The sequence below is a fragment of the Chelonoidis abingdonii genome, chromosome 7 (genome assembly GCF_003597395.2).
Source record: "Chelonoidis abingdonii isolate Lonesome George chromosome 7, CheloAbing_2.0, whole genome shotgun sequence".
Classification (NCBI taxonomy): Eukaryota; Metazoa; Chordata; order Testudines; family Testudinidae; genus Chelonoidis; species Chelonoidis abingdonii.
In genome coordinates this window covers 33,789,217-33,861,305 of record NC_133775.1, presented here as the reverse complement: position 1 = coordinate 33,861,305, position 72,089 = coordinate 33,789,217, and the positions used below count along the sequence as shown (strand labels likewise).

The following is a 72,089-nucleotide window of genomic DNA, read 5'->3' as shown; positions in this document are numbered from 1 at the left end:
ATTTTTACATGTGCTGAGCACCTTCACTTCACTGGGAGTTGTGAGTGCTCAGAAGCTCTGAAAGTCTGGCTCTTTGGGGGCATCCAAAGTTAGAGGACCCTTGAAAACTTAGGCTTTGATTTTCTCTCTACCTCAGTTCCCAGTTCAGTAGAATGGGATAATATTTACCTATCTCAAGTTGAGTTTAGTTTCCTTAATGTCTTAAAATGGTTTGAAATCTTCAGATGAAGGATAAGTGCAAAGCCTTATTATATAAATAAGAATTCAAAATATTAAGAATAGTAAGGATTAAGATAAGCCGCACCAATATGATGGTTGAATAAGGAGAGTTAAGTGGTCATGTTTTGCTGTAAAATAGCATAAAAGTATTTCTTGAGGTTGAATCTTGAGTTTCTCTTTATTATTTTTTGTCAGCAAGAATGGGATTAGTTGCATGTATGCCACATACACTCTTTGGTGTAGTGGCTGGAGTTAGTTAGAGCAGTGAGTGCACCGAAATATTTTGCAAAAAAGAGCTGAGAAAATACATATATTCTGTTTACTTTGGTACAACTCCGAAAGGAAGAGGAGTGCCTGAAGTGAGATGGATCTTCAAAGTCTGAGTGAAGTATCACCACGTGAAGCCATTGAGACGCTCCAGAAAACACTGCGCTAGGTTATTAAAGTCCTCGAGGTAAAATTAGAACCTAAAATCGATCCTATTGATCCCCATTCAGATAAACTGGATGGAAAAATTGTGCAATTGAAGGTGAAATGAAAACATTATCTGATACTAATGGTTCAGTCTGGGACTGGGTGGTTTCTTCTGCTTTACGAGAAGTGTCTTATTTCATAAGAAAATCAGTGTCCTTGAAACATAGCTAACTACTGCACCCTGAGAGAACCTAGCCTAGTAGAAGGGGCTGAAGGGAAACAGCCTTTTGGGAACTTTGATTTTTTTCAAAAAACTTGGCTATGTTATAATATTGATCTTCCTTTTGGGAATTACTGTTGCTCTTTGGATTCCAGCAAAGATTGGGACTAGTTGCTCAAGGCATGGATCTCTCTAGGTCTGATGTATCTAACATAGTATTACATTAGGCTCACTTTGGGAAGGAGATAAATGCTGTATCTAAAGTTTATCGCAACAAAAACAAAATTTATTTGTAAATGTAGAGAACTCATCTTTACTTAAAATCTCCTAATATTTCACTTGATGTAATGGTACTGGGCTTTATTCTGTTAGATTACATGTGATCAAATTAAAACTTTGTATGAATCTAATCCTTTCTTGGACATGAGCACAACCTAGAGGAAAGTATTTTTCTGACCAGCTTAGTCTTCCATTTCATTTAATGGGAATCTGAACTCTTTGTGATCTCTGAAGTATCCATCCCTCAGTTAATTGTTTTCTATTGATAGCAAAAATCTTATTCTCCTGTAGTACACTTCATTAGAAAATGTAAAAGATGCAATTTGTTTATTTTTCTTTAATGATTACATATTGTATATTAGATTCTGTGGCCTGCGTTGTGCAGGAGGTCAGACTAGATGATCATAATGGTCCCTTCTGACCTTAAAGTCCATAATTCTATGATTAGTTTGTCTACTTTTGTCAGACTTACAAAATGAGAACAGAGAATAGTGGGAACAGAAAAGGAGAGCTTTACTATTCATACAAAGCTGTGACCCAATAAAAGAAGGAAAGAGGAGCCACGCTAGGCAGAGCTGAGAAGAGGGGACATGGAAAGGCTGAGGGACAGGGTAGATTCAAGGATGTTTCGTGCTCTACTTGAAACTTCCACCTTGCACCCCCCGCAAGCCCTGTGGCAACTCCCCCCCGCCCAGGGAGCTGTGCAGCAGCTCCCCGCCCCAGCTCACCTCTGCTCCGCCTCCTCCCCAAGCACGCTGTAGTTGCTCCACTTCTCGCACCTCCCAGGCTTGCTGTGCCAATCAGCTGTTTGGTGCTGCAAGCCTGGGAGGGAGAGAAGTAGAGCGAGGCAGTGTGCTCAGGAGAGGAGGTCGAGCAGAGGTGAGCTGGGGCAGGGAGTTCCCCTGAGTGCTGCCCCCCTCTTAGTTGCTGTAGGCGGCCCTTCTCACGCCCCCCTGCCCCAGCTGCCTCTGTCTAAATGCCAATGATGACTGAGGCCGCCAAAAGGTCAGAAATGCCTCCCACCAAATGCTGGTGGCCTAGGCGACCACCTCGATCATCTAATGGGTTGCATGGGCCCTGCTGAGGGAGTAGTGGCTCCTACTCATGCTTCTGCTTCCTCTTTGTTACGGGCAACCTGCTGCCCAACTCTGTAAGACTGCAGGAGCGCAAGGACAGGAGTAAGGAAGCAACTGCATTCTGCAGTGCTCTCCTCCAGTTCCCACAGGTAGCTCCATTAGAATGAATGCTGCCTGAGGCAACAGTAGTTGATGCACAATGTCATCCTCTGGTTATATAGCTTGGGGATGGGAAGAGTTTTCCTGAGGAAGCCATGCCTTTGGGGGATAGAGAGCTGCGTAGCATAACAGCAGGGCATGTTCTCCATTAGGTGCAGTTCTTCAAGAGCTTGCAATGTCCATTCCAATGTAGGTGTGTGAACACCCCAAGCACAGTTGCTGGAATTTTTTCCTCAGTGGTATCTGTCAGGTCAGTTTTAGTGCCCCCTGGTGTCACGCTCTCATAGTACCTGTATAATGGGCGCTGCCGAGCCCGTCGCGGTTGTTGGAACTTCCCTTGTTGCTCAGACATCCTTTTTCTAGTGGTTTTCCTTCTCTCTTTTTGTGTGTGTAGCTCTTGTAGCTTAGTTAATTTGAAATAGTTTTAGTAATTAGTGTATTTTGGACACTCACTTGTTGGAAAGGCTTGTCAACTCCCCAGTGCCACGGTACGCCTTGGCTGTAAGCCCTGCTTTTCCTGCGGCAAGTCAATGCCATTGAGCAACCCACACTTGAGTTGTCTCAAGTGTTTAGGGCAGGCTCACAGGAAGGATCATTGAAACCCTGCACCCAGAAAACCCGGGCAGCAAGACTGAAGGTCGTCTTGATGGAGGCAGCCCTGAGACCAACTTTGGAGCCATGATCAGACTCAGTACCAAGCACCTTGGCTTCAGCGTGGAGCACACCTCCTGCCAGTAGAAACCTGGTCATTCTCGCTGGCGCCTTAGAAGAGGCACCGTAACTACCAAGACAAAAATTGCTCTCCAGTGCCAAAAGGGAGCAGGCAGGCAGGATTGGCATAGTGTAAGACTTACGTTGGGCTGCTTTCCCTCCCCAGCACTGCAGCAGCCTTACTCCCTCCCCCTCCCCGCCAATCAGCACTGGCACCCACACTGGTTCCATGCACTCCAGCAAAGAAGGCACCATCCTCCAGCAGGCAGTGTATTGGACAGTTGTCAATATCATCCATCCCAGAGGCCTATGCCATGGTTAGGGACTTGCTCATGCTGTCAGTACCAGGGTCCCCTGAGATGTAGGACTCGGCACCACTGGTGCCAACGAGTGGGGAAAAGAACCCTCCCTTAGCTTCTGAATGGCACCATGACCACTCTCCAGGGATAAACGCCCTCTGACGGTCTCACCCCAGCACCGCTCACTGGCACAGAGAGGATTGGCACCACCATCATCTCCTCATTGCAGCTTGTCTTCCTCCTCAGAGTCTGAGGAGGAGTCCTATTCTTCCCACCACCAGGACTGCCAGAGTTACTCCCTACAACCTGAATACTCTGCCAGGACATCAAAGGCTATGATTCCCCTGAATGCTCGGCCCATGGAGGTGGGGACCTATGCAGTGGCCTTCTTGGAGCCTGTGGGGATTTCACCCGGGCCAGGGGATCATCTTGAGGCATTCATATGCTGTAGCCTCAGAGTAAGGAGCCTCTGGTACCATGCTGTGAGATACCGGATCCAGACTCAGGTGCTGAGTTCAGTAACAAATCTCAGGAGTGTGTTCCACAGGTCTCAGCTGAGACAAAGGAAAGGGCAGAGGATCTACCAGCCGTACCCTCCTTCTCCTCCTCTTCACAGAATGATACGCTGGTGGCTACCAGGATATCTCCACTCCAGGACGAGCACAAGGGTCCCCAAGACTTATTGAAGTGGGTGGCCTTCAACTTGGGCATCCAGGCTGAGGTGGTCAAACAGACAACTTCTAGAACTACTGGACTTCTTATCAGTGGCAGGTCCCTCAAGAGTGGCTCTATCCCTTAGTGAGGTGATTATGAAGCCAATTAAGACACTCTGGCAGACTTCTGCCTCCCTCTCACATACAGACTGAGTGGAAGTATTTCATGACTGCTAAGGGATATGAATTTGTATTCTCTCACCCTCCTCTCCAGTGGTGGCAGCTCCCAATGATAAGGACTGTCAGGGTAAAGCGGGGCCTGTACCCAAGACGAAGGATCCCAAAAATCAGGATGCGTTTGGCAGGAAAGCGTATTTGACAGGTGGATTGCAGCTCCACATAGCAAACCAGCAATCTTTGTTAGGAGACTGATTTTTAACATGTGGAAGGCGATGCAAAAATTTAAGGACATGCTTCCTCAAGATGCCAGATGAGATCTCTTCATTTATTGAAGAAGGAAAGACAGTGGCCTGGACTTCCCTACAGGCAGCCTTGTATGCAGCTGATTCTGTGGCGAGATCAATGCCCACAGCCGTCACCATGCACAGGAGCTTGTGGTTACAATCCTCAGTGTTGCTACAACTGGTGCAGCAGACTGTCCAGGACCTCCCATTTGAAGGGTCCTCAATCTTTTGGAGGAAATGGATGCCAAGTTAAGAACATAACGGCCATACTGGGTCAGACCAAAGGGCCATTTAGCCCGGTATCCTGTCTTCTGACACTGGCCAATGCCAGGTGCCCCAGAGGGAATGAACAGAACAGGTAATCATCAAATGATCCATCCCTGGTTGCCCATTCCCAAAGTTGCATGGCTGTAAGGATTCTAAGACAACCCTGAAATCCCTGGGCCTTTATACACGTACAGCATCCAGAAGGCATTACAGGCCCCAGCAGACAGGGCGCTACTACACTCAGCCATCCAGACACATCCAGCGGAGGAGAAGGAATAAAGGATTTGCGCATAGATGCCCTCCACAGTAGTCGTCCTCAGGGCCATCGCAGTCTGCTCCTTGTCACTCAGGCACCTCGAAGCACTTGGTCTGATGAGACATTTGAGGACAACTTTTCAATCCCTTCATTTCAGGATTCAGTTACCTCTGTTTTCCAACTGTCTGATTTCCTCAGGCACTGGAACCACATTACCTCAGACTGCTGGGTCCTAAAAAACACTGGAATTGGAGGTTTTACTCAAATTTTTGTCTACCCCACCTTCCCAGTTCCTCTTCAGGAACTCATCTCACAGGCAGCTATTGGAGCAAGAAGTCCAATCCTTCCTCTGGTTGAGAGCAGTGAAAGACATTCCACACCATCTGAAAGGAAGAGGGTTCTATTCTCGTTACTTTCTAGTCTCAAATCACAAGGCAGAGGGATGTCTCAGACCGATACTAGACGTGTGGCGGTTCAACCACTATCTCAAGAAGTTAAAGGTCTGCATGGTCTCCTTGGTCGTCATCAATCCTTCACTGGATCTAGGGGATAGGTATGCTGCCCTCAACTTGAGACATGTACTTTTACATATCAGTTGTCCAAGGCCACAGAAGGTTCCTAAGATATGTCATGAACCAGCCCATTACCAACTTGCGATTCTGCCATTTGGTCTATCGGCTGCCCTGCGGGTCTTCTCCAACTATATGGCAGTAGTAGTGGCCTTCCTCAGAAGAAAGAGTTCATGTTTTCCCATATCTCAACAACTGGCTGAGCAAGGATTGGTCCAGATCGCAAGTGGCGTCTGACATCAATCTTATCTAATTGACATTCCAGGCTTTGGGTCTATTAAATGGCTAGAAGTCTACTCTTATCCCCAAAGAATAGAGCTCAGAGCAGCAAAGGCCCTGCTTCCGGAGAACCATTTTCCATTCAATCTTGACTTTGATAAGCTCCCTTCAGGTACCTCCGATCACAACACTCTGGGTTTACATGAGCCTCCTATATTTGTTTGTACCTCAAAATTCAGTCTGCGGTCTCGGAGTTTTTGCTCCATATATCAGAACTTAGAGCAATCTACCTGACTTCTCAGGCATTCTTGGCCCACATCACAAACAAGACCCGATAGATACCACTGAGGGGGAAAAAATTCTGGCAACTGTGCTTGGGGTGCACATACACCTACATTGTTTTTGGAGATGTGTTGCACATGTCCATTCCAACAGTTACAAAAAAGGTTAGTAGCCATTTTTTCGCTGGGTCCCTTTACAGCTCCTGCCCCTGCATCTGGAGGGGAACGAATTGAGAGCAAACTATTCACTAACTTTCCCACACTCATTCCCCTCCTGTGGGCTATTCCCTGGCTAAGTACCACATGGCTCTAAGAAACTAGCCATACAAGCTTGTGGTGGGGCGGCTGCCCCACACAGGTGGATGGAGCATTAAAGCAGCCCTCAGGGAGGCTGCGCAAAACCCAACCAATGGGAGGAGGGCTTGTAGAGAGACAATCAGGAGAAGGTTTGTTGACGCAGCCAATCAGAGCAAGGGAAGGCCATATAAGAAGGGCTGCTCAACAGAGCAGTCAGTCTCTTCCTGGAGTGCAAGGGAGGACTGGGAGGAGTACTTTAGATAGAGCAGTGCTGGGTAGAGTCAGGGGAGCAATAGGGAGCTTTGACCTGAGGGCCCTGATACAAAGGGCCAGGAAGGTGCTAGGGCTATGGGGAAGTGGCCCAGGGAAATAGGCGGCGGAGGTTGGAGGAGCAGCAGCCCATGGCCACCGGCTATAGGGTCCCTGGGTTAGGTCCCGGAGTAGCAGGTGTGCCTGGACCTCCCCACCCCCTTACCCCTCACTTGCCCCAGAGGGGGTGGCCAGTATTCAGATTACAGTTTACTCCTTGAGGTGAGGGGCTAGACTGAAGGCTACCATAGACTACAGTGGCAAGTGGATGGACTAGACAGACTGCCCCCCGGAAGGGGGGAGAAAACGAAGTGGGGTAAAGCCAGAGGGTTGTGCCCAGAAAAGGACACCACAGTCTGGGAAGCGACACAGGTCTTAGAGGTGAAGTAGAAGTGATGGTGGTGAGACACCACTAGAGGAAGGTGCATCAGCAACCAAGAGGTGATTCCCAGCACAGCCAGCAGGAGGCACCAGTGTGGTGAGTCACACCTCCTCACAAAGCTAAACTCTTCATAAAAATGGATTTAGCTAACAGTGAGCAGCCTCACTATTCCTGGCACAGGAAGTCCAAATTCTAGAACACTTTCTACCTTAAGGTAGTGTATCACTTTCTTTTTTTCCTACCAACCCAGCTTTTTTTCTGCTGAGCAATTATGCCTCTCATAGAAGGTTTGTAAGATTGGGAAGCCTAGATAGCTAATACCTATTAAACCAGGGCCGAGGCTCACAGCTCTGAGGGGGAGAGAAGGGTGTTATGTGCCATAAAATCATTTTTGATTTACCAGTGGTCTGAGGTTTTTTCATGTCATCTGAAAAGTGAGCATCCCTCCCTCATTTCCTTTATTGATTTCAGATAGCACAATTGAAACCATCTGACTATTTCTCTTGGCCTTTTATTAGTATAGTCGCACTTTTTCCAGAAGCATCTTTTATACTTTCTAGTAAAATCACCGGTAGGAACTCTTCCAAACTTCAAACTATAACAGATGATATAGACTAGAACCATGTTAAGATGAACTCAGACGTACTTTGCTGGAACACAGAACTATATTTCAATACCTTTAACATTAGACAGTAGTTGTACCAAATTATTCCATTAGACTTCCACTATGAATATGGGAAGGGATTTAATCAATGTTTGAAGATGATGGTATTCAGCTTTCTTCAGTGATAGCCAATAGCCACTCCAACATGACAAGTGGGTTTTACTGTTCCAGCAAACTCTGCATGACTTAAGTCTTACAGCAAAGGAAACAAACAAAAAAACAGGTCTCCAAGCATTAGAATGCTATAATTTAAAGGAGGTAGGGCAGCAAAACGAATTAATTGCATATAGTCCAGAAGATAGCTGAAGTGGCATGTTTATGTATGTCCCATAACTCATTTAATATTTAGTACTGCTGGACAGTAACGATGGTATTTACCAGTTGTGCAATCCATACACATTTCATAGTTAATGAAATTTCTTTGGAGTATTTCACAGAAAAATCCTAAACTACGCCCTGTTTTACATGTGATCTCAAAGTGAGCTAGAGAAAGCAATCTCAGTCCATTGTAGGTTCAGCTACATCCAAAATAATATACCAACAATTGCTCTTCCCCTTTTGCTGTTTAGTGAGGAATTTAAAATATTACATACAAAATTCACTGTATTCAATTAAAATGCTGATTTTAGCAAGAACTAAAACATCAAAACTTTCGAACAGTTTGAGCCACCTCCTTTATGGGATGGACTGTGGAGAAATGAATATATGCACTCTAAGAAGTCACTGGCACCATTCTAGCACACTTTAAAAAAAAAAAAAAAAAAAAAAGGGGGGGGTGCCAGAGGGAGGATAACACTGGGATATTACTTAAAAATTTAAACGTGAAACTTCTGTGATCAAAGTCTGCACCCAGGGGGAGAACAGGGGCCTTAACTCTAAAGAATAAACAATTGAATCAACTGCTTGTATACAATAGTTCTGAACTACAAAAGTGTAATGAGTAATGGTTTTTAGGAAAGCTGGTGACATGCTGGTGATTGATTGATTTTATTGTGAAATGTATGTATTAACAATATATGGAATTATGGCTACTATGCTTTAAAGTCTGACCAAACAAGATTCTCCCCCAGACAGGAGGAAGGTAGCTATTTACTTATCTTCAATGTAAATTAAACATTATTTAATTAAAACTAAAAATTAAATTTTAAAAATTGAAGCCCCATTTACGTATGAAGCAGCAGGGGGATGGGAAGTCAAGAGGAACAGAAGAACAGCGGGCCATCCTGACTCTGGGGACAAAATGAGTTCTGGAAAAAGTAAGCAAAAGCAAAAATTATTTTGTAATACATCACTTAAGGGGCATAGGGAGCAGAACTCCTTGAGTCTGTGGGCTGGTCTTCAGTATGGGGAGACTGATCGATTGCAGCAGAGGTTGATTTAGTGGGTCTGTGAAGACCTGCTAAATTGACGGCAGAGCGCTCTCCAGTCATCCCTGGTACTCTAACTCCCTGAGAAGATTCAGGCAAGTTGACAGAAGAGCATCTCCTGTTGACACAACGCAGTGAAGACACCAGGGTAAGTTGACTTAAGCTATGTCGACTCCAGCTACGTTATTCACATAGCTGGAGTAGTGTGACTTAAGTCAACTTACCCCGCTAGTGAAGACAAACCCTGTGAAAGGTGGATCCCTTAATCTCAGGGCCTAGGGCTGCTGGTAATATGAAGTAAGAGAGAGAACTGCTTAGGCAAAGATTGTAAGTAACTTTCTAAAATGAAGTTTTAGTCACCAGAAAACATGGCTTGCTTTATTTGTATCCACACTTGTTTCTTATTTTTTTCTTAGTATCACTTAAATCTCTGTTAATAGACTTACTCTTGTTTTATTATGAAACTATGCCAGTGCTATGTAGTAAATGGGAGAGTCCTCAGGTAGACAAACCAACTGAAGGCAGCAAACTTAACTTCTGTATGTGTCCATTGAGAGGGTCTGGTCACTGCAGAGACACATTGGCACTAGGGTTCACTGATTCATTACTGCAAGGCACTATTTGGACAGAGTCCTGAACAGTTTTTTGACAAGGCAAACAAGCTAGTGTGTCAGGGAGCTGACACACAGTTTAGCAGCAGCAAAACTCACTTAAGTCTGAGATGGGTAATACAGATGCTCACAACTCTGGGTACTCTAAGCAGGATATCAGTTTTCTTTACTTGAAGCAAGTGTAATGGATGAGTCTCAAGCTGCAGTGCTCATAACATGCAGGTCAGGGCTGGAAACTGTATGCCCAGTTGCACAAGTAGAGGATTCAAGTAGGTGATGATTCTTTTGTTTTCAAGTCATGAGGAGTGTGCAGGCAGCTGTAATACATTGTCCTTTATAAGCTATTCTGTAAATGTCAGTTATTAAAGTACTAAAATGAAAGGGTAGGTGAACAGAAGCTGGTGCAAGAGGTTAAGGTACAGAAGACATGTTCTAAGTACTTAAACTGGAGATCAGTGAAGAAGGAAAACTTATTTAATTCACTGACAAGAAATACCAGTAAACCCATTAAATCTTTACCTCCTTTACCACTTAAAAAAAAAAACACATGGATGTCAGAATGAGTGTGTGTGAGTACAGTAGTATAGTACTCTTGCAGTTCAAAGTAGAGAACATGAAAAAGGCTGAAGGTAGGGACACAAACTGACATTCTAAAAAAAGTGCAAAATAAGGATTGGTTGCAATGGTAGATAAAATTAAGATCCTGGCAGCAGTGTGTAACCACTTATGAGATACTTACTTACGAGTGTCAAACCAAGAATTTGGTTATCAAGGCAATCCCCATTTTTGGAATATCAAATAGGAAGCCAAGACAGGAGGAACATAGTGAGCACCAGGACAGGAGGTGGAAGTGATATCAGAGGTAGGATGGAATAAATCCTTGAAGAGTTTTGAAACCCAGGAGAGCAATTCTGAACTGACTTTAGAGATGAATGGGAATCCAAAGAAGGGATGTTGATGTTCCTAAACAAGAAACAAGCTAGCGTCCAGCATTGTGGAATTCTGAATTTAGTATTAGAATGCATAAACTGGGAAATCAAAATGGCCAAGGCAATAAGGCATGAAGTCACGTATAAGGACTTCAGCAGATGCAAGATTAGAGGAAGGATGCATTATGGCACAAGGAGAAAAGGTTATCATGGATTTCCCCCCCCTAGTATTGTATAGGGATAACTTTCTTGGAGAGTCAAAGGATATGAAAATTAAAAAAAGACTTAGTCTGTAAACATCAGGCACAATGGTACCATTTAAAAGTCCTGGTTAATCGATGTTCCCTACTCTGTCCATGGCTACCATTTTGGACACTTTGCAAGCCATAGCAAATTATAAAGAAGGTTGATAAATACCAGGTAACATGCCAAGATAAAGGGTACTTGCATGTCAAATCCACCACATACTACATGACTTACGTGTATCCAGAACCTCAAAATGGGTTTGTTCGTCAGAGCAAATAAAATGACTTGGTTTCTACTCCGAGGTTTACAATTTTGGAAAGAGAACATGTTCAGAATAGATAATGCAGTTCCTTGCATACTCCTCAAATTTTATGGATAGTCACACCATACTGAACTATGTTCAGGCTGCCCTGCAAAATCCCTCCAAACTAATTCACCGTAGGAAACTTGCAAAATTGTATGGAAAAGGTTTTCAGAAAGGCTACATTCAACCTGATGCAAAAACACCGATTTATTCGACCTGAGTCACCTCCATGGCACTAGAGGCTTTAGGAATAACAAAATTATACATGACAGCTTTAGCAAGCACATGATCCAAAAGGCAGATTTTCTTATTTTCACTCACTGTGTTCAAGCTGCCAATTTAAACATTTACTACCCTTTGAACTGTCCAAGCAGGAATGCAGCAGTACAAATGAGTATGAGCCACTGATCCAGTACATGTACTACTTTCTGGGAAGAAGAAAAAGTGAATTTGAAATCCGAGAACATACTATAGTTACATTAGTAGAAAAGCCTAGCTTCTAAGCTGCTTTCTCTCTCTCACATGCGCTCTCTCTCGCTCGCTTGAGACTATATAGTGTAGAGAACATTGAGTAATGTCTCAGAATTGTAGTCTTACTACCATTCCACGGATTGATCATTGTCTGATTCTATAACTGAAGTACTTGAAACTTTAAAAACAGTTATCTGTTCCCTCCAAACTTCATTCCATTAAAACAGCGTCTTCCAGGAACATCACTGGATGCAAAAGGAGACTCAACAGGGGAAATACAAAAAATTGCCAAACAAAGTGCTGTCAAATGCAAAAGTAAATTCTGAACAAATAGATTCCTCTTATCTCAGGGTTATGTATATCAACAGTACATTAGGAAATCAGTGCCACTTAAGTTAGCGTCCCTTTAATGTAAACTTGATCTCTTTTGGTGTCATCCACTTTAGAATGTGATTTTTATCTCTACAGCACTTTTTGGCATGTAAGAGTCATGATGTATTTACATACTACTTTTTGTAGTACTTCTACTGAGTGTTAGAACATAATGGCTAGAAAGATACAAATTAAAATGTAAAAAAAAAAATCATTGGAAATATGAATGCCAAACAAAAATTTTCTACAGTACAAAACTTCACGAAAGCCAGAGTACAAACAGTTCAGTAGCATCACAGATGCAATAGTTCCTCGATTACATTTTACATATATTAGAAGGGCCGAAATCCAACCAAGGAGCTGGTTTGGGTGTTGAAGAGGTATACAGAAGGAACGTGGAAAGGGATCCACCCTGCCATGCTACATCACTAGGGCCCTACCAAATCCATGGTCAATTTCAGTCATAGGAATTAAACAATAAAATTTCATGATTTTAGCTATTTAAATCAGAAATGTCATGATGTTGTAATTATAGGGGTCCTGACCCCCAAAAACATTGGGGGAGATTGTAAGGTTATTGTAGTGGCACTGTCTTCAAAGCTGGGCTCCTGGCTAGCAGTTGCCGCTCAGGATCCCAGCTCTGAATGCAGAGCTGCCGCCAGCAGCAGTGCAGAAGTAAGGATGGCATGGAGTGGTATTGCCACCCTTACTTCTGCACTGCTGCCTGTTGAGGGCCCAGCTCTACAAGCAGCAATGAAGAAATAACAGTGCCAATACCATTCCATGCCATCCTTCTGCACTGTGCTGGCAGGGTGCTGCCTTCAGAGCTGGACGCCCAGCCATCAGCCGCTGCACTCCGGCCACCCAGCTCTGAAAGCAGCGCAAAGTAAGGGTGGCAATACCACAACCCCTGTAGAATAACCTTGTGACACCTCCCCCCCAAACTCCCTTCTGGGTCAGGACCCCCAATTTGAGAAATGCTGGTCTCCCCTGTGAAATCTGTATAGTACAGGGTAAAAGCACACAGAAGACCAGATTTCATGGTCTGTGATGTTTTTCATGGCCGTGAATTTGGTAAGGCTCTATACATCACAGATCGAGCAGTCTCTGCTGAGGTGCATGTTACATACAGAATTCTGTATAGTTACTTTTCTCCTATTGCTTTGAATCTCTCTAGAGCTGGCAATTCTGCAACTTCCCTTGGTAGTTCTGTCCTATTAACTGCCATTACGAGGAAAAAACAGCATGAGTTGTGATGGGGAGGAGATCGAAGTCTAGTATAGATTAATTCCTGCTCTATGCTTGTATGGTACTGAGAGTAACCCATCCTTTCCTGTTACATCCATATGAGTATTTTCAGATTGTTATATCTGCCCCCAACCTTCTCTTCTCAGGATTCTGTATATTCATTTTTCTTAGTCTCTTGGCATACATCATGCTTCCAAAGTCTATCATTTTTGCTGACCTTTGGTTTCTGTGTAATTTTATTAATAATCCTATTCATACTATGGTGTCAAAGTCAGTATTCCAGCAGTGGCCTTGCAACATAGATGCTGCAGCAGCAATTAGCCTCTTGCTTTTTTAGTACTTCTGTTGAGAGCTCCATATAGAATGGCATTTATTGCAACAGTATTGCCTTGCAGACTCTGGTTCAGTTATCTATCACCTGAATCAGGGATGTGCTGAAGAGGAATCCTGGAGGTTCATCTGTGGTGCACTGGGGGCAGGGGCAAAAGATCCATGGCAGTCATTAAAATACTGGTGGCAAATTATTGCTCCAAATCTCCCTATCCTCTACCTAAGCCTTATTTTTTTCTTCACTACATGAATGTCCTTGCATTATCCTTACTGAATTTTGTTTTGTCGATTTCTTCTTTTCTTTCCTTTTATAAGGTGCTTTGATAGGCTTTAACTAGAACTTAAAATATACGTATAAAAGATTTATAGCGCTTTTATTTTCACTTTATCCAAGTTTCAAATCACTGTCTAACCTAGAGTAACAAATTGCAACTCTTGTCTAGTTTTTTTAGTAAATATATTGAACCATGGACTTAGGTTTTTAAGAAAAGTTCCACAAGAAACAGTGCTAACAATTTGACATAACACTATCAATAATTTATTAATAATTACTCCCCATTATGGTTATTCTATCTATATGATAGTATTTCCACCACCCAGTACAGCAAGGTGCTCTATGCTATGGCTAATAAAAACCAGAAAGCAACTTTTTAAAAGAACCCTAAAGCTGTTTAGAGAATTTGCCATTGATAGTTAACACATTTTTGCTTGGTGTCAGCTTGTATTCTAGAAAGACCACAGACAGCACGAGTGAACGTAGGAGGAAACAATACATCTGCAGACAACACTGCCTGCCAAATTTGGCCACAGTTCCTTTAGATAAATAACTTCTCAGTGATATGCTGTGCTGAAATTACATAAACAGCAGAAATTACTAAAACCTGGGCTCCAGGGTTTTGTGGGTTTCAAAATTTTCTGCAATCAATATTCTGACATCTGCAAACATTTTTCTCTTAACAGCTGATGCCAGAAACAGTATGAGATTACAATTATTTAGTAATTCTTATTCAATTCAAGCTCTTTATATGTTTGATTATATTGAAATAAGTGCTTTTCACCCACAGCCCTGGTTAGGGCATTTATACTATCATAATCACCACCTTATATGGGAAAGTTTCATAAAAATGCTAGAGTAGTAACCTTTTCAAAGAGTATTACTCATAACCTTTTATAGTAGAAATACAAATGGAGTTACAAGAAATTTATATGGAAAGACATTGTACTAAACTTTCAGTAGAAAATGAAGCTTTTTCCCCCCAAACTGCTGAAAGAGACCAACTTCACTTTGCATAATGAAAATATTGCAAGTTCTGTGACATTAACTTTTATGGTTTTGCTCTAACCATTTTAAATACAAACCCCACATTTCTTCAGAATTCAGGAGACAGTTGTTGCTTAGGCCCCAATCCTGCCAGCACTTAGTAAGTATTATGCCTGGTATTACTGTAATTTCAGTGGGCCAACTCATGATAGTCGGAATTATGCTTGGTTATAAGTTTTTGCATGTCAGACCCTTAATTTATAACAAACTGTATGTGTTCATGAGAAAAACCCTGTGTATCCACAACTGTGATATAGACATAATGCAATACAGAGTGCTAAATTTGCATCACTTTGGGAAATAGTTCTCACTCAACTTACATAACACTGTAGCCACAGAGAAGATAAGATGTAGACATGTGTCAGGTGGAGGTATGAAACTTTTTCCTCTTCTGCGCAAAACTTTTCCATAGGCCTGGATGTGTGCACAGAATATTTCCTATGAATTTTTTCATTGGTGGTAAGGGGCATCTCTTTGTTAGGTGTTTGTACAGTGAATAGCAATATGGCCCTGCTCCATGACTGGGGCCCCAAAAGGTTACAACAATGCTGTTGCTACTACTAGAGCAAGGCTATAAACATGGCTTGGATCAATAAATCAGGTCCTTAATCTGCCTTTGAGGCAGTGGGAGCTGGAAACCCAATTTAATAATGGTTGTCAACAGTGGGGTCATCCCTACCCTATTAAGTTTTTTACCATAAATGGGGCAAAACTTTTCAATACAATTCCACAAGGCATGCTTGAGACTTATTTCTTAAAAGTTCTGGAAAATTTTGTGTTCTCCTCCTCCCTGTAACAGGCTAAACACTTCTCAGTGCCAGATGACAGATCTATTGTTGACAAAGCTTGCGGCTAACAGCTCAATCTGCTAGTATACTAGAATTGCAAGAAACTTGTTCTTCAGTCTTCTCCCCCAGAACTGTCCACTTTCAGCCCAGCCTTTGATCGCCTTACCAAAGCCTGGATCCCCAAGGATCAATGGAAAGTAAGAGAAGCATACCATAAATATTTCCCCATTTATCTCCTTTTGAGTTTGATAGTTTAGTTATGCAAGTGCACACCTAATAAATGGCTTTGGTGATTCACTCCTCTGAACTTGGCTTTCATGTTTAATCATTCCACAAATACAGCATTGATTCATTTTTGACTCCACCTTGATTCATTTTTAACTGCATGGAAAAAAAATTTCTACTACTGTGCATGAATAGAGTAACATTGAGAAAGGAGATAAGATTTATAAAATCTACTGCCTATGTTACATCAAACACAGTTATAATACATCTAAAATTAATCCAACTTTAAAACAAGGTAACATTTACACAGAAATCAGTAAAATTGTGGTTTAGCAAATTTGAAATAATTAAAGACTTGCTTTTAGGCTGAGATGGTTTAGTGCAAATTTCAGGCTGGAGCACTTTACAGGCAACGTAATAGCTCTTTTTAACTCTGTTGAAAAACTTGCTCAAGATTAAACACTAAAACTCCTGGATATAGCAGCCCTATATGGTGAAGACCGTTGAACTGTTTTCCATCACTGAGGGATTTATGCAGGAAAACAAAAATCTGCATTTTAATATATAATTTTCTGCAGAGACATCCCTCAGGATGTCCCTTCCTTACCAATCTTTTGGCAGTTTTTTAAACTGTTACCACTAAACAATCTTCCCTAAGTTATAAAAGGAAAACTTTTAATGGACAGTTTGTGAAAATACAAGTTTCCAAAACAGTTATACTGATATGCATACATGCCACATGAGCTACTCAGTGTGGTGTGCATTGACAGTTACCCATGTTACATTAGTTGGGAAAGTACAACTTGTGCACAGTAAGAGCAATTGTGCTAATCCCCACTGCCCAAGTGGGGTATACTTCTTGGAACACTTGCCCTTACAGAGGTTACACAGTCAAACAATACCCGACCCCTAGATTAGCAGGGTTTTTTGTTTTAATAAAGTAGTCTCTGGGGATGACTTGGATAGACTATTTGTGGCCAGTGGAAATGTAGCTAGGCTGCCCAATACAAAAAGTACAACAAGCTGGAAAGTAAATGGATCACAAGGAGAGAGAGTTGTATGCATGTGGACAGAATACTAAACGTTGTATATTAACCAAAAGTCACACATTTCTTCATATTATAACCACACTTAATCTTTCCTATAAAATACACAAATGTATTTTTTACTAGAAGATTTAAAACAAATAAGTCAACTTAGAGCTTGTGAAATTTATTATTGACAGCCTTAGACTAAGTCCTTTTCTTCATAGAACAGGTACAGCACAGACAGCTACCTTTCCCGCACCTCAGCAATGAGCTTCAGCAATAACCTGAGGTGGGTGGGGGAGGGGGGAAGAAGTATGTCACTTGTCTTGCTTATTCAGTATTTGGTATCTGAGTGTCAGTAAGAAAGGGTTTTGGTAATGTGACCACTTGTTTTCTACAGTTGGACTACAACCATAAATTCACTTCACATAGGCCACTGAACAGCCATTGGAAGATCTATCACTAGTAACAAGAAATGGACTTGAAATTGTGATTTTAAAAAGGTGAAATGCTCCATGTTCTACTTCCAATCCATGATGCCAACCTTCCTCCACCAGAAACATATTTCTGGTAATTTTTCAGAAACCTCTTCCCTACAGTACAAGAAAAGCAGATCACTACATGCCATGAAAATAAACAAACTCAAAATGAGTATCTGAATTCAACTAATACTGTGTGATTTTTATGTGAAGCAAAGATCAAGGAAATAATGGAATCAGGTGTCTTCTCACTGTCTGATATCATTAAAAAAACGATGCAGCAAAGCCTCTTTTGCAGTTATTCTTGTAGCTGGGTTTAGATCCAGTAGCTTATCAAGTAGATCATAAGCCTCATCAGGAACTCTGTCCCATCCTTTCAAATCAGTTGCTTTTTCTGTTATCTTAATTTCCAAGCCACTGTTACCTTCATGACAGTTCTTCAGAGCCTGGATTTTTTCCCCTGGTGGTTGGGGAGCAAACTCTACCTTTTTGTCTGTGTCAATTGCCAAAGCAGGTTCATAAAAAGAGTTGGTGTGCACATCACTTGCTGTTTTAGTACAGCTGCTATTTGTTCCTCTCAGTCTTTCACAGAGTGTTCTTAAATCCTGTGCTGGGACCTCTTTAGTACACAGTATTGATTTGCCTATGAGGAAAATATGGTGTTTAGTAAGCATTGTTTTAATACATACATACAATTGCAAATAAATTTCAGGGTTTTTGAGACCTCTCAAAGGCCATAGCTGTCCTTCATTAGGTGCCTTCTTTTAAAAAAGAAATGATCAATCTCCCATGGTTTCCAGCAAGCTGAGTCCAGCATTCTGCGGCCATGGCCCCATTGAGAACAACTGACAGCTAGTAGCCATTTTGAAGAGGGTACTTCTACATGAAATACTCTAATACATTAGAGTAACTCTTCACTTAACCTTGTAGTTATCTTCCTGAAAAATGCGACTAAGTAAAACGATGTTATGGGGAAATTAATTCTTAAGCGAATCCAATGTAAATAGGGGCCATTAGGTTCCAGGGACATTTTTTTTCACCAGACAAAAGACTATTACTTACACTTTTAAACAAACAATTTAATACTGTACACAGCAATGACGATGGTGAAGCTTGGTTGAGGTGGTGAAGTCAGAGGGTGGGATATTTCCCAGGGAATGCCTTACTGCTAAATGAACTAGCAATCAGCTGAACTCTCAAGGGTTAACACGTTGTTAATACAGCCTTACACTCTACAAAGCAGCACAAATAGAGGGAGGGGAGAAAGCATGGCAGAGAGAGAGAGACATGTGAGAGAGATGCGCATTGCCTTTTAAATAGATCAGCAAGTTGAGACAGCAGATGCTGCTAGCAAGCCCCCTCTGTCCTGAGCCCTGTCGTATTACCAGCCTGCTCTATGGAAATGGGGAAGTGGGGTGCAGGAACGGGGACACCCTGACATTGGCCCCCTTCTCCCACCCCCCCCCACCACAGCAAGCAGGAGGCTCCAGGGAGCAGCTCCAAGGCAGAGAGCAAGAGCAGCACATGACAGTATGGGGAGGGACAGCTGAACTGCCAGCAATTGATAACCTGCGGGGCAGCTGCTGCACAGGGAACTTAGGGGGAACATGGAGCTGACAGCAGGGCTGCCAGTCCACCCTACTTCCAAGCCCCCACAAGGCTGCTCTTCCTGCATGCAGTGGACAAAGCAGTGGCTGCCAAAAGAAGTTATAAGGGAACACTGCAGAACTTTAAACAAGCATGTTCTCTAATTGATCAGCAATGTAACAACGAAACAATGTTGGGATGACTAAGTGAGGAGTTACTATATTCTTATCCCCAGCTTAAGTAGTAAATGGGGGGGTTTACCATTAATCCTACAAAAGTCATGAAATGTAGCTTATACAGAAGATTTCAGTGAGTTAACTATAAGGGTAGTTCGAAGTATCTGTTATGCCAGTATTAAGATCATTTTTTGGGGAAAGAGACTTCTTAATTAGTTGTAACAAAGTAATTAAGCCAATTAGCTGAATTCTCAATTCATTCTGTATTCAAGAATGTGTTGTAATTTTGGGGAAGGTATGCAGTATTCCTCATACATAAAGTGGGTAAATCCCTGCTTTAATTACAAAACCCAGTTCAGTCATGGAATCACTGGCAGTGTTTCCATAACATACTGCATACTCTGTATTTGGATAACATATGACACCAGGGGTAGGCAACCTATGCATGTGTGCCGAAGGCGGCACACGAGCTGATTTTTCAATGGCACTCACACTGCCCGGGTCCTGGCCACCGGTCTGGGGGCTCTGCACTTTAATTTAATTTTAAATGAAGCTTCTTAAACATTTTACAAACTTTACTTTACATACAACAGTTTGTTTATATATTAGACTTATAGAAAGAGACCTTCTAAAAACGTTTATGTATTACTGGCATGCAAAACCTTAAGTTAGTGAATAAATGAAGACTTGGCACACCACTTCTGAAAGGTTGCCAACCCCTATACTACACTAACTACACTTGAAGAAAAGAACTATAAGGATCTCTCATACTTGTTTTTGGATAAATTATTTGTGCAGTGGCAAATAACTGCCTATTCATATAACTTGAGAGAAACGAGGAACATTAAAAATTTTACTTTCCTTTTGTTAGCTTTTGCATTTTTCCTATGTTTAATACTTTCCTTATATAGACTTGGTAGTCATGAGGTTTTTGTATTGCCATTTTACAGCAGGTTCCACAGTTTCTGGCCCCATAGAAAACAGCAGAGTAGCATTCTGGAGTTGTAGGAGGTGAGGCAGAAGTGCTCTTACTTAAACTAAGGGAGGACAGATGGCAAACAGACCAGTAGCAATATTCCACATCATCCAGAGATAGACTTTCTGAAAGTTACAGCTCAGAAACTGACCCATTGTGTGACTTTGAAAAGCTTTTGTTTGTTTGATCCCAATGCACATCAAATAGTTAAAACTAAAATTTAAACCACTTCTGGCCAGACACACCAACTTTAAGATATTTTAACCAATTTATGTCTCTTTTACAACCACTGCCTTCGATTACTAGAAATAAAGAAACATGAAAAACCCAATTTACCTTTCTTTCTTTATGCTGTTTTCCATAATTTGCATCTCCCAGTATGGAGAATGAAAATTAATGTCATCAGTTTCACTTTCAGATATTAAATGCTGCAATGCTTGAGTTATAAACAATGGAAGGGAGGGAGGGAAATGTTTACTTTTATAAAAAACCCTGTTTCCACTGGAATATTTTTAATCCCAAATACTTCTAATAGCTTTTTCTTTTAAACAACCTAATAGTTACTATATCCATATTTTCAGTCACATTGATTTAAAACTTCACAGCATTTTCTGCAGGAATATGGATGTTAGCTCAGATGTTCTAACCAAATTCCTGTAGGAGTCATTACATAGTTGCTATATGCCATTCCCAAAATTGCTGCATTTCAGTGAAGGGCAATATATAGTTGGTAAGGAGTTTAAGAATTCTTTAGGATGAACAGCACTATATAAATGCAAATTATAAACATTAAACAGATTTTCTGTAATTAAACTTGCATACCAAATGTTTTAGCAGCCTGAATAGTTTCTCTGGATCCACGAATAGTCATGATTTGTGCCAAAGCAGTTAAATCATCACTTGCTTTGTAAAATGGATACCGTCCACTGAGCAAAGAAAGGAATATGATTCCTGCAGACCACATATCAATTGCTGCAATTGAAAGCAAGCTTTTTAGTAAAAAAGAACCCACAACTTTATCACCTAGAGTCTAAAAAAACCCTGAGGACCAGCAAAGTTTCAAAAGAAATAATGTGATGAATTACTTATTCATTTTGTTGAAATGTAAACTACATGGTTAAAGTTGAAGTTAAGTACAGTTTTAGGGCTGGTCTTAAGGCAGCAGTGGTCAATTTAGTCTAGTGAAGACCCACTAAATCGATGGCAGAGTGCTCTCTGGTCAACTCCAATCCACCTCTGGGAAGAGTAAGGGAAGTTGACTGGAGAGTGTCTCCTGTCAATGCAGCGCAGTGAAGACTCAGGGGTAAATTGACCTTAGCTACGTCAATTCCAACTATGTTATTCACATAGCTCAGGGTTCTCAAATTTCTGTACTCGTGACCTCTTTCACATAGGAAGCCTCTGAGTGTGACTCCCCCCCTTATATTTAAGATTTTTTTTTTTTAATTTATACCATTATAAATGCTGGAGGCAAAAATGGGGTTTGAGGTGGAGGCTGACAGCTTGCGGCCACTCCCCACCCCTAATAACCTTGTGAACCCCTGACGTAGCTGAAGTAGCATAACTTAGGCTGACTAACCCTAATGGTAGTGAAGACAAGCCCTTAGTCCCCAGTCCTGTAAGCGCGTGCATAGCTTGACCCATATGAATAGTCCTATGACTTTCAAGGCCTTAATCTGATGCTAGTTTTAAGCACACAGTCACAGTATGCAGATACAGCTCTAGCCAGTACAAAGTTTTTTTAGGGAGGGGAAAAAATATTAGGCTGGTGGATTACAATGCTTGCCAATAACCATTAACTTAAAGTGTTTTAGTAAAAATACATGCTCTAGAGATTATCTAAAAATTTGCCTAGAGAAAAGGAAGGTTAAAACATACAGCCAACACTAATTCCAAATAATTAAATATCTGAAGTAATTAATTTTTCCTGTAACAGTGGATGATTTGGCGATTCCAAATGGATTTATCATACTGAAGACTTTACCTCTAACCTGAAATCACCTGATAAAGTAACCACCTTAAGAAATGTAGCACTTAGGAGTTGTTAATCGTTTTCAAAGTTTTATGAAGAGTACAAATGTGTTGCGGAAAGTTGCCCAAACATGATGGAAACTTTCAGCATTAGAGTTATGAGAATATCTGTAACTAGCACGGCTACCCCTCTGATACACGAGAATATCTGTCTGCCATCATTTTTTGAGGGATAGTGGGGAAAGGAAAAGAGGGGTTGAACAGTTCTGTGTGTTTGAGAGAGAAATAACAGCTTTTGTCTTTTTTTAAAAAAGGCCAAGGGAATTCAAATTTTTTTCCAAAAAGTTTGTTTTTTGTAGAATGAATTATACAGATCTGAATTCAATTATTTCACTTACAAAGACTCAGAGCTCTGAATATGTAAAGTGCTAAGTTACCTGAAAATGTCAAACTAGTAGTTATACTCTTAATGAAGAAATAGCTAAACAGATGGAATTATGGGCACACAGTTGCAAAGTGATATTTACACTTCTGCAGGAGGATCTCAAAATTATAATCATTGATGAAGTTAGCATCAGATCCTTGTGGGGTAGTTAAATATTAGCCTCACTTTATGGATAGGGAAGCAGAGTCATAGACATTACAGGTTAGATCTACAGAGGTATTTAAGTGCCTAACTGCCTCTTTAGGCATCTATGTCCATGATTTAGGTGCCTCTGACATTCTCAAAACTGCCACTCAGCTGTTGCCTAATCCTGTAGATGACTAAATTTCCACAAGTCAGCATTTGCGGAGTTAAGTGCTGATGCCACCACTAAATTAAACTAATCTAAGCCCTAGCTCAAACCAAGCCATGAGACAGCATTCTCAAATTAGGCATTCTCCTGCAGATTGGCACGTGTGTCTATTTGCTTAGAATACTAACCTTGGATGTGAGGGACCTGACTTGAACCCAGCTCTCCCACATCTCAGGTGAGTGTCCTAGCCACCAGACAAGTGGGTATATAGGTGTGGGAATCTCTCATGTTGAAACTGTTGCTGTTTGTATAAATAAATATTCAGAGAGCAATACTGACTATAACCAAATGGTTAGGGCATTCACACTGGATGTGGGAGATCTGGGGTCAAATCCCTGTCCCAATGATTATTTAATACAAAGTGGAACAGTTCCAATAGGTTAGATTGGCATGTGTCTGTTTGCTTAGGTCACTCACGTGGGATGTTGGTTCAAGTTCCTGCACTGCCTGACTTGAAGCAGGAACTTGAACCCACAACCCAAATGAGTGTCTTAACCTCCAGGCCACTGGGTATTCCAGAATACGTCTTTTTTTTTTTTTTGGGTGGAGAGAACATGAAAGGCCTGGGTTTCAGCTGCTAGGGCACTGGATACCTAAGTAGCTCACCTGGCTCAGGCACTTAACTCTAGGAGAAGGTTCATGGTTGAGGATACCATGTGGAGGGAGGTGCCTACCTCTAGGCCTGTCAGTCAGGCACTTAAGGCCCAGATCAATGGGAGTTAGGTGCCTAAATACCACTGAAGATCTGGGTCTAAGACCCACCCCTGACCTCTGCTTTTTACTCTGGGTTAGCTTAGGTGGCTCCTCACTCAGTTTGCTGACTTATGATGTTGCCTCCCTTGACTGCCTAACTCTCCGCAGCTTGGGTGGCTAACATGGAGCTGAGGAGTCCACTAGGTAGCAGGGCACGTAGGGTTTAGATGTTGCAACATTGAGCATGTAACACAATATCTTTGTGGATCCTGTCTGAAGTGACTTAGGCCACAAAAATAAGTCTGGGAGAACTAGGATTAGGACGCATCTCTCTCAACCTCATGCTTTAACCTTAAAATTCATTGCTCTCAATGATTTAATCCATGATTTGAGTGTTTGCGTTTCTTCATATTTCTCATGTATCATAACTTTCAACTACTCCACTGACTATTGCCTTTTATTAGTCTCACTTTTCACAAACCCACTCCTTTCCACAGTATTTACATCAGCTATGTGGCTGACAGACTAACCATCTTTTTCACTTTGAACGACTAGGCTACAGAAGTCTTTATCTTTAGATTTTTTTTGAACTCAAAAAGGGGTGTGTGTTTTAACTAGCAACCTAATACAAGTGCACATCTCAATAAGACGAAAGGAAAGCTTTATGCAGTCTGAACCCCGACTTTTCTATCCAAGAGTAAGAGTTTTGGGGATCGGAGGAACCTGTTCAGAAGCAATCTTGATTACTCAAGATATTAATTTTATTAAGGCTGTTCATCTCACATCCATTGATTTCTGGATGCCTGCACAGATCAAATAGTCTACATCAGCTTTTCCTGTAGACTTAAGAATATGTTTGCAGACATACTGTGTTAATTATACTTGCTCTGAAAGCACATTGTTTGATAGAATCTCTCTTTTTAAAAGCATCTGAAGTATAAACAGGGTGGGGGAGGGGGAGGAGAGAAGGGCACTTCAGAACATTTAAATTGACACAAAGCCAAAACGTTGGACAAAAGCTGAAAGTTCTTTTTAAAAAGACAAACTCTACTGAACTGCTGCATATGGCTCTTTACCTTAAATGAATGCAAGATGTATTCAAGGTTTAACATTTTAAAAAACATTCTTAACTTGTTCTTCATTCTGAGTAATGAACACTCTAATTAAAAAAACCAAAAAAACAACAACCAGGAAATGCTTGAATAATGTTAGAAAGGACAATAAAATGAATTCCATATGTAAACAGAAAAAGAGTTCTTAGAATCAGAGAAAGTAATATGCACAAATGGGGAAAACACAAGTGTAGAAGAGTCACTAAATTCAGTCTGATGCATACTACCTGTAGTCTGAGTAGGGCACTTAGTTAATACCTCTGGTGCTCTGAATCCTGGTGTACCTGCCCTAGGAGCAACTTGCTGATGTCTTGTAGTAAAAAAGAAAAGCGCATTTAGAGTGTAATAGGAAACAGAATTCATAATGTTTCTAGTTACAACAGAAGACTTTTAAAACTATTTCTAACATATGCTTCCATGAGACATGTCAAGATTGTGGTATGTTCATGTATTAACATTTTAAACAGGCAATATTAAATGTGTTGAATACAGACGATATTTAGAGAGAGAACAGTATACAAATAAGTTGCATGCTTCAGTCATGATTATGTTTTCAGTTCCATTCAACTGCAGCATGATTTCTATTAAGGGCTGGCTTACCTGGGGAGATTCAGAAAAGTTAAGATGAATTAACTTCACACTTTTAGTTAAAGCACTAGCTTAAGGCCAATTTACTTTTGAATAAGAGCATCCGCACAGGTGTGTGAAGTTAAAGCACATACAAACATTTAGTTAATTCATCTTAAAATTCTGAGTGTCCCCCATGTAGACCTACCTGTCTGGCTTGCAGGGGTCAGGTTTGTTTTCTGAATTAGTAACTTGAACCCCCTCATGCTCAGTAAAAATGGCATGTTTGACTAACAAGATTAAATGATTGTCAAAATACAGTCACATCAGACCAGGAAGTAAGGCAACACATAGTATTTTGGAAACTACACCCAGTAAACAGAACTTTCTCATTAATGCAAAGAATTGTTGGAATAACCCACATCCCTGATGGGGGAATGGCTCATATGAATGGAAGTTAACTCCACATATGGGATGGATTTGAACTAAAATGCCGAATTGTTTGGCCAGTCTGACTATTAAGGCGTGTACATGATAAATGTCCTTACAATTTACTTACACATGTCTAGAGAAAAAAAAATGGTAAATCTAACTTCCCTCCCGATCTTAGGCTATAAGACAAAATTAACAGTTTCCCTTTTAGCGATGAACAACCAAATGTGCAGAAAACAATATGTTAAAGGGCAACCAAAATGCCTTAAATACTAGAACTTGTTGAAATTTCAAATGAAAAAAGTGACAATTTCAGATGTGGTATTGCTATTTTTGGAACAGTTCACACAGTGTAAGTTTCCAGATACAAGTTAAATTTGTTTAACAAATATGTTTCCTCTTATTTACTTGCCAAGACCTGAGTTCATGGTTCTGTATTTCCCTTGCACAGCACTTGAAGGGTACTGAGTTCTTGTAGGTGCCTAGAAATATCTACAATAAATGGAAGACATGACTGACTCTTGCAAGAGAAATATGGAACCCTGAATTCAAGTCTTGACTGCTTAGCTAAGTAGCGCCTACATTTGTCAAATGTAGGGTTTTAAGATGTAAAGTTTTCATAAATTAATAAAGTAAAATAATTCTACATTTTCAGGTTTTGGGGGTTTCTTGAACAGCATTTCAGTTCATTTTTAAATGTGGTTTGGCCTACACTTAAATTTTGCTGGCATAGCTATGTCTGTTAGGGATGTGAAAAGTCACAGAGCTAACAGACATAGCTATTCCAGCAAAGTCTTAGTGCAGATGCAGTTATTGCAAGGAAAAAAAAAAACAAAACAAAACAACCCTCTTCCTGGTTTAGCTTATTCTGTTTGGGGAACTAGTTTAAGCTATGCTGCCAAAATAACTGTTTTGCTGGTTTAATCATAGAAATAGAAAGCTGTAGAGCTGGAAGGGCCTTCAAGAAGTCATTAAGTACTAAGGCAGGACCAAGTAAACTCAGACTATTCCTGACAGGTGTTTGTCCAACCTGTTCTTAAAAACCTCCAATTATGGGGATTACACAACCTCCCTTGGAAGCCTATTCCAGAGCTTTACTACCCTGAAGAGTTAGAAAGGGTTTTCGAATATCTAACCTATATCTCCCTTTCTTCAGATTAAGCCCATTACTTCCTTCTTGTCCTGCATTGATAGACATGAAGAACAACTTGTCATAGCCCTTACAGATATTACCATATCTGAGGACTTGTCAGATCCCCAACTCAGTTTTTTCCTCAAAACCTTTTAGCCTTTCTTCATAGGTCAGATTTTCTAAATCTTATCATTTTTGTTCCTCTCCTCTGGACTCTCTCCAGTTCATCCACATGTTTCTTAAAATATAACACCCAGAATTGGACACAGTTCTCCAGCTGAGGTATAAAGTAGAGTGGACAATTACATCCCATGTCTCACAAACACCACTCTTCCTAATACATCCCAGAATATTAGCCTTTTTTCAAAATGGTATCACACTGTTGGCTCATTCAATTTTTGATCTATTGTAATCCCCAGATCCTTTTAAGCAGCAGCACCATCTAGCCAATTATTCCCTATTTTGTAGTTGTGCATTTGATTTTTCCATCCTAAGTGAAGTACTTTGCACTTGCCTCTACTGAATGTCATCTTATTGATTTCAGACTAATTCTCCAATTTATCAGGGTTGTTTTGCATCTAATCCTGCCCTCCCAAGTGCTTGCAATACCTCCAAGTTTGGTGTCATCCACAAATTTTATAAGTGGACTCTCCACTCCACTATCCAAGTCATCAATGGAAATATTGATTAGTACCAGACCCAGGACTGATCCCACTAGATACACCCTCCCAGTATGATGCTAAGCTATCAATAACTATTCTGATAACCAGTTTTGCAAGTTTTCATCTAGACCACAATTCCCTAGCTTGCTTGTGAGAATGTCATGTGGGATCAAAAGCCTTACTAAAGATCAAGGTATCACATTTATTGTCCCCGGCTCCAATCCACTAGGACAGTAACCCACTCACAGAAAGAAATTAGGTTGGTTTGACATGTTCTTGACAAATCCTTCTTGGCTATTCCTTATAACTCTGTTACCCTCTAGATCATGCCTGCACAACATACGGCCGGAGGCTCACAGTACGGCCCATGATGGGGAATCAAAGGGCTCTGGGCTGCCTGCAGCGGCGAGCCCAGAGCCCTTTAAATCTCAGCTGCGGCCAGGAATCAAAGGGCTCTGGACTGCCCGCAGAGATTCCCAGCCGCGGCTGAGATTTAAAGGGCTCAGGGCTCCCTGGTAGCTGCAGGCAGCCCAGAGTCCTTTGAATCCCAGCCGTGGCTCCAGCGGATGGGCTGGGGCTGGGATTTAAAGGGCTCAGGCTCCCCTCAGTGGCAGGAGCTCTGGGCCCTTTAAATCCCTGCCCCAGCCCCACAAAGCTCCGGTTTCCCCCAGCCACCAGAGCCACGGGCCTTTTAATTTGCCCCTGACAGCTCCCAGCCACCTCTTCAGCTGGGAGCCCCTGACTAATTTAAAATCAAGTATCACCTCCCCACCCCCAACCTTCCTTTTTTGGCCCACAGCTGTTTTGGTGGGGGCGGCGCTGGGGAAGGAGGGTTTGTTTCTGCAGGGCTGGGCGGTGCTGGGGCGGGGTGTTTCCGTGGTGCTGGGGGTTTTCAGCCCTCAGCTGTTTTCTTTGGAGTAATGTAGCCCTGCCACTTTACAAGTTGTGTAGGCCTGCTCTAGGTGCTTATAAATTGATTGAATCATTTGTTCCAGCATCTTTCCAGGTATCCAAGTTAGGCTGCGTGCTCTATAATTCCCTGGGTCCTTTTTTTTAACCCTTTTTAGCAAAGAATGAAACAAAAATAGGTATTGAACACTTCAGCCTTCTTGATGGCATCTGTTATTAGCTTTCCTTTCCTGCAATAGTGGACCTACACTTTCCTTACAAACTGTTTCTGCATTGAGAAGGGTAACTGCTATAGGTGTGTGTGTGTGGTGTGTAAATATAGGAAAACCCATCTACGTGTAAATAAGGCCTGTCGCAAACGCATTTCAGAATTTTAATGCAGAGATCTTACTGAAATTTAAAAGTCCCCCACACCTTAAAGGAACAGTCTTTATATACACTAACATCCAATGGAGAAAACTCTTTCAATGTCAAACTGTTTTAACTACAAATAATTGCATTTATCTGCAATGAGAAAAGTTAGCACTGGAAGTGAGTACCATATGAAATCCATGACCTTTGTCAGGTTAGAATACACATTGTGTTCTAATACATGTAACTTGCATAGGTCTAATGCTATCTTTCATTTACTAAATTAACTGTCCAATAAATCTAAGTTTCTAACCTTGCTTGACAGCACAGAAGTTGATTTTACAGAATCATCAAAAGCAAATTACCTTGAAAGGCAAACACTGCAAACTCTATCTGTTGCATAACAGTCACAGGTCAAGATAGCTGGGCAACTGTTGGCAGCTTTCCTGGCTACACCATTGTTCACTGCTTTTGTAGAAGTCTTCTTCTTTGTTGCTAATTTTCTAGATGCAACATCCATCACCTTTGATTGCTTTATAAGCTGTAATATAGATGTTATATGTTCTAAATATTAAACATTTAAACGCTATTTCCATTTTGCTTCATTATTCCGCTTCCCCTTCCATTAGTGTAGAAAGCACTAACAAAAACATGTTACCAGTTTTAAAAGAGGAGACCACCAGTCCTATTTACTGATAACGCAAAGGCTAATAAGAGTAGCAAGGGATTTAAGATTCGTAAAGTTAGTGGTGATTTTCTTGGGAAATTAGACTTTCAGTGACTACTACTAATGAATATATTGTGGATATTAATAAGTACTTTGAAATTACAGTAATGTTTACCAGTATAATGTTGTTTAGTTATTGGCTAGGGTTTTGTCTTGTTTGTTTTTAATTAAGAAAAGACAGACTCTATGCAAAAATGGGAATGGAAAAACACTAAGAAGTGAGTTAGATGCTAGTATTTGGCTATATTATTTCACAGCCAAAACTGCCAAGTTAAAATATCACTGTTGGCCAAACCCTCTGCCTTTGTTCATAGGGTTTTTCTTGCTAATGTCTAGTTTTTCACTAGACATCATGCCCTGATTATAAACAGTATAGTAAAAATGTTTATTACAAACTTAGTCTGTTTTCTCTGTAGCCTTATCAACTGCAGAACACAAAAGCAAGTTTTTGGAGTAATTTCTAAGCTACATAGATACATAGAAAAAGATTAATTACTATATAAACAAAATCATGTGGGGCAACAGCTAGACCATAACAGTAACTACTGTGACTTCAATAGCTTGAAAAAAATCTCTTAAGTCTTTAGTAAATGTAAGACTTTGCTAAAATGCCAATTCTGTTCAATAATTGTTAGTGCCACAACAAGTCACTAATAGTAGTTAGGGATATCTAGTACTGAAACACAGTTAAGTTCCACAACTATTGTATAATTGATTGTGTTCCTGGTGAGCAGTATTGCTTACTTTTATTGTGGAGCTTTCCTGGTATGTGGAGCTATGGATATTAAAATTTCTCTCTCCAAAGACAGAGCGCTGGACAGAATGGTGTGCAGACCCATCCTACAACAACGAAAAAAGGACAATAAGAATTTTATCTGTAACACTGTCAGCTGTAATCTAACAGTATTTAAAAGTATGATGTGACATAAGGCAAAAACAGCTGCATGCAAGTCATTTCCAGGCACCAGCTTACTGTGGATGAAGACAACAGTCTAGACAAAACCATAAACATGCTTACAAAACACATCCCTTCAGAAATATGCCAAGACACCCTGAAATTTACACGTACAGCAGTTGTATTTCGATGTGCAACTAAACTAGAGATGAGAAACTTTCTGTGGGGAGGGAAGCCATGGTATGTATTGCTAAAATGTTAACTACTTTTTATATAAGGAGATTCAGGGGCTCACCAAACATTATTGCATTTTACACAGCATGCAGCATTACGTAAGAATCCATTATTTTTATTATTAGATATAGTAGACACTGAATGAAGTAATGTTCAAAGCCTATATAGTTATTCAGAAACTAGTTCCATTTTTACAAAACAGTTTAACTCTTACAAAACGTTTCTAACATGTTGCATAAGTGCACACACAGTAAGATTTGGAATTGGAGCCTGACAAATTGTTTTAGTATTACATCTCCCCCTGTTGGATGAAGTAATACATTAAATAAACTCGTGGCAATATTAGTGAAAAAGACTCAGAACCTTTCCTCCTTTTCCTTGTTTAATCTGCATTTGTGAAAGCGAGCAGCACCATTTATCAGATGTTTTTGAGGCTGACTGTTGAGCTATCTGTCTAGATGCTGCAACATTGACAGAAACCCTGTTTCCCAAAGTTAGGTGAGGCTTATTTTGTGAGCAACTTTCCTGTTGGCTTTCAGACTGGGCAACTCTGAGTAGTTCTATTTTCGTATCGGGGGTTCCTTGTGCCAAGCCAAAATCTACTAGGGCATACCTAAAAGACACAAATTTAAAAAAAAAATTTAAGAAAACTAATATTCAAAAAAACAGTTCCTTAGAACAGAAGCTAAGGTATACATTGGCATTTATGAGGCAGAGTTTGAAAAATTTAGCTGACCCCTCTTACCTAGATGCTTTAAACATATTAACCAGGTGCAATACAGTTGTTCCACTATATCCACTGCAATTTAAAGAACAGTTATGCTGTAGCCATAATAGAAAATTGATGATCAAATGAATGTTTTTAAAAAGTCTCATTCTTGGGGCTGGTGAAATATAAAAAAAATTATCCAATACAGTTTGAATACTAATCAATAAGCCCTGCCTACTATTATTTTGTTACTTATTTTCTCTTATTCCATTTTCTGTTCTTTTCTTATCATGTGTTGTTTCCCTGAGTTGTTTTCAGTGTCAAAATCCCTCCCCCAGCATCCCTTATCTTACCTTTACCTAATCCCTATATTTTGTCAATTTCCCTCTGAAATTTTATACACACCCACACCGGGCTTGAAAATTTTACTAGGCATTTAATAGCCAGAGGACTAAACCTAATAGCTCCAGACTTATGAAAGATAGTGGACATTACTGGCAAGGGGCAAATGTCCAAGCAAGAAGTCAATCCCCACCTTGTACCCCCACCAAGCTACTAGAAAATGGGATGATGCTGAAATTTCTACCAGGGTGCTGCTTGGGGACTCCATTTTCCATACCAGCCTTTAGCTAGTACATATACATTTAAAGCCATCATCTATCCCACACTGGATGCTGGAAAGGAGACTGAATAGTCTCTTTATTCCCCACATCTCATTGGCTACTATGAGACTGGGTGGGTCTCTGCTACTTTAATCTTTCCCTAGGCTTCAGGAAGATCTGAGTGGAGTGTCTTTGCTACTTTATCCTTCCTTCAGCTTTCTGGCTGCTACCAAAGAGGGCTTTACAACCCCACCCATCAGTCTCACCTTTAGGTTCCATTCTCCTAGTCAATAACTCCAGTGCTTGGCTCAACTATTGTTCACAACTACCTCAGACAACAACAGCTGAGTGAATCTGACTTGATTCTTATCAATTTCACTGCTGTCCAACAGGATCACAACAGTAACAGTGAAAACAGACAAGACCTATTAGTTTTCACAATGCTGAAAGTTTTGCCAGATTTCAGCAGCACAATTGGAGCTGGCTGCAGACTTCAGAAGATATGACTGCATTAGTTTACACTTGATTCATATCTGAAAGTTTTTCTTTGCAATGATGAGTCTGGAGTAGACTATGCCCAGAGGCCCCCTGCTGGAGGCCTCAGGGTCCTGCCACACTTATCCTAGGAAAGGAGCAATGGAAAGGTCCTCCAAGGAGGCTAGAATGACTGACTGCAAGGGGGGAAGCAGTCAATGAAGGCCCAGGAGGGCCCTATAAAAAGGACCTACAGAGCCAAAGATAGGGTAGTTGCTGCTTGGAACTGGAGAAGAAAGGACTGCATGCATGGCTGACTGAGGGAACTGCAGCACGACGGACAGCTAAATAGGGGCATGGACTGGGGGAGCAAGAGGCTCCTGGCTGGCTGCTAGGACTGAGCCAAAGACAGTCTACTAGCAGGGACCAGGGAAGCAATGAAGGCACTCTTGGCTGGCTGCAGGGACTGAGCCTGGGGCAGTTGCAGGAAGACAGTGTCTCCAGGGAGGAGGCCCTGGAGATATGGCCCCATACCAGGGGTGGACTGGTTTAAAGCCCGTGGACACCCTCAACCAGAGGGGGCGCTCATGAGACGGGGGTGTTGACCCCATTACATTGAGAACAACAACTTTTTTAAATTGAAGACTTTGGTTCCACAAAAGCTGGTGGCACATACACACAAAATGCTTACTACTTGCCATGGGAAAGTCATTTGAGTCACTATTTTGTTTCATGAATACAACAGTTGACTCAACATCAGATCTCATAAAACACTTCAGAAACAATAGAATGCTTTTCTAAAATGATTCTAGCAGAGTAAACAAGCAATATGGGAGAAATTCATCTTCTAAGAGTTAAGAAAATTACTTTCACAGAATTTCTAGATGCATAGATTGATGCAAGACAGTTTTCCCTATAAAGTTTTACCTTACTCTTGTATGGACTGCAGTGAAATATTTACCAAGCCATAAGGATATAGCTACTCACTAACAGGAAGGCAACTATGAACTCCTTGCAAAAGGTGGACAATATCACCTAGCTACCTTAATTTAGTTACATGCTGACAAGAAATTAATACAACCTGACCTAGTTTTAGGAATAGCTAATTGTAGAAAAGCTACATAGTGCAAGACAATAAAAAAAGAAAAACCCCAAAACATCAGCTATCTTGCTATGTACACTTGAGGTGTGCTGCAAGACACACACAGGTTGAAAACCTATGTGGTACACAAATAATGGTCAGTATTAACTATATTAAAGTAAATAATGGACAGTGATTTTATTTGGTTTAATCTTATTGAACATGCAACAATTTTACTAGTTTTACTCATTAGGTTTAAAAATTGTTATTTTTTAAAAGTATTTGCCGTTCTGTGATCCAAACTTTTTTCACGTTTACTATATTGTTTTTTTTCCCACCCTGACCAAGTCCCTAAACTCTAAATAAAATTATTTATTTATAAATGTATTTCTACTGTTTAAGCCCATATTGTATAGCTGGAAGGGAAAAACCTCCAAACTTAATTTACTATGTTCTTCCTAGGCACACATTCCCAAATCAGATCATAATAAAAGTCATCTGTGTAGACTTACTCTTTCAGCCGCCTGTTGTACAGGAAGTTACTAGGCTTGACATCACGGTGAACAATACCAAAGTGATGAATGCGCCTCAATGCTTTAAACAGATTAAACATATATTCTCGTACTTCTTCAAAAGAGAGAGAGTTCAAAACGTCCTGAAAGATTTGAATATTGTAATTTTGCAACTCTTTATAATTAAGTATCTTACTGCTTATATAAAAAGAAGGCTGAGACTTACCAAAAAGGATTCATGTTCCAGATATGGCATAACGATAACTACCTGATCATTTTTTCTAAAGCAATATTTAACTCCCATAACGTTATCCTGCCCCCTAAAGGAAAAAGAAAATACTATCTTGAAACAAATAGAAAATAGGTTATTTCACCTGGCTCCCACAGAAAACTTCAGCAAGCTTTTTCTATTAATACACAAATTCCATATTGCCAGCTGCCTAACACTGATGAACAGCCATACAAAGTACCAGCATGTACTCTGAACACAATCCCCTCATTACTTTTCTCAAAGTGTTTCAGTCTTCAATTTGCAACGAAGGGCTCTGCAGACCATGGGGGCTTCATGGCCCACTTTTAGGGCTTGAGTCTACTCTCATGGATTTGCATGATCCATGATTGAGCCTTTTGAGAGCAACTGGTTTAAAATGTCAGATAAGAGCTATTCCAACCACCTGTCTTGGAACCAGCAAATATCAGCAATGCACCTCTATTCCTAAACCAGTGAAGAGAATTCAGTGCCAGTGGCAGTATTTTCAGATGTACTAGAGAGGATTCTATCATAGTCATTTCCTACCTAAAATATGTTTGATTGCATATGTATACTGTGTAACTCTTAGAACTTTTTACTAGCATATACAAAGTCAGTTGCAAATTGAGACTAGCGTAAAGCAACATGAGCATTATAGCTAACATGATCCATTTATGGTACACCCTTGATATAAAGAGTTATTGATTTTTATTTTCTTGTGGTCAAAACTTCAGCAAAATGCAAGTACCACCAAAACTAAAAAGTAACTAGACACACAACTTTTAGTTTAGATGACACTTAAATTTAGTTGACAACTTTTTTTTTTTTTTTAAATCTAAAGGAGTGTCTTTTGTTTACCTACCCTGCTATTGTAAGGCACTGAAGTTCAGCAGCAATTCGTAGAGGATGACTAGTTGGAATTAGGTGTTTCAAAGCCATTTTTTCCTCACATCCTGCTTGTAGCTGGGCTGTGGCCAAATAAACGGAACTAAAAGTACCTGTAAGAAAGTATGAAACCTATGTTTAACAGCTTTGGATTAGCTAAATTAAAGTATTTCATGTTACTGGTCTGACTGCTGCACTTGTGCTGAAAGAGACTATTTGAGTCAAGTTAAGTTTGACACAAAACAACAGGTTTCAAAGTCAAGGCGAAAGCATGAGGAAAACTTTTAAAAAGTGGTTTTAGTACAGAAAGCCACTTAAAAATTTGTCTGATAACCCTGAAGTACTTAAGAAAATTAACCATGAGTGTCCAGAAATTGGGAAGTACAAAATAATTAATAAGAAATGTTACTAGACCATAAAATATAATTTAAAGTCATTACAATTGCAAAACGTTAGACTTGTATGCAAGCATAACAAGACTATAGTTGCATATACAGATCACAGTTGCCAGCAGGAATCAACCCTAGTACTATCAGCAACAAAAACACAGGCCCCTCCACTTGAGCTAAAGGAATAACATCAATAACTAGCAAGCCCTTTACCTTTTTTGGGGAGAGAAACTGAAGGGAGGATATGACCCCACACCCTAAGTTAGTGCAAGTGGAAACACATCTTTGCATATAAGCCTTCAGTATTTCCGGAGTCACAAATGTCACTTCCATCAACAGGGTTAGAAACACCGTTATAAATTAAAATAAAGTGTCATGAACAAACAACCTTATTTAATGACAAGAAGCATTCCATGCTCTTGAACTTTCAGATTGCTGTACTGAACTAAATATGTAGCTCTCTTTTAAAGCAGCTTTACAGACTAGTAAGTTTTTAAACATTTAGCAAGCTATCACAAGTATTACAATCATAAATAGCTGTTAAAAAAACCAAACACCTACTTTATATACTTTCAAATATAAGAAAAGTCAAAACATTAAGTTTAGAGGAAAACTTTCATCAAAGATTTTGCAGGTAAAATTTTCAAAAATGTGTCAGCTCCCATCCTGCAAATGTTTACACATATGCTTAATTTTATTGCCCTGATTTCAATGGGATTATTCATAGTAAAGTTAAGCATGTGCATGGTCACAGAATTGGGGCCTAAGTCCCATTGTCAAATTTTAAAAATTTGACAATGTGCCTAGTTTGAGCCCATATTTTAAAAATCTTTGCAATAATCGTCCATTTTCCTCTCTTAGCCCCGCCCATTGGGTTTAATATGAGAAAAGCAGAGACAACTTTACTGGTAGTGAAATGTCTCAGAGTATAATTGTACATTTAGAATGTATACCTTAGAGACAAATATAGGTGGATTAAATTTTACGTAGACACACTTGGCTAAATCTACTCCAAGAGCTGCAGCACCCTATAGATGTTTAAACTGCCTGGTCTAAATCAAAACAAGCTGTTTAAATCAGTCTACTTTGGTAAGAGGTTTCAAGAATCTGGCAGGAAAATCTCTTTGGAAAAACCCTTATCTACAAGCATTTGTACTTGCAACTAAAATAGAAGAACTCCCATTTCCTTCTAACAATACTAAAAAGCAATCCACAAAATGGCAGTCATACTAGAATTTGCCAATATTGGACTTCATTATATAGTTTTATACTCTTAAAATCTGTATTTCTTAAGTACATCAAAATTCAATACATTTACCTTCTCCAATTTTTTCCTTAATTTTGAACACATTTACAAGCTGTGGCACTGCTTCATAAAGTTTTTCAATATCTATTTTTACTCCTGTTGAGGGAATAAAGGAAAACAGAAAATATTTTGCTTAGTCTCAGTTTACTAGTTAAGTTTCAGGACACGTATTAGACTTTAATTCAGATAAATGAGGGTGAAATTGCATAAGTAGTAGTATAAAACAAACCGGGGCTCTAGTCCTGCAAAGACACATGCAGGTACATTTGAATAACACTCATGTGCATAAGTTAAACATGAACACGCTTGCGGGTTTAGTGCCCAAGATCGCAAAAGAGTAGTAAAGATTATTCCAGTTAGCATGGTGTCAGGCACCTGAGGCATTCACATAAAAATATTGTACTTTAAATTGTCAAAGAATGTAGTTTGAGGTAATCTGCAAAGAGTTTAACTTTTTTGGCTTGAGACTCATGATCCATGAATATCGACCTTTGTCTTATTTATTTATTTTTTGGTCCAGACCTCTGTTGATTAAATTTGATGTCTCTAATCCACCTTCATGGACAAACCCAACTGAGAGGGGCATTAAACTCTGCCCTTCCTGACATAACTGCTAACTGAATGCCAACAGTACTGCCCCCCTCTATCACGCTCTATAAATTATATGCTGCTATAATGTTTTGTTTAAAACTTTTAAATTGCTGCCACTCAGCACAGCATGGCCAACCCTCAAAATTAATAGGATCTCAGATTATAGTTCAGAGACTAACATACACATGGAGTTAGTAATGTCACCATTTCATAGAAGACAAATCTATACTGGCTGCTGAGAAATGGGGTATGTAAGAGGTAAACTTCAAAGACTACAAAACAAAGAAAAGGGTTTAAAAAAGGAAAATATTAGGAAGACAAACTCGTATGTTGTTATTGGAGGACTGTTAAAAATATTCAGATAAAAAAGCCTTGCTGATTATATTTAAATTGTTGCATTTTATACTCCAATCACTAGATGGCATAGCAAGGATACTGCATCCTTATAGGAAAGCTAAGGAATTTCACTCAAAGGATGGGCCCTTGTTATTTTAGACAAGTATTAGAGGACTCAAATGCATTCTAAAAACAAAACAAACAAACAAACAAAAAAAAAAACACTTCTTTTGTAATTTTCAGAGAAATTCTAATTTGTTATGCTGTCTTATGTTCTATTGTCATGCAACAATAAACCATTATGCTACTGCTAAAATACTATAAAACCTTAGAAGATAAAGCATATGAAAATACACAAGGCAAGTTACATTTAAAGTTGAAACATTTTACAATGGTTGGGCTCAATTAGTGTCACCCTTTATCACCATCTGTAACACTAGTGTTTGACTCCTAAGTCCATATTTAGACACCTAGACAGATAGCCTGATATTTCAAAGCAGTGAGAACCAAAAAGTCATTGGCCCATACTTTTATGGAGTTTGTGGCTAATTACTACAGCAAGGGTAAAATATTCCTACAATAGATGTTTTCAAGAATGGTTTGTATTGTTTTCACATAATAAAAATGATGTATTTGGTAGGAGCTAAACTCATATGTATTATACATACTAAAACGGTAGAGGGAAAATCATGTCCAAATTAACACATACAATAGCAAAATGTTTAAACTAGGATTATATATTATACAAAAGAAGCATAGTAAGCACTGATGTAATAAATACCATGAACAATAAAAATCAAATTATAAACAGTCATACCAGAAAGATTACAATAGGCATGTACTCTGTATGTATATGTATTCCCAAACCCACACGAGCCCAAATGAACAAATTTCACTGCTGCAACATAAACAGAAGACTGAAATGTGACTCTTGAATCCTTTCCCTCCTTTCAAGAACCTGAAAACAGATGTCAGAAGTCCCCATTAGAGTTTTAAAATAAATTTTAGTTGAAAGTTAATTACAAAAAAAATATACATTTTAAACTGCTGAAGGCTACTGCCCCCACTCTGTATTTCATCTCATCATTCTTCCTCATCTTTCCCCCACTGCCAAGTCTCTTCCCCTTCTTTTAAAATATGCTCATTAATAGTTGTTACCCATCCAGCCTTTCCAAGCTTGTATCCACACTGCAAATATAAAATTAATGTTAGTAATTTTTTAAAAACTCCTAACATTTAAGTGTCTGCCAGTGGTTGGTACTGGGCAGGCAAAGGTGCATCAGATCTTTTTTAGAAGAAAAATACTATCATTTTTCACCCTATACTTGTTTTGAAGTGTTTCAGTGACTAATTGTAGAGTGTACTCCTGGGGGAATTTTGTGTCACTGCGCATGCACAGAATTCATGTCCACTGCCGATTTCTTTGCTTCCCTGCAGAAAAAATTACTTCTGATGGGAAAGCAAAGGGAAACTGCAAGAGCAGTCATGAGCTCCTCCCCGGCAGCACAGGCAGGTTGGTTCAGGTGCCCCGAGCAGTCGATAGAGATGTAAATCACCAATGGCAGGGGGGAGCTGGGCAGTCATGAAAGTGAAAGAGAGATTCTCTCTCTCTCTCACTCACTATTGCAACACGCTCGGTGTGGAGGGACAGAGTTTCAGGGTGTTTCTGAGGAGGTAAGCATGGGGCAGGTTCTGGCCCTTCAGGCAGAGCTGAATATAGCAGCCAGGCTGCTTAGTAAATTGTTCCCATTGTCTTTGTGAATTCCCCCAGGAGTATAAAACAGGTGTAAAAGTTTTAAGGCTCCTTCACATTGCCAGAGGTATATAAGGGACAGTATGGCCTTATAAATGCTTAAGGTGCTTTCGTGATTAGAACAGGTCTAAATTTTTGGACTCAAAATATTCCCTATCAAAATGTGCTCCATGAACAGTTGGCTGCTGACCATCTCCAGAAAGGTTAGTAGCAAATATTAATTGTGAGTTTGATTCCCCTGCCCTCACTTGCTCTTCAGTTGCCTATAATGTAACACTGAGCATATGGCTGCATATATTTGTTGACTAAACTAGAAATAAAGGGTCAAACCTAACAACATTACTATTAGGCAAGGGGCTTCAGGGATTTCCTCCAATTCTCTCCACTCCCATTCTCTATCCATTGTATTGTAGTTTAAATAAATTACCAAAATAGTTGAAACCAAAGTGATTATACTCCGTTATTTTGACAAATAAAATATGCAGAAGTTTAAAAATGTGCACAGAATATTTTTTTTTTGGGTGCAGAATTCCCCCAGGAGTACTCAGCGTAGAGAGTGCTTAATTGCACAAGACGCTGAGTTAAGCAAAGCAGCTCAGCATCCCGGCCATTCCTAAATCCTATGAGGCATGGTAAACTGGGGACTTCGTAAGCTAGGTATGTTATTTTAGAACTGATGAACAGTAAGATCTTACCAGAGATTATTCCTCATGTCAAAGTTTTTGCTTTGACTAACAAAAAGAATTCAGAAATTTACACTCTGCTACATCAACGACATAAGTTAATGCTTCAAATATTAATAGCACATATCTGTACCTGTGGTACAAACTGACAGTCACAAGCAAAAACTTATTAAGCAGTTATACAGTATATTAAACATAAGAATTACAACACATTTGTTTTCTTGCTAAGTTTTATTAATTTTGCTTTATTTGTACAGTAACAAAGTCATGGAAAATGATTTAATTTTTGTCATTTTCACAAAATGACAGCTTAATTGTGTTCTAAGAATCTTGGGAAGTCCATAGTTTGATTTTAAAAAATTTCTGACACCATACAAATATTTTCAGACGCTTAACAGAAAGCAAATACATTGAGAAAACCTCCGCATGTATGTGGGATTTTCTAGCTTTTAGTTAAAATGCACATCCACCATTCGCTCAATTATTGTTTTTGACTACAAATGATGAAAAGCCATAACCAGTCACCCCCCCGCCACCTCTCTTTAACACAAAAATATTTAAGATGGTGTTTGGCATTTGATATTTTTTCTTAAACCTACAATCAGATCACTTTGGCCAACAATGACAAATGAACAATTCTCAACACCATACGAGAGGAACATTCTTCAAAATAATATTGTCCATGTTTGTATCATTTCCCGTGACTACAATGAGAAATACAGAATGAGACTTTCATGTGATATTGTCCATTTTAAAGGATGTTTGCTATTCCCAAATGGTCAAAAAAAATCAGGGTGAATGATTTAAATCACTGATTTTAATCAGCAATCACAGAACCTGGCTTTAAACTTAATCATGATGTTTAATCATATTCTGCATTTGTACTTTTTAGATATTTTCCTAAAAAAAGGTTGATTCTCATTAGTTGGTAACTATTAAAACATGGTTTTTTGCAACTAAATATACCTTATCTCCTGACTTTGGTGTTCATTTTTGCAACCAGGAGTATAAACCATGTTTATTTAAGAAATTATATAGCTTAACACACATCTTGTCAGATTCTTAATTTTTACATTTTTATTACATTAGAAAACAGTGTGTGATGCATTTCTTATTAGGTTTTTTAACTTGATTTGTGTCATGCCATATTTGAAAGAAAATTGTCACATTCAGTTAAAAATGCACAAAACAGAACTTTATTAAATAAAATTAAATGTGCTGGAGACAAAAGTATCAACATATGTTTTTGCATTTAAAACTAATTGCTTTATTAAACAAAGAAGGTATTGAACAAACTAGTCATTGACCTGAACTATTTGAATAAATTGAAATGAAGAAAATATTCTCTTTCCACACGTGCAGAAGAGGCTACTGCTGTCAAAAGCTGGTTTAGCACTTCCACAACCTCTGGTTCCAGCTGCTTAGCCAGTAACTTCCGGCAGTTCAGTACTTTGACATTCTTTAAAACTTGTCAGCAAATATGCACTGCTTAATAATTTTTGTACTTAATTTAAATGATTGATAAATTATAAGCAACTTAAGTCCTAACATAGGTTGTTGATTTCATATCTAATTTAGCATAAACCTGTATTTAAATACAAGAAATCCAGGTTTTTTTTTAAAACAATATTGATGTTTGTATCTAACCTGCCAAAGATAATAAGAGAGGAGACCCTGTAAATGCCATTCAAGACAGAACTGTAAAGACTGCAAGGTACATAAATAACATTCTTGCGCCACCCAATGACAGTTACATTACTGAATGGTGTCCCTAGCCTCTGTCTGTCAGGGGATGGAGATGGATGGCAGGAGAGAGATCACTTGATCATTGCCTGTTAGGTTCACTCCCTCTGGGCCACCTGGCACTGGCCATTGTCGATAGACAGATACTGGGCTAGATGGACCTTTGGTCTGACCGGTACAGCCATTCTTATGTTCTGAAGAAGATCCTACACAGATTTCATTGACCAGAAGCTAGTAACCATAAAGCTGAGCCTCGCAAGTGAGAACAGAAGGAGTTGTCATATTTTCTGACTTCTGAAAACATAAGAATGGCCACACTGGGTCAGACCAATGGTCCTTCTAGTCCAGTATCCTGTCTTCCAACAATGGCTAGTGCCAGATGCTTCAGAGGGAATGAACATGGCAGGACAACTAGTGAGTTATCCATCCATTCATCCAGGCCCAGCTTCTGGCAGCCAGAGGTTTAGAGACACCCAGAGCGCAAGGTTGCATACCTGACCATTTCTAGCTAATAGCCATTGATGAACTGATCCTCCATGAACTTATTTAAGTCTTCTTTGAACTCAGTTATACTTTCGGCTTTCACAACAGCCCCTGGCCACAAGATCCAAAGGTGACTGTACACTGTATGAGGAAAGTACTTCCTTACATTTGTTTAAGCCTGCTGTCTATTAATTACATTGGGTAACACCTGGTTCTTATGTTATATGAAGGGCTAAACAACACTTATTCACTTTCTCCACACTATTCACGATTTTAGACCTATCATATCTCCCCTCAGTTGTCTCTGTAACTGATATAGTAAGTTCTACTGAAATAAAACAGCTTTTAGTACAAGGTTGCTCATATCCTGCTCCAGCTGACGCAAGTCTAAAAAAAATTTTCTGAGCGGTGCATCTTGCTGTGCTAGTAAAGAATCTTCTAATCTTTCAGATCATTACTAAAAAAAGTATTGAGGGGTAATTTCATATAGGGAGCCTCTTTTATCATACAATTGCTTCAAAAAAGTCCATAGCTTAGAAGAAAAGCCCCAACTCTGTCAAAAAGCATTCTTAGATAGCACAGAGTGGAGGGCCATGCCTTAAATATAATAAGTTTATCTCAGGTGACAACATATCTTTCAAGTCTCTAAAATCAGTAGCCCTGTACCCTCCCTGCAATGTCCGGCTTTGGTTTACTTTGTGCCACCAGCCTAATGGGCCCGATGCAGCCCTTAATTTAGTGCCAATGCCCTTCTAAACAAATGCTAGGCAGAGAATCCACTCAACTGGCTCAATTTCATCCAGAGTCTTTGCCAGCTCCCACTGGCAGAGGTCTGTCCAGACACAGTTCACTCCAACAGAGGACCTGCAGCTAGATAGCACAGACACCAAAGAGGGTGGTATTAGCCAAGGAGGCAATGTAGCCAGAACGCTCAGAGAATGCACTAATTCAATACAGTCTCTTCTGCTGGGGATCCTGCAGAGCCTTGGCAACAAACTGTGGCTGCCCCAATGTGTGCAAACACCACCTGTCTTCTCCTGGGGGTGGGATGGAACTTCCCCATTGGTGGAATGGAATGCAAATTACACAACTGTACAGGGGATTGACAATATGTTCAAATCCTGTCCAAGACAATAGTGACCTGAAGTCATCATCATTACAGGTGGGGAGCTAATTTATAGGAAATAACTGAGGGTTAAGGCCATTTTCTCACCTCTCGAGGATGAGGCTGAGACACATCCTGAGGTACACTGGAGAAGTAGCACTGTGTCCCTGGTCTTTGGCTAGATGACTGATCTCAAAGGTTATCAATATGGAAGTCTTCATGAACATTTATTTGGGCATAAGCTTTCATGGGTTAAAAACCCCTTCTTCAGATGCAAGTTGCATGAAAGCTTATGCCCAAATAAATCTGTTAGTCTGTATCCACAAAAATAATGAGGAGTCCGGTGGCATCTTACAGACTAACACGGCTACCCCTCTGATACTTGACATAAATATAATATTCAGCAAGGAAAATAGCTAGCTCAGACCAGAATTTTAGATTACAATAGTAACAAATTTCATAGCACTATTCTTTTACAATTCACAGATCCTATTAGAATACTGTAGCTACAGACTGGGCAGAAACAAGCCTGGAAATATCAATTCAAAGCCCTGAACACTGAATTTTGTTAAAGCTTTTCCTCTCGAATCTTGTTACATGTATTCTTTGTGTAACAGGATCTTACCCAACAATACATACATACAGTAGTAGAGAGTCTAAAGTGAAGGGGAAGAGAAACATGGCAAAAACAAAAATTTAATCAATGGCCTCTGCTCTAAAATACATACCTGACAACTTGCTGTTCTTTTCGTGTTTCCTACAGAAATTTTCAGTCTGCAAAGGAGGTTGTTCATCTTGATAAGCGTTCAAGGATGCTTCCATCACAAAACTAACAAAGTAAAATACAAGGTCTATGAGGACAATGACTAATATGGTCTAAGAGAGAGAATGCCTTAGGCCTGCTTGCTCCCATTCACCCTCCACACCTAACAAGATTTAGAGAGAGGACATTAAGTTTGGGAAGCCCCTTCTGATTCTCTGATAGTGAAATCCCTCCCACAATCTCAGAGAAGGGGAGACGAACACAAATCAAATCCTCATCAATAGCAAGAAGGGAAGCTGAACATTAATACACAAATCATTCCCTTCCATCCCCAAAGTGTTTCTTCACTAATACATAGCATTACCCTTCTCCCAAATTCTTCTTTAGAGGGAAGAGAAACACTCACACACAAAAATCCATATGTACTCCAGGATCTACAGAAAGAACATAAGAACAGCCACACTGGGTCAGACCAAAGGTCTATCTAGCCCAGTATCCTGTTTTCCAACAGTGGCCAATGCCAGGTGCCCCAGAGGGAATGAACAGAACAGGTAATCAAGTGCTCCATTCCCTGTTGCTAGTTCCCAGCTTCTGGCAAACAGAGGGGGAGCAAGTAACACATTAATCAACAAAAATCCTGTTACAGAATGTAACAACAAAAATACAGAAGGAAATGAGTGACACAAATCAAAATTCTCCATCCCCCAAAATGAAACTATTTTAATCTACCTCCTTCTAGATTTTGGGGAGACTGTGAAACTCTGACATATTAGGATACACAACTAAGGCTGTGTCTACACTGCCAGTTTCAGCACTAAAACTTTAGTTGTTCAGGGGTATGAAAAAAAACACACCCCTGAGCAACAAAAGTTTTAGCATTGAAAAGTGTCAGTATAGACAGTGCCACAGCTTCTAGTGATAAAGCTATCACCCCTCATTCAAGGTAGTTATTTTTTTTTTTTTTTATCTTGGGAGCGCTCTCCCCCCGCGATAAAGAGCGCCTACACTGCCCGCATCACAGCGCTGCTGCAGGCCATGCCAGGTTGGAGCACTTGAACTGAGAGCAGGAAGAGGATCCCCTCCTTCAGCTCTGGATGACATCCCTCCCCACTGGATGAGGAAGATGCATGATCTGAATGCAAATGAAACAGCTGGACTGGGGTGTGGGGAGTAGATTGGACAAGGCAGGGGAGAAGGGAGATTTGGGGCATGTTGAAGGGGATTAGGAACATGTGGGACAGGAGGAGGGGTGACAGATATGATGAGGAGCCAAAGAACTGGTACAAGGTGTGGGGGGATGCAACAAAGTGGGGGGAGAAGCTGAGATTGGAGGAGTTTGGGAACTGAGAGCTAGTAGGGATAGGGAACACTGGAGAAGAGGGGGCAGATCAGATGAGGTTCCAGAAATAGGGGGAACTGAAACTGGTGGGGCAAGAAAACTGAGGACAAGGAGCTGTTGTTGCAGGATGGGAGAGAGACTGGAAACAGACACCCAAGGAGACAGAGCTGGTGGGGCAGAGGTTGAGACTCCAACTTTTCTGGGTAAGGAGACTGGAATGAGAAGTCTGAGGATTGGAGACTATCATAAGAGAATGAGACGAGATGAGAAATTATGGTTGGGGCACAGACAGGGCTGGGACAGGCAGAGGCTGAAAGAGATGGGGCAGAAGGGATCATGTTTGAAGGAAATGGACAGAAGAGTCCGGGCCAGTGCTCACTAGAGTACACTGCCATCCTGAGCCTGGAATGGAATACAGGATTCCTGAGTGCCATCGCTCCTTTGCTGTCAACAAATATCTGTGAAACAAAATGGCAAAGTTTTCCATCCTCCTCTAGCACTGCTCCATATAGAGGACAACCTACTATCACTCCTACCACTTACTCCATTAGCTCAAGAGGTAATTTCCTTATTTATCACTCAGGGAAATTAAACATATTTACATTTAAATAACATTACTGTGGTTGCCAAGATCAAGCACCCAAAAGTTAGGAAATACCTAAATTAAGATAGCGGGTGCTACCTTAATTGGGTACTGTTGTGCATATGCATTATGATATAGTTCTTTAATTACATGATCACTTTCTAAGAAATAAAGTATGTGGGAAAAGACTCCTTAGAGAATAGGTAACCCCTTTGGAAAGGTCAACTCATCTCTGGCACAGAACCGAGGAATAAGCACTGCAAAAAACGGCACTGAAATGCCACAAAATTCCCTTGATACTGCTTTGCCCTAAACCAAACTACAGTAAAAAGAATCTGATCTTTTTAGCGCTTAGCATATCACAAACAAGATATGCAGGTACAATTCTGATAAAGCATTAGCAGAATTGTGCAAAAATTAAATTGATATAATTTCACATTTTCCACTGCTAAGCAAATAAGCCTTCTCTTACAGTACAAAGCGTAGAAGTCTTATTTCCATAGTCAGCGTTTGAGCAACAATATGTCAGTACTTCTAGATAGAAGAAAAACATCTGAGAGTTGTCAAAGCACGTTAACTTTACAAGGTAGCTTCCTTGTAGCAAGACTTCTGGTCAAATTCATGCTTTCCATTGCATTTAAAATGCAGCCTGAATGCATAAATATTAAAAACTGAGCATAAGCTACCTTAAACTTTGTCATTTAGTTTGTACATGATGTGTAAACTATTTCTCAAACGAGTGAGCAGAAATGCTGTCTAACAGATATACACAGAATTTAGTATTCTACTTTTTTCTGAAGAAATAAAAGCCATGTTTTCTAAGATTTGTTGAATAAATAAAAGGGGAAGCGGCTCTTTAGGCTAACATTTCTTAATATTGATACTGATTATGTTTAGAACAACAAAAAGGCTAGGTTGCCAAAACTGGTATTCCAAAGGCTTCTGTTACTAAACAGATTTTGCCCAAAGGAAATGACCATCAAAATGCTTATCACTGTGCAGAGGAGAACGCAAGTGCAGGATTATGTGGAAGAAGGGCACAAGTTACACCTTAATGAGTCTGGGACCAAGAAAGAGAGAAGAGAACAAGGGAGGATAGAGTCTGGCTGTGTGTATGCAGGAGGCGCGGACGGCAAGTTACAGCAGCGAGGGCTCCCCCGACACTCATCCCCCATCCCCGACGCCCTGCGCGAAGCAGGTGACCCAGTCCGCACGTTGGCCCAGCTCCTTGCGGCGTTTCACCCCAAGCTGCACAGCTGTGCAGGCCCCTCAGCAAGCACGGTCGGGCCCTAAGCACGGGGAGGCGGGAGCCGAGCAGGTCAGTACTTTGAAACCGAGCTCAGGGCCGGCCCAGCGGGCCAAGCGCCACCGGCTCCAGCGTCCGCACGGGCCCTCAGGGCCAAAGCCCCGGAGCCACACCGCAGACTGGCTCGCCTCCCGATGCTGGCCGGCGGGGGCTGGAAACTTACGGGGAGCCCCAAACAGAAGCTCCCGCTCCCTCTCCGGCCGGAGGGCCAGCCAGGGCCAGCAGAGCCAGGCCGCGCCGGGCACTCGGCGGGAAAGCTGCCCTGAGGGGCGCGCTCAGCCCCGGCGGTGGGTCGGCCCATGAAACGCCATTCAGCGACAGCCCGTCGCGGGAAGCCCCCTGGAGCCGAGCGAACCCGGCCGGGGTACGGGCGGTGGCTCCCCCTCACTCACAGGCAGAGAGCGGCGGCGGCAGCCGGTCCTAGGGCGCCAAGAGTGCGGTTTTTGTCTGAGGCCGCCTTTTGCAGACAGCTCCAGGGCAGCCAATCCTAGCGTTCGTTAGAAGCGATAGCAGCATTCACCAATAGCAACCCGTCCAAGAAAACAGTGCTTCCATTGGCCAATGGGGGAGGTGTCACTGCTAAAGGGGTGTGCCCAGTTCTTAGTGCTAGACTTCTGGAACTGGGAGTTCTTTAGCTATTAACCAGGTCCTGACCAATATACTGCTGCCTTTCTGGCTGCACTTTTCCCCTCACCTCCTTGTCTATGCACTCCCTATCCGTGGCCCCACAAAGTCCCAGGACCTGCTGGTCAACCTCCTCCTCGCCCTGGCTAAAATGGCTATCTACACAACCAGGGAGAGGAGGTTGGCCAGTGGAGACGCCTGTGATTGTGGGGCTTGTTTCTGGTCCTTAGTCAGTTTACGTATCTGGGCTTAGTTCCTCTGTGCGGCATCTGCTGGCTCCTTTAACGCCTTCGAGGAGCAGTGGGCACTGTCCCGGGTTCTCTGCTTGGTGTCCCCGTCAGGCTCCCTTCTTTTGACCCTCTGACCACACTCCTGTCCCTGTTCTTTTATTAGTTGTCCCCCAAAATCAGTTGGGTGCTGAGGTCCTGTAGATCCTCCCCTTAGGCTGGCGGGATCCCTTAGCAGTAGGCGGGCTTCCGCCCGCCCAGTTCCCAGAAACCCAATAGGTACTAATGTGCCCCACATTGCGCCAGGCAGGGAGATGTTGTGAGTGGCTCTGGACACTACAGCTTGTGTGTGACTAGACTCACTTGGGACTGTGTGTCCTGGCTTAGGTTATCATTTCAGAAGCAGAGCCCTGGAGTTACAACGTAAGTTATGGTGTTAAACTGTTTTTGCACTGATTGGGTTAGTAAATAAACAGGATGTTATCGATTACTTAAGTACAACATGCTGAAGTGAAAATAGTCCTCAGCTTTTTTAACGGTTCTCTTTGGGTCAACTTCTGCACTCTTTTACGCTCTCTAATCCCCCTGAAGTCAATGGATTGCATTCGTGTAAGGGCTCTTTTACACAAGGAAGAAGCTCAGTGTGGAACAGCTGTTCGGTGTTACTGAATAGCTATTCCGCACTAACTCCCTGTGTGGATACTTTTATTCCACACACTTTGGAAGTGGATTAATTTAAATCATAAAAGGGCTGTTGGTGGAGAATAAGATCTACAACCTATCCTGGAAAACCATCCCCCATTCTCACAGGCCTTGGTAGGCAGGCCAATCCTTGCTTACAGACAGCCCCCCAACTTGAAGCAAATACCAGCAACTATGCACCACGCAACACCACAGAAACACTAATCCAGGAACCAAGCCCTGTAACACACCCTGTTGCCTTCTCTGTCCCCATATCTACTCTAGCGACACCATCATAGGCCTCAACCACACCAGCCACACCACACAGGCTCATTCACCTGCACATCTGTGATACATGCCAGCAATGCCCCTCTGCCATGTACATTGGCCAAACCAGACAGTCTCTACCTAAAAGGATAAATGGACACAAATCAGATATCAGGAATGGTAACATACAAAAGCCAGTAGGAGAACACTTCAATCTCCCTGGACATTCAATAACAGATTTAAAAGTAGCCATTATTCAACAAAAAAACTTCAAAAACAGACTTCAAAGAAAAACTGCAGAGCTACAATTCATTTGCAAACTTAACACCATCAATTTGGGCTTGAATAGGGACTGGGAGTGGCTGGCTCACTACAAAAGCAATTTTCCCTCTTTGGTATTGACACCTCCTCATCAATTATTGGGAGTGGACCACATCCACCCTGACTGAATTGACCTTCAACACTGGTTTTCCACTTTTAAGGTAACTCCTTTCTCTTCATGTGCCAATATATATTTATGCCTGTATCTATAATTTTCACTCCATGCATCTGAAGAAGTGGGTTTTTTACCTATGAAAGCTTATGCCCAAATAAATCTGTTAGTCTTTAAGATGCCATTGGACTCTGCATTGTTTTTGTGGATACAGACTAACACAACTACCCCTCTGGTACAGAATAACGGTGTCCACATAGGGCATTAGTACAGAATAGCTATTGTGCTTTAAATTCACATCCTAGCTATTTCAGAGTAACTTCTTTGTAATCAAAAACTTTGGTCTTGTTGAGAAATAGCTCTCCAGCAGTTGTGTACATAAATCTCCTATTCCCTAAAAAGTGAAATATAAGATTTTTTTTATTAAACATTCCATATTGAGATTGTTAACTCTATCCATTGTTAAACTTATGCAAAGATTAAAGCTTTCCACATTCTAAAGGGAACCCTATAGCATGGCTATTGTATTATATTAAGCTTACACTGAAATTAAGAAGGAATATGCTAACTCAGGGCCAAATTTTACCATCTTTATTACGGTTGAGTAGTATTTTTCTCCATAGATAGTCCCTATGCAGTTTGAGGAGCGAGAGGATGGACAGATGGCTTTAAACCACTTTTGCATTCTCCAGTTTTGGACCAGCAGCTTTAACCTGCACAAGCTGCCAGTAGCCCCAAAGGGCCATTACAGCAGCCAGAGATCAATGTAAAAAGTACAGAGTAAGAAGCATTAAATCGCAATCTGAACTAAGGATGAAAGTGGTCAAGAGCAGATTATAGGACAAATTAATAAAATGAGGAATGCCATGAGGAAAATTCACAGGCCAAATTCTGTTCTTGTTAATCCATGTAACCCACAGAAGTTAGTGGTATTGAACAGGTGTGAGTGAAACTAGGTTTTGTCCCAACGTTTAAGTGCTTTAATTTTAGTAGATGAAATATTACATTAATTTAGAATCATGTTGCTTATTAAAATAATCCATCTATATTTGTTTCTGAGGGGTGTAATATCACACAACAGTTTATTTTTAAAAAGTAATATTTGTCAAAAAATACTTCCTTATCATCACTATCTGATCTTTTGCAAATCTACCACTCTACACCAGACCTATCTCCTTCTGTCCAATCCAGAATCTCAGCCTTTATCTCTGATATCCCTTCCTGGATGGCTTGCCAACAATTTAAATTACCATGGCCAAAATTAAGCTCCTTATTTTCTCTCATAAATCCTCTCTACTCTCCATTTTTCTCTGTCATTGACATTAAGGTTACCTTTTTCCTTGCCACTCAGTCTCATAACCTGCGAGTCATCTTGAATTCCTCCCTCTCACTCTACCTTCCCCTCTAAGGCTGCATCGAAATGTTACTGTTTCTTCTTCCACCTTTTCTTACAGATCTGACCATTCCACTCTGTCCCAACACCTAAACTCTCCTTCATGCCCTGATCTTCCATCTCGATTACTGTAACACGTTCCTCTCCCATCATCCCTGACACTCACATCTTCTCCTCTGGGTGCCTCCTGAATTCAGCTGCTGAAACTATCTCCCTTGCTTATTGATCTCACCCATGTCACTCTCCTTCTTAAAATCTTGCCATTATATCAGATTTAAACTTCTTTTACCTACCTCAAAGACCCATCTCTCTATGTACTTGACATTGTTTCTTATGTTACCATCACCTTCTTTTGCTCTGCCAAGGCTGCAAGACTTGATGTCCCTCATCTCCTTCTCTAGCAAATATTTTGGTAACTTTTTGCTTTCTCTCTCCTATGTATGGACTCCTTCTACTTAACCAACACCTCTAGTCATTTTGAATACTTCCTGAAAACTCACCTCTTTTGTGATACTTCTAATAAGTGAGTCAATTTTATTTATTTATTTATTTATCTTCCATACAGTTAGATAGATATAGTATAGACCACTCCCACCAGATCTTCTCAATGCCTGCCCAACCTCCAGCTTTACCTCTTATCTGGATGGAACCCAGGAGTTAGAGAAGGGAAACAGAGACAAGCGCAGCTCACTCTCTCTTGTGCTAAAACTAGAGGGAAGCTCTCTCCCCACTCAGGGTGTGATAGGTAAGCGTATGTCCACATAGCAAAGAAAAACTCATGGCTGGCCTGTGCCAGCTGTCTCAGGCTCACGGGATTCGGGCTGCAGGGCTCTTTCATTGCTGTGTAGACTTCTGGAGTCAGGCTGGAGCCTGAGCTCTGGGACCCTCACACCTTACAGGGTCCTAGAGCCTAGGCTCCAGGCCGAGCCCAGACATCTACACACAGCAATGAAACAGCCCTGCAAGTCCAAGCCCCGTGAGTCCAAGTCAACTGGCATGGGCCAGCCACGTGTGTCTAGTTGCTGTGTAGAAATATCCTAACAGGCCCGCAGAGCTCCCCTTTTCCTTAGCCGGTGCAGTAAGAGCTCCATCTTCTGTTTCAATCTACTTTAACCACTGCGCTTCAGCCACTCCCTCAACTCTATCTGTCTATCTTAGCTGGGGACTAGGAAAAAAAGAAATTGCAACCATTGAGATCTGATGAAGAAGGCAGCATGTTGAATGCTCTGCAGTCCAAACTGCTCCACTGTCTGCTCCAGTGGCCTCATGTACATGATGAACATGAAAGGTGACAAGACAGAACCATATGGAACCTTGCTTAAAAGAACCCTTGAGGCAGGTGAGCGATTGCCGAAAACAACCTCTGGGATCTCTCCAAAATGAAAGAATGAAGCTACTGAAAAGTAATTGTGTCCACCACTGCAGAGTATGCAGGTGAGTTAACAATGTCTTGTGGCTGTGACAGGTCTAAACGAATCAGCACTGACAATGGACCATGCCTGGGGACTGATATCTGCTAGTTTAACTGGTGAAGCCTCCTTACTCTATTCAGGCCTAAAATCTTCTGAATAGATTTTCCTTGAAAGATAATGGACAAATTTATCTGACACTTACAGGTACAGGAGTCTGTCATCCTTCTGTATTGCCAAGAGCTCCTGCCCATAAGTTAGAATTATCTTTGTGTAGGTTGTCCTTGCCCTAGCAGTCTTTGCAAAATTACAGTTTTATGTCTATGAAAATGCTCAGCACTTCCTTTTCCAGTAAGAAACATCGTTCAGTCTTTATCAGCCTGAAACTCAAATGTAACAAGCAAGATATCACTTGGTCTTAATTCCCCTTTTTGGTTTTGAAATATTGTTCTGTGGTAAGCGTTGCCTCTCTCTAAGATTGTGTTGAGACGAATCACTTCAGTTTCCTCACTCATCAACAGTATTGTCAGCCCCAAGGATTCAAAACTCATGAGTCAGGCCCACCTTCAAAATCAAAATATTTCCTTAAAAAGCATGAGACTTTTACAAAACAATAAAAGTTTTGAGCTTTTCATTTGCATTCGGATTTTGCACCGTTTAGTTACATTTAGATTACATTTTCATGTTTTTCCTTATAACCATGAGGGCTAGAAAATTACTTTTTTATTTACATGAAAACTGAGATTTTAAGTAATCACTTGAATGTAAGAGTGGGAGCTTTAAGAAAACACCAAATGTCACAAGACATGATAAAATCACCAAATTTGGCGATACTATATTAGCCCTCGTATAACATACCCAGATGTGGTGATGACTATGCAGGCCAGCATTTTCCAGTCTAGGGGTTGCTATACCCAGGTGGATGGTGAAGGGTTAGTCATCCTATTTCAGCAAAATTTCCAGTATCTAGCAGTAACTAGGACCCAGGCAGAGTGAGTTGAAGGTTAGACAAGGAGAAGCTCTAAGGCAGTCATGTGGAACAGTTTGGATCACTTGGTACACTGGGCCCATTCAAACAAAATGTGTTTTAATATAGCCAAATGCAAAGTTATACAGCTAGGAACAAGGATGCATGCTATACCTACAAAATGGAGGACTGTATGCTGGACAGCAGTGACTTGGAAAAAGATTTATGGGTCATAATGCATAATGGCTCCCAGTGTAATGCTGTAGCAAAAAGGGTTAGTGCAGTCCCTGGATGTATAAACAGCAGAGTAAGTGATTTTGCCTCTGTATACAGCAATGGTCAGGCCAATATTGGAATACTGCGTACAGTTCTTGTGTCCACATTTTAAAAAAAGATGTTGAAAAATTGAAGAGGGAGCAGCAAAAGGCTGAAGAAAATGCCTTTCAGTGAGAGACTTACAGCACTCAATCTGTTCAGTTTATCAAAAAGAAGATTGAGAAAGAACTGGGTTACAGTGTATAAGTACCTTCATGAGAAGAAGATACTGGGTACTAAAGAGCTCTTTAATCTAGGAGAGAAAGGCATAACAATGGCTGAAAGCTGAAACTAGACAAATTCAAATGATAAATTAGTTACAAATTTTTAAAAGTGAGAACAATTAATCATTGGACAAAACTCCCAAAGGAACTGATGGAGTTTCCCTTTCTTGATGTCTTCACATCAAGAGTGAATGCCTTTCTGGAAGATATGCTTTAACCAGACATAATACAATTTTAGTCTCACACAAGTTATTGGGCTTAATATAGGAGTGACTGGGTAAAATGTAATGGCCTGTGATATACAGGAGGACAAACTAGATGATCTGACGGTCCATTCCGGCATTAAATTCTATTAATTCTCCTGCAGCAAACCCAGTTTCTGTTTCTCCTACCTTTCCTGTACTTCTCATTTCTCACCCTTCCACCTCACTTGCACTGCACTCTGTTACAAGGAACTGCCACTTGTAGATGGTGAGAAACCAGCTGTCCCGACTCCATAGCTGAACTGTTCACATTGCTCAGCCAACTGCTCAACACCTAATAGAGCCTTCCTTGGAGAGAGACTAGTGCAGAATGGTGAGGGGAGAGATGTAACAGAACTAGCATCTACTACTACCTCACCATCCCTAGACAGTACTGCAACAACCTTCCCAGCCATCACCCAGGCTATAGTCAGCACCCCATGCCCCACCCAGTATCAACCATTCCCCCTGTCAGCTGCCACCTACCAGAACTCCCCCCAGCTAAAACCAGCCAGGGTTTATTTCTGACTCTTGCAATCTTTTGTGATTACACGTGATTGTGGATGTCAATGCAAATGACTGTGACAAGACTTGACCTGAAGTCATGCAGCTGGTTGGGGAGAGAGGGAAAACTGTTTGGGAGGAAGACTTTTGAGAGACTCTGGAGGAAGCACAATTAAAGCATTCCCAGCAGGCACCAATCTATCTTCAGTAATTTGAACACTTCTTTTAAATATTGCTGCAACAGTTTCTAACACTCCTGGAAAGTTTACTGAGTATACTGTGCTTGAGCCAAATAGGGTTGTATTCATGTAATTAAAGGCAAAAATTGGCCACTTGTGCACATTTTCTGTGTTTCTCCTTTTTTCCTTGTTTGTATTTTATCTCTTCTTGAGACATCTGTTTGAACCCACAGAGTTGCAATTTCCTTTGTTATTTGTTCTCCGGATTTTCCCAATACATCTGTCACTTTTCTCATTGCCAATCTTTCTGTTTCTGTTCCCCTAGTAGATCTGTGGATAGCACCTACTTCTTGCTTCAATATCTGACATAGGGCTGAATCTGGTAACCTTATTCATTTGAGTAATTTCAATGTCAATGGGAATACTCGCACATGTTCAGGGAGCAAGATTTGGCTCCTCAGTCGTACTTTTGTAATAAAAGCTAAAATGAGATTTCAGGAAACTGCAACTTATTACCTTAAAATTTATGACACTGTCAAGATTGCACTGTAAAAATTCATATTATTTAATTCTCCACTCTGACACTAAAGCATCATTTCATTTATATGCAAATAAGAATATATTCTACTGCTTTTTTTCCATTGCAGAAACTGTTTGAATTATTCACAATTTATTAATAAAGCTTCATAAATACGTATTTTTTCCACTCAGTTGGTAGTAGCCATGGAGAGAAACTATAAATCAGACTTTTGTTGTTATAAGCTTCATAACAAATATGAAGATTTGTGGAGTACATAATTAGATGTCCTATGATTGTAATGGAAATAGTGAATCATCTAGATGAAATACTCTTTTCTTTATGCCTTTCTCCTTGGTAGAGGTATTTTTGGAAAATGGACTATAAAAATTAACAAAGTTATACAAACTGCTCGTGAAAAATAAGATACCATTTAAATGTCATTTCCAACAGTATGTGATGAAATAATTGTATTTAACCTCTCCGCACTTCACAGTCTGTATAGAATAAGAAAAGCAGTTCTAGGATATAAATATTATGATTTGTATAAATGATTGGTTTTATACCAAATTCTAATTTTTAAAATGAATACAGGCTTGATCCTACAAGGTGCTCAGCACTCTGGCCCTAACCCAGCAAAGCACGGAAGCATGTGCTTAACTTTAAATAAGTGAGTAGCCTTACTGAAGATATTATGTGCTGGTGTTAGCAGCAGTACTAGCTGGGGAACATGCTAGATCTGCTTAGAGGAGCAGCAAAAGGCAATCTATGGTGATATCCCTGAACCCATTTTGAGGAATACTGTACTGGCTGGTAGAATTACTGTTGCAGAGGATGTTCTGGGAAGTGCTAGCTACCCAAATATGCTACAAATAAAACAAACCTGTAATGCTGGACAGAGTAGAATTTAGTCCTGAATATGTGTAAGGTAAGGCAGAGTTCGTTATCAGATATTTAGAATTATGAAGTCCTTCAAAAACAGTGACTCTTGTGTCTTCTTGTATAACTACTTGTTTTTAATTTAAATGCTGATTTTAAAGTAGGTCTACTCACTACACTTCTATTTTGCTGGTCTAACTTTCACTTCTAAAATTTAATTAAATAAACTTAAAAAAATGTTTGGTGATGCAAACTTGTTTCTGGAAAGACTCTCAAAACTTATGTCTGAGGCTATTAGCTGAAATCCTTTGACAAAAGTAGAATGCTACTACCATTACTCTGAAAGTAATTAACTATTATATGGCCTATGTGTAAATTGTGATCAAAACACAAAATGGAGCAACCATAACACTTATTTAGGATGCCTTTTGACAGCATCATACTACAGATTGGCTATCTTTTAAATTCTACAGAATATTTATTATGGTATGACATTTCTATTTGCAAATGGATTCAAATTTTAACTCTTAGGACAATTATGATGCTTTATTTGGGTAAAAGAGACACTGTGATATGGCACTATATCAATTATTAATTATACATGGCATACCATCCAGTCAGGAGTAAAAAACTACAGTAATAGGTAGTGTCTATGGCTTGAAAACAAACATTAAAAGAGCCTCAAACTTCAGAGTCTCTGAGCTCAATCACTGCACCCATAGGAAACCCACAGGATGGGAGAAAGCCTGCAAGAAACTCCCCATGTTTGCCTGGCATAGTTTTGTTCCTTCTCAATCTCCCCTGAAGGGGTAAGGTTTCCAACCTCAGTCTGTTGCAGAGAAACCAGAAATCAGTCTGAAAACACACAGACCCCAAGTATCCAATGTGGACAGTTGGCTCCTCCCCAGACCATTCTTTTTCTTTCATTACCTCCCTCACCAACCCACAGAGGTCAACTACAAAGTATGCCTGCAAAGGGGCTGCTATGATTTTGCAAGGAGGGGAGAGCATGAGTAGCAACTGTGAAAAATCGGGATGGGGGTGGGGGCAACAGGATCCTATATAAGAAGAAGACCCAAAAATCAGGACTGTCCTTATAAAATCAGGACATCTGGTCACCCTAGTTTCATGCTGCCCTTCCCAATTCTGCTAACTTTAGCTCTTTGCTACCTGCACTGGCAAACAGGAACATCTGCCTGCTTCCTCAGGTGCATGAGGAGCATCTAGAGTAGAGGGCAAGGGCATTTAGAAATGTGAAGTCAGTGTTGAGCCCTCAATCCCCATCATTTGTTAATGTCCCTCTATGAATAGAAATCTACTCAAAAGATTATATATGCCACACTGAGATGCCAATTTCTGCTCTGAGCCGCAGGAACTTCTTACTATTTTCTGTAGTAATTTATATTGTGGTTTTTTTTTCAGGATAGCATGTAGTATTCTAGCTTTTTTCAGGATAGCATGTAGTATTGTAGCTTTTGCCTGATTCCTACCACATTTACTCACACCACAACCCCATTTTTGGAGTTTGTGGATCTCTTTCATATTCTCTGTGGGAAACAACATTAGTGCTCTGATTTGGTATGGCAGCATTCCAGGTAGAAAGTTTTGGCTTGCACCGGGTTTTTCAGGCAGGATTTGTATAAGTTCTGATGCTTTCTTCACTCCATGGTATGCAAAACACAGGAACACATGGCCCAAACTATATAAATGTGTGAACTGTTTTGCAGCTGTTTCTCATTATACAGATAAAATGTAAACATGGTAAGTAAATTGAGATGATAGAGGCTGGGGTCAAGAATACTGTAGGGGTTCAAGAAAGCAACAAATGTCAGGCAATGATCTGTGAAAATTTAAATATTTCTGTCCAATATATTTCCAAGACATCTTATTTTAAAAAGACAATTATAAATAAAATTAATATATTTCATAAATTATATGGGGAAGGTACTCTTATTGTTCTGCCTGATTGGAAATGGATTAAGCCAATGTAACTGAGAGCTGAATAAATCTGGCTCTGGGGCTTGATTTGTATTTAGTTCATGAGGGTAATATGCCATCTAGTGGCAAGTAGATGTATTTTCTTAAACAGAGATGCTGATATGTTTACTAGTTATTTTGGCTGTGAAACTGATACCCATATAGGGGCAGTGTTAGTCCATGGCACTTTTTATTACACAGTGACCTATTACAAGCATCCCGCCCTCTCCCTCTGTATTTACTGTATTTTGTAAGAGGGATAGGGCCTGGGAGAAAAAAATATTTTCTCATGAGATTTGAAAGCTGATCGAGAACACATGGGATGAGGAGATATAGGAAAGCAATTTCAGATGGCAGGAGCAGCAGATGAGAAGGTTCTCACCCTGTGATGGAGTGTTCACCCCACACAAAGTAGAGCAGATTGAAATGTAAGGGTCTCTGTGGACTACTGCAGGAGTGCCAGGACAGAAGAATGCTCCAGCTGTTCCCTGTCAACCCCATACTTCCCATTGGCCCACTCCAAAATGCTCACTGGGTCCACAGGCTCAAGGATATTTCCTGGGGTGTGGGGCTTATTCTTTCTTGGTGGCTTCTTTGCCCCAGAGCAACCAAGGGGCCTAATTCTCCACTATTTTGAACCTTGTGCTGTCGTTTACACTAGTGCAGAGTACAGAATGTGAAACGCACTCTCATAAGGTGGCATTTTAAACCCATTCTTCACTGGCGATGGAAAATCAGGTTCTGGGACCATAAGGAATGATTGAGAAAATCCATGGAGGTTTTTAAAAGCAAGGAAGACCTTTTTGAACTGGGTATTGAAATAAATAGAGAGCTAGTAGGGATGTTTAAAGATGAAGTTGATTTTGCCGCTTTTTATCTATAAACTGCATATTAAACAAAAGTATTAGTTAACTTAAAGTTTGCTGTTGCATATTTATATAAAAGAACATTGTCACAAAATCTCTAGGCATTTTAAAATATGAAAGTGTGGAGCTGAAGGAAGGTAAATAAATAAATATTCAAATCCAATCACAGTTCAGACATCTCTTAAACAAATCTCCATGTGTAAAATATCACATTACTTATGCTGCATGGAATCAAGGCTGTGGCATACATGGGAAAAGCTGAGTTACCGATAGGTAGATTTCTAATCACAGGAAATATGGAAGATAAGGAAAGTTCAGGGTCAAGGATGAAGTCAAGGCTATGGACAGTGGAGGTACATGATAGATCTAAGTTGAGCAGAGACATGGAACTATGCTGATAATCAGAAAGACACATATAATATATTATATACTATGGACCAAATGCTGCCTTAATTTACATCCATGAAACCTCACTGACCTTGTCAATTTGACATAACATCACTGTCAATGTGACCTGACAACAAATCCAGTTTTTTATTTAAAGGCACAGGGTCTGATTCTGCATTCTATTATACCATTTCTAGGCAATTGTAATTCCACTATTTGTTACTGTTACATCCTCCTTGACCTTGAATCTTCTCTTCTCTCTCTCTCTTTTTCTCTCTCTCTCTATATATGTAATCTTCTGTATCTGCATATTTACCTGTTTCCACTTCTACAACATTGCTCAATTAAATACATTCTATGCTCCTAGTTAAAGTTATTCTCCAAGTTAAAGTTGTTATTGAATGTGATATTTTACACAATGTTATTTGCACACTGATATTTTACAAATATATTTGTGCAAGGGATTGTATGAACTATGACTATATTTCCATATTTACTACCTTCCCTTAACTGCTCATTTTAAAATGCCTGAGTTAACATGAAGTTTCTATTTTTCCATATTTTGACTTCAGTGGCATAAAAAGATGTAATGGGATAGAGAATCAGGCCTGTAATGTCAGTAAGCAGCAAAACTGACTCTGCTTGAAAGCTATCTCTTACAGTATTTCTTAAACTTTCAGCTTCCACATTTTTTCTTTAAAATTCATCATCACAGTGATTAAATGATTTTTAAAAATCTGAATTCTTGTATAGCAGGTTCTACACATAAGCAAAGCTGTACACCAGTTACTATCATAGCATATTATACGTGCAAAGCTTTTTACCTTTAAGTCCAGAGGAAGTTAGGCATATATGATTTAAACATCTAGCTGTTTTTTCCTTGCATTTGGCACATAGGACCAAGATGAAAAATAACCCACAGACCATTTTATAAATAGATTACTATAATAATAAACATTCCTTAGCCTACAGTATATTCTGTAAAACATTAAAACTCATTATAATGGCTGGGATGGTTACAATCTGTTCTTCTCCACTATCACCCAGGAGAAACTATGCTCCTCACTTATGAACAGATCAGAAATGTTAATGTCCCCACTTAAACCTGCTGTAGAAACACTGGGTTTGAGTCATCTCTCATTTTACATGAATTTTAGTTGGTTGAACTGCATTGACTTCAGTGGAGTTATTCCTGATTTATACCAGTGTAACTGAAAGCAGAATCAGGCCCTCTGTTCACTGATTATTAGACAGATACAGCACAGCACAACAAAGGCATGATGTCTGTTTTCCATTTGTGTGCCATCCTTTCACTTCGAAAGAGCTACTAACAAAAGAACAAAGAATTACAGTTCATAAAAAAAACTGTTTCATACCCCTATAGAAAAGAACAAAGAAATATATACAAAGAAAACTGTATCTTACCCCCAACTCCAACAGGACCGACTGAGGTGTGCTGAAGTCCCAGCAGGACGAGTGAAGTGGTTATGGTGCCCCCAGCAGACAGCAATGTTGGGGCCCTTAGACAAAAGCAGTCCATCAAAGAGAGAAATTTTGTACTGAAAGGAAAGAATACATATATCACTTAAGGCATCTGGCTTAAAATACTAAAGAGACCAGCACCACAGAAAGGGAGTTTCTTTTAGAAAATTGCCTGTGGACTATATTTTAGTGTTCAGAAGCCACTCCCTGAAGCTGTTTTATACAATAGCCAGTTTTCACCAGTTTCAGAAGTACTAGTGATTTAGTGGCTGTAGAATCACAGAAAGCTCCTGGACTCTGTGTCACACACACACGGTCTCATCCTTTTTGTTAAAAGATGGTTGATTATTAAACTAAATATCTGGCTGAATGTAATATATATATCACTTTATTTTTTCTCTCTTCCTGTGTAGTACCTATTTTCTGCTAGCCTAGTTCTCATTTGTTATGTTATTTGTTGTTATTTGTTGTTTAAAATAACTAGTGTTGTGATGACTACCTGATACAGATCTGATTTGAACAAAAATACCCTCCAATTTCATTAAAGGTTCATAAATTTACTTGGACAATGCTCTTCCGATGCCTTCCAAAAATGTGGATAATGAGGCCTGATACAATTTTAACAGTGTAGTATGCAAATACAACCTAATACAAATTTTTGATGGAAGAGATTTTCTGTCGGAAAATGCAGTTTTTCAAACTCGAAACATTTCATGGGAAAATGTTGATTTCAATGACATCTTTGACAAAAAAGTCTTGAAATGAATTGTTTTGACTTCCTCATTTTGTTTTGATGTCAAAATGTTTCCTTTCGATAAGATAAAAATGTTTCATTTAAACATTCTTGTTTTGTTTAATTTAGTTTTGACTTATTGTTATAATATTAAATGTTATATTTAACATTTGCATGTATCTTATATTTTATATTATTTTATGTTTTGATATTTCCAGTACAATTTTTAAAATTTCTGTTCTGCAAGTAATTGAGAAATTTCAACTTTCCTATTTCAAAAAACTAATTTTGAAATGTCTGACTTTCCCATGGGATGGAAATTCTGTTTTCTGACAAGCTATAATTGGAAGTAAATCTAAACTTCCTCTCTCTAACAATCAGTTTTAGTTTATGCAATACCCAGTTTTCTCCAGTTTCAGAAGTACTATTAATTCAATGTAGTATGTTGATGGTGGTTCTGGTATGTTATCAGCTTCTGCTTTGCCCCAATCCCCAAACAATAAAAAGTTTTTTTACATTGGGATGGAGGATGGGCCATGTTCTGTCTTTCATTTTCCCTCTCCGTCATTTATAATATCTTTTTCGGAGTCAGGAAAGATGACAATATCATTAAATTAATGCAAGATGTCATCAAAGGTGAAACTCAAATTTCTATCCCCATTGGCAGCTGGCCCAAGATGTGCAAAAATAGGATTCTAAGATGGGTTCCTATGGCCATAATTAATCAACTGTCTGATTTTCAAAAATACTAAACACTCTACTGCTCACAATGAGGTATATGAGGACTGTGTTGGGTTCTCAGCACTTTTGAAAATGTGAGAGGCACCTAAATATGAACTTTGTAACTTAACTTTAGATTTCACTTGTAGAAGAATAGCCAGTGAAGCTGGTGCAGATGCACAGGGGCCCATACAACTTAAAGGGCTCTGGGTGGCTTGAAAGCATGTGTCATTATTAAGGCTACAGATTTGTCACATGAAAAAAAGTCACAGATAGTATGTTTTCCCCATTTGTCTGTGACTTCAATGGCTATTAGCCAGGATGGACAGGGATGGTGTCCCTAGCCTCTGTTTGCCAGAAACTGGGAATGGGAAACAGGAGTTGGATTACTTGGTGATTACCTGTTTTGTTCATTCCCTCTGGGGCACCTGGCATTGACCACTGTTGGAAGACAGGATACTGGGCAAGATGGACCTTGTCTGACCCAGTATGGCCATTCTTATGACTTTTTTCTGTGTCTGTGACTCACCCTGCAGCAGTGGCTCTAGCAGCTCCTTTGTCCTGTGAGGTTGAGCCAGGCGCCCTGCACTGGGCATGCCAACCTGGCACGCATGATCACAGCACCCTCAGGTTTGGCTCACCTGACCCTCCATCATGACACTGGCAAACTTCAGCAAGTGATTTTGAAACCTGGAGCACTGGGTCACAGCACTGCTCAGATTTGGCCTGCCTGACCATCATGATGTAAGGTTGGGCTGTCCAGACCTCAGCTCCGTGGGACGCTGGAGCCATTCCAGCCTCAGGCCCAACCCCTACACCAGCATCCTCTGGGCACCATGCCAGGATTAGGGTTCCAGTGCTGAGGGGGAGGGTACTGTTGCAAGCGGTGCTGCTGTGGGAAGAGGCCCACAATAAAAACCTGCACCGTGGGACATGTTTATGTTTCTCTACCAATGTTAGACTCCTTTTATTTTTAATCTTGGTCCTTTGGTAGTTCTTCTACCATGGATCCTGATGTCTCTGGGGCTGTTGGCAAAACAGCAATACAGCTATCATGCTTTTTCAACTATGAAACAACTCTACATTATCAGAGAAGTGAGGAACCAATCATCAAGAAATTAGCCAGGGTCTTCGAAGTTCCCTGCAATTCAATGACATCCTGTATAGCTGTTTATCTTAGTGACTATTTATTTAATGGAAAAGGAGGTGGCTATATATGTGCAGTAAATTAATGTCATGCTTCCATTTGATTTCTGTAGCTGTGTTGCCATTTCCTTGTTCCTAGAAAAAAACATTGCAAATTTATTTTGACCAACTTTCTAAATCTCTATATGCAGAAAAAATATTATTTACATTTTTATGTCTCCACTATATAGTCTGCTATGCTTTTGTGTCTGTATTTGTTGCCAGGGGCATGTCTCATGATCTCTTTGTAAGACAGGAAGAGTCAGAGCTACAATGTTTGCTAGACCTTCAGCCTCCAAGTAAGTTAACAAAAAACTGCTTCGTAAATTACTGCTTATATTATGCTCTATCAAAGACGATTGTGACTTATTTTTTGTATTATGTAGGAGTGCTTGCAGTGATGCTATAATTAAGGTTGAGCTGACATTTCTTTTTTAACTTCCTATTTTTAATACTATTCATTTAAGACAGTAATTTTTCATGCTTAGTTCCATGTCAAATATGAATATTTTTTGATAGTTAAATGAAGTCCAAATTTAAGTGGTTTGAACATGAATAAAATATATTTTCCACTTTAAAACATTGCTTTGGCCTTTTTGGCTCTCATTCTGGATCTAATCCAAATCTTGTCAAAATCAAGAGAAAGACTTCTATTGACCATAGAGGGAGTATGATTGGACCCAGAGACCAAATCAATTTAGTTATCCCTGCACACAGCAGGTCTGAATTTTGCCCACTGACTTTAGTGGGATTGCTTATCTAAGTGAGGGATGGAGGACTGGGCCCTTTTACATTAAATATAAAGAGACTATTTTATTACTTAAGCAGCAACAAAAAAGAAATCTGAAAAAGAGACTAAAACAACTAAACTGTAGTAGTTTAAACTATGGATGACAATAAGCCTACAACTCATACTATAAAAGTTATTCAAATAATACTTTCAATCTAACAAAGACAATTGGTGTTTCAATTTTTCTTATTTCTTTTTATTATTTTGAACCACATTTCTAGAAAGGGTGTTTATTTTTGTTGCCAAACAACTCATTCCTGCTCCCATTGGTGTGTTAATAGCCCAAATTCCATTGATTTCTTTAGGAGCTGGATTGGGACGCACATTGACTGAGTACATTTATTGGCCGTAGTCACAATGATTCTAAAAAGGCCAACATTTTGCTAACATGATCACAATAGGCATTTGGAATGAATATCCCTATAAAAGAATGGAATACATTTTCTGATATCAGATCAGAAGTCTTTCAATTTGGCATGTATTCAGAAGTTGCACTGATCAGTTATATATTGTTCATTGTGTCCTAATTTACATAAAAATATATATTTACATAAATGGTATATTCATTTCACTTTTGGGATGTGCAGTTTTAAAATATGAGGTACTATTTTCATAGTGGATTTAATAATAATAATCACTACTTGTGTAACATTTACATTTTCAAAGTGCTGTACAAACATTACTTAATTAAGTCTCATAACATCCCTGAAATGTGTGTCCACATTGAATGTAATACTATGCCATTTAACATATGATGAAACAGAGATGGCACAGTGAAATCCTGGCAGCACTGAAGTCCATAGGAGTTTTGCCATTGTCTTCAGTAGTGTCAGGATTTGATCCAGAGAAACTGTGATTTGGCCAAGATTACATAGCTGCCCGATTAGAATTCCAGAGGTTACTCAGTCCACTGGCCCACACAATCTCTGGTAATATATTTGGAAAATAATATGTAAAGTCTTCTATTTAGTATCCTTATTAACTGAGCAATACAGACTGATGTAACAGTCTTTGCTCAGTGAGTGAAGCAGTTGAAGAGTTGATTAGTGAATAGCTGTACTGGATGGAGTATGCAAATTACAAAGTTTTTCTTCATGGTTTCATAGTAGAAAATGTTTTCATAACTTTATCAACGTCAAAGGTGTCAGCCGGCATTTCTCTGTGAAATCTTGGAACTGCTCTTTCATCTGTGTTGTAAACACATCAACAAGTATGTAGAATGTCTTGACTTTGAAATGCTGTCACCTACTTTCTGTAGGGTTGTCAGCAATCAGCTTGTTATAAAAGTGTATCATTTCCAACTCTGTTTCTTTTGGTAGTGTGTCAACGTACCACATTTTTTAGCTGTGTTCATTGCTGCTTCTTCCATTTTTATCAAAAATTTAGTATGACAGAAGTTTCTCTCTTTCTTTGCAACATGTTGATATTTCAGGTTCTCTACTGTCACAAACACAGGTGTGCTACTTTGAGGATAAGTTGAGTGTGTGTGTAAACTATCTTCAGCATTTTGTGCTAAAAGCACAGCTGGAATTTGAACATAAGAGTTTCTGTTTAGTGATAAGTCCCTAAGCTTCTGTTATTGCCTTTGTCTTTTAATCTGGAATTTTCCCAGAACATGTTCAGAATGAGTCCACTGCTTGCTTGGAATTTGCCCATTTGGTGACAGAGTTTCTTAAATGTATGGGTTCCAATACTGTTTATTCCACTACTCTTTGTATAGTTCTCTATATTCATTTGCAGAAGTCTACAGGTAGGAACATGCACAGTGCCCAGGTGTCCCATCTAACATCTGAACAAACGTTTGTACAAATTGCTGCATCAGCAAATGTAAGATGCAACAAATGACTATTTTCACTTTTCAGTTACACTTGTTTCAGGAGGTGTTGCAGGCCTGAAATACAACCACACATTAGAATTACACTGATACAGGCTTGGCCATGGCAGAAGGAAATATTTTGCACAAATGCTTTCATGGTTTGTATAATAGAATTGCTTAACTGTGTGCATGCTGATAAGGGCAACTCATCAAAGCTGACGAAGTACTCAAAGTATAACATTTATTAGTCAATCTCATTCTTGTCCGTGTTATAATGTAAACAGCTTGTTGCAACTGAAAAAGGATTTCTGACAAGTCAACTTGCTGGCTACACTATAGTAGTTGGCTAGCTTGGAACACTGTATTATGGAGTCAAATATCACAATTTTCTTTTCCTTTATTCAGAACAGCTCTAGGTTACAGTGGCTCTGGCTTCAGCACTTCACAAATTCAGAGTTTTCCATAACAGCATGAGCTAGGTCAATCCCCAGGGGAGAAGAGGAGCAAATTGCACCCACATGTGTTATTGGAGACCCACTAAAGGGCTTCATCTCTGTGAAAGGGCAGACAGTGTTTACGCTGCCACCCTCCCTCTGGACTTCATTACAGAATAGCTTTAGATTACAGTTGTGGCACCACAGAAGCCCTGCCAGTGGAGGATGTCTGGAGGATACAATGATTTGATTCATCCCCCACTTTTGAATGGGAATTATGACATAGGTGGTTCTAGGGGCAAACCAGATCTCATGTTCAGATGGCCATTCAGATGAAGCATGTCCACTTTCCCAGTTAGAATGTCCTCTCTCTCCAACTGGATGAAAAACAGTTTAAATGCACACAGTAACCAGAAAGTGTTGAGTCCGTTTCCTAGCTCCTTTAAAGGGTGCACATCATGTTAGATTGTAGTAATTCAGCAATCTAAGTAAAATATATACAAGTAATTAGTTGATTCTTCTGATATCTGGTGTAGAATCATGGGAGTTTTATATCATAATATTCTGCAGCCTTCCCCTCATCCACAAGGATATGTAATATTTCTTTCACCATTCTTGTTCTTTACTATTTGCATTGTGTTCATTCCCAAAGGTCCCAATCAGGACTGGCCTGTATTGTGCTAGGTTCTGTACATAGGAAGACATAGTATCTACCCTAAAGATTTTATAATCTATTTTAAAAAATAAAACTATTATAATAGTAAGAGTCAATATTTAATTAGAAAATATTGTATTTAGAAATATGTTGGTTAAGAGAATGTTCTTGGTGTTCACAGAAACTATAGTTCTTAAAATGTAATCTCCAAAAATTCATATTTTTTCTATTATAGTAAAATGAGAAGGATCTTCTTCATTTCTGCTGAAATACCACCAGGAGAAATTTTTTTCCTGTACCATATCATAAAGAAATATTCTTTAGTTACAGAATGTTTCAAAAGTAGGATGACATGAACTAGAGATCAAACAGAGTCTGTATACATGGGTCTACTTTTTAAAAAGATAAAGATTTGTAGGATATTCTGATCATACAGCCTAAAAAAATTTAATTGGCATGATGTTTCTGTTTATTTCACAAGTCACAGCACAGTTATGCTGCATTAGACTAGTAACAACAACAGAATAAGTAGACTATCTTCATGAATAGGAGTCTAAAAATCATCTGAATTGTCTCTAGAATAAGTGTGGATTTTAGGACTAGCTACGTTAGGCCTTTAGTCACATTTAGGGCCCTACCAAATTTACAGTCCATTTAGTCAATTTCATGGCCATACGATTTTAAAAATTGTAAATTTAATGTTTCAGATATTTAAATCTGAAATTTCATGGTGTAATTGTAGGGGTCCTGATCCAAAAAGGAATTGTGGGGGTGGGGGGAGTAGTTGCAAAGTTATTGTAGGGGAGGTTGCTACCCTTCTGTGCTCTTGCTGGAGGCAGTGTTGCCTTCAGATCTGGGCAGCTGGAGAGCAACAGCTTCTGGCTGGGAGCCCAGCTCTGAAGGCAGAGCCACCACCAGCAGCAGCAGCACAGAAGTAAGGATGGCATGGCATGGCATTGCCACTCTCATTTTTGAGCTGCTGCCTGCAGAGCTGGGCCTTCAGTCAGCAGCCACCACTCTCCAGCCATCCAGCTCTGAAGGCAGCACAGAAGTAAGGGTGGCCCCCCTAAAATAACCTTGCGATCCTCCTGCAACTCTCTTGTGGGTCAGAACCCCCAATTTGAGAAATTTTGCTGGTCTCCCCTGTGAAATCTGTATAGTATAAGGTAAGAGCACACAAAAGACCAGATTTCATGGTGGGAGACTAGATTTCACAGTCCATGATGCATTTTTCATGGCCGTGAATTTAGTAGGACCGTAGTCATGTTAGCTGGACTCTTGTAAAATTCAGTTTAAACATGGACCAGACTAACTCACTTTAAACATGGTTTGTATGGCCCATGTAAACAGGTTCTACCATGTTTATACAAAGTTTAGAAACCATGTTCTACCCTACAATACTAGGTAAGCAAACCACGTTTGGTACTGTTTTAAAATAGAGGCCCCTTTGGGATGGGGCCTTAGGAGAAAGAGGGTCATTGGCTAGGAGATGTTTCTCTAGAATTTATCAGACTGGTGTTCATTTCCAGAACAAATTGGGGACTGATAGATATCTGAAGGAGAACAAGAGTTAAAAGGTTTGCTTTAATCTTCTCCTGAAGAAAATGGACGCTCCACAGAACAAACGAACGAACAAATAAACAAAAAAAACCCCAAACCTGGACGAACTGATGCATATAGAGGCTAAGCAGCTTGCTGGAGGTCACACTATGGCATGAACAGAAGCCAGGTCTCCTGACTCCAAGCCTGCTGCTCTAACCACTAGACAACATTACCTCCCAAAGTACTAAAAGGAAGTTTTCAACAATATTGATCATGAATTTAGGTGGCAAGTGAATTAAATTAAAATTTACTTACATAGGATAAAATCTATTGTAAAAGTTCATTTTATTTTAGGACTGTAAATTCAGAACTTCAGAAATTTTATTTTGTCATCTGAACACAGTGAAATCCATCAGAGGTTTTAAGGTTTCTATAATCGTATCTCTTCCATACAGTTTCCAGCTTCATCAGTACCAGAAAAACTCCCTTCATTGAAGATTCCATTTTCTATCCTGTTCTATTGATTTTTCACTTTTCAAAATGGTACTTCCTTTGTGCTGCACCGAATGGAAGTAGGAGCCTGATCTTTCACGCTCTTGAAGTTAAGTGGACTAAAGACATAATTAAGGAATATTCATATAAGTGAGCATTTGAAAGACTAGGCTCTAGGACCTTATGTGACAATTTCACAGTTCCCATAGACTCAACATGATCTTTGAAAGCTAGGACTGAATTAAGGAGTTAGTTGAACCTGAATATGTGACAAAATTGCTATACAACATTTATTATTATTATTTTGTATTATTACTATTATCTAGAGTACTATATCACCTAGGAGCCATTGTCATGGACTAGGAACCCATTATGGTAGGCACTATAAAAACAAAACAAAAAGATGGTTCCTGCCCTAACAAGGAACAATGAGACAATATTGGCCAGCAAGATAGGCAGTGGTCTCAGCACACCAGCACACTGTATTGTTACAGACTTACTTGTTGACAGGTGTTTTGAAATAAATTACGAAAATAATTGAAACTGACATGATTATATTGTGCTATTCTGAAAAACAAAATATGCAGAATTTTGCAATATTGTGTACAGAATTTTTATTTTTTTTTTGATGCAGAGTTCCCTCCATGAGTAAAAAAGGTGTATATTTGATAATATAAGAAATGGTCAATAGAGCTTGACATCATGAGCCAATCGGAGGTGGGAGTCTAACTTGACAGTGAATGAGAGATGATAAGTAGAGTTGAGACAGGTTGCGATAAGAGGGTATTTTCGCCCAGAGAAATAATTTGGAAGGAAATTATAAATAGATGCACATTGCAACAAGATGGTATAATAACTTATGTCCCAGCACCTGCACAGACCTCATTGTAGGGCTGGTGTCTTTAAAAGTACTTAATGTTCATTATCAATGTTGGAATTCTCCATAATTAAAAAAATTATAGAGAAAAATTCTGCATAAATCTATGCTAATTCTGCATACTTTGTAATAAATTTACAAATAAAACTTGAAATAGAAATTAACTTTTTAAAAAATGTTGAAGATTTCAAAATAATCCCAATGCTTCAATAACATTATTATAGTTGCTAATCCAAAACAGAAAATAATATTTACAAGAAAAGCTTTGTTAAGGTGCATGAGCTATCATAGCACCTGGAATCTACGTGTCAGCCATGAACACCATTATAGGATGTAGATAAGAATCTAGCAGACAAAATTATGTTTAATATATTAAACAACTCTTGGTTTTACTGGGGTCTTTCAAAGGCTTTCCCTGAGATCTGACCTCAATGAAATATCCTTCGCTTAAAAAAAAGTGTGGAAAAATTAAAGCAAAATATATTTAGATAACTACTGGGTAAATTTTCCATTATGGTGGTTGTAGCTGTAACTATGCAAACTGATTTACTGCTAATTAATGGAATGGTGTGGCATGGCTTGCACTTTGTGCTGAAAATATACCCCTAAAGAACAATACTGCCATCACATATACTTCATGCAATCCCATTTTGCATATATCTCATTTTGTCAAAAGGGCTTCTGATTGATATGTACAAAGGATGTTAAGGCTAAAAATATATTATCGGTATGCCCCATATAGTCTAGGTACAGAATTACAGATATCTCTAAATACTGAGTGTATCACAATATTCAGGCGTGATGACATATGGTAAGGATGGAGTTTTAGCTTGAACATAGATGTTATTGCTTTGTGAATTTCAGGTAGGACGTTAATATTAAACATTATTACATAATTATAGCATTGTTTTTTGTTTTATGGAAATCATTGCATCAAATGAGCAGAGGCTACTTGGAGATTATTCTGTGGTTGAAGCACTCAAAAGAAAGAACACTGTCCCAAAAGAGACAGAGGATAGATGAGAAACTGAAAAAGGAAACAAAATAGGTACAGATAAAGAATTATAGAAAATAGGAATTCTCCCATCATGAAAAAGAGAGCATAAATTAATTAAAATATTTATTTTGGTCCAGCTATATAGAAATCAGAGTTCAGGACCTGAACTTCCTGGCTAAAGTGGATTATGAACACTGCAGAAACAGTGTTCTTCCTCAGCTCCTGGAGGACAGTATCTTGCATCATTCCTGGGAGATTTGCTCTGGCTGACAGAGCTGAATTAATAGGCTCCAGAGGGAGCTGTATTTAGCCCTCTTAAGGCCCCACCCTGCAAACATGCATGTGAGTAACTTCAGCTGGACTACGTGCATGCGTAAAGGTACTCTTGTGTTTAAGTGTTTACAATATTGGTACAACATCAGGCCCAGGGCACATGATGCTAGGCAAAATGAGAAAATGGGAAGAACTCTACCACACTTCCCTTTCCCCAAGTCTGTTATCAGATGAACATATGCCTTATTTTTATTTCTTTTAGAATTTGATTGAAAAAATTATAGACCACTGTAAACATCTTGGAAGTCCTTGAGTCTGTTGTTTCTGCAAATGATTGGATCAATAACCAAAGTCTCAACCATGCAGTATATATCACTTTGTTTTTAATATTTTACAGGTTTAAGTCCATCTAATGCTATATAGTAATTTCC

The 72,089-nt window shown here is 39.8% G+C and overlaps 1 protein-coding gene across 1 annotated transcript; it reads right to left on the bottom strand.

Annotated features, from left to right (window-relative positions):
• Window positions 1-15,409: 15,409 nt before the first annotated feature.
• CDC7 (cell division cycle 7) lies at window positions 15,410-44,403 on the bottom strand. Its single transcript, XM_032772976.2, has 11 exons — window positions 44,309-44,403; window positions 36,899-36,982; window positions 35,169-35,304; window positions 34,283-34,376; window positions 34,057-34,199; window positions 31,042-31,291; window positions 30,294-30,389; window positions 29,188-29,363; window positions 24,997-25,079; window positions 21,019-21,168; window positions 15,410-18,100 (listed from the first exon to the last, which is right to left on the bottom strand). Exons 1-11 carry the CDS (start codon window positions 44,400-44,402, stop codon window positions 17,706-17,708), a joined length of 1,701 nt encoding a protein of 566 aa, XP_032628867.1. The 5' UTR covers window position 44,403; the 3' UTR covers window positions 15,410-17,705.
• Between the last annotated feature and the right edge of the window lie 27,686 nt (window positions 44,404-72,089).

What these genes read in the sequence shown, in the direction of transcription:
- CDC7 (XM_032772976.2), bottom strand. Translation starts at nt 44,402, where the DNA reads ATGGAAGCATCCTTGAACGCTTATCAAGATGAACAACCTCCTTTGCAG. An exon ending in TAAGGAAAAAATTGGAGAAG is followed by an intron (nt 35,305 to 36,898) that starts GTAAATGTATTG and finishes ACTTTCTTACAG; the next exon opens with GTACTTTTAGTTCCGTTTAT. An exon ending in AACAAGGAAAAGGAGGAAAG is followed by an intron (nt 30,390 to 31,041) that starts GTTCTGAGTCTT and finishes TCGTTGTTGTAG; the next exon opens with GATGGGTCTGCACACCATTC.